The sequence below is a fragment of the Elaeis guineensis genome, chromosome 4 (genome assembly GCF_000442705.2).
Source record: "Elaeis guineensis isolate ETL-2024a chromosome 4, EG11, whole genome shotgun sequence".
NCBI lineage: Eukaryota > Viridiplantae > Streptophyta > Magnoliopsida > Arecales > Arecaceae > Elaeis > Elaeis guineensis.
In genome coordinates this window covers 136,707,835-136,779,923 of record NC_025996.2, presented here as the reverse complement: position 1 = coordinate 136,779,923, position 72,089 = coordinate 136,707,835, and the positions used below count along the sequence as shown (strand labels likewise).

Genomic DNA, 72,089 nt, shown 5'->3' with positions numbered 1-72,089 from the left:
GGTATGATCTAAGAATGCCATGGTAGAAAATTGGTTGTGTTTGGCTTGACAAAAATCAAGCTAGAACACTGATGAAAGCCTTGAATTATAAACTGAGGTTCTTTGGTGAAAAAAGAGGTTGACATGGTTATGAGGCTTACAGATGATGGCTCTGGCACTATAAATATTTTTGAATAAACAAATGAGGGAAGTGAAATATTTTTTTTTCTATTGATATCTCAATGATTATATACAGCAATGCCAACTAATTACATGAAAAATTTTAAATGAAATTGCATGGAGATAGGAGTAAAATCAATAACTGTTTATAGAACATATTTATATTATTAACTCTTGATTTTCATCTTCAATATAATCACAATCTGAGGGATTTGTTTCCTTAACATCTTAAGAATCTGAGAGATAGTTTTTCTTAACAATAGAAAGGAAGAACTCCATTCTCAGATAGGGGAGGAGCACCAACAACAAGCCAGGAAGAATGATAGAGAAGAGGAGTTTATAGGTGTGGGAGGAGAATCGACGCGAAGCCAGCAGTGGTAGGGACGCAAGCAGCATAGGGAGGTGGTAATAGGGGGAGGTGATAGAGAGGAGTTCATGGGTGGGAGAGAAGAATTAACAAGAAGCTAATAGCGGTAGGAAGGCAGGCGGGCATTGGAAGATGACAAAGGGGAGGAGTTCATGGGTAAGGAATGAGAATTGTTGTGAAGTTGAGGGTGGTTGAAAGGTGGGGAGGCGGGTGGTGCTACGATAAATCAGGAGTTGGAGGAGAGTGTTAAAAAGAATAATACGTAAATATATCTTTTATAATGGAAAAGGGTTGGGCTCAGCTAGCTTTAGATCTGACTCAATCTAAAAAATTTGGCTTGATTCAGCCAAGTCAAACATCTTTAAGAAAAAAATAAAAGAAAAAAAAGGGTAGCAACTGGTCCCTTTACCTAGTAAGAAGAAATTGTCCTAACTATCCTTATCTAATGGATGGTTAGGATTTTTTTCTTACTTTTTTATAAAAGATGTTAAAAGAGCACCATAGTACATCTCCAAAAGAAACTTTGAACTCAATAAATTTTGGGGAAAGCAGAGTATTTTCTAATTTCTGTGATTAACTTCCAAAGAGATGCCTTTATTTCCTTTTATCCAGGGATAAGACAATTTTATCCTGTTTGGGCTGAATCATTTGGATTTGGATCCTCTCTAGCTAGTATTGGACCAGAGAGAGCTAGCCTCCAGAGTCGCTCCAGTTGGCTTTCACTAGGATAATATCTAATCATGTGGGGCTACCCACTTTACATGTGGGGCATAATTTTCAAACATAGGCTCCTACATGATCAGGGGCCGTCCAACTTTTAGCAGGACATACAATAGCCTGATCTTAGACATCGGGCCTCCCTTCGATCATGTATCATATAGAAAGGATCATGATTCGGATAATTTGGCAGTAGCATTGCCACTTTGGGTCCTTACTTTATGTTGCTTGTGTTGCACACTACAAATTTACGTTTCCACCCCTTGCTGCTGCTGCGTTTGGTAGCTGGTTGGGATTTTTGGGTGAACCAAGCGAGAACAATAAAGAGTTCCCAAATATCCGACCGTTGGAACAGTCGGTATTCCCTTATTTAAAAATCTCTCCTCTCCTCACGCTACGCTTGTGCTCACTAGCCGTTGCACAATCTCTCTCTTTCTCCCTTTCGCTCTCTCTTCCCATGGATTCAGCTACTTTGATCAGCCCATCCTCTGATCAGAGGTTCTGGAGCAAGCTCCACGACCGCGTAGATTCCATTCTCGAGGATCGGAAGCCCAAACAACAGATCGAGTTCGCTTCCTCTGCTGTATGATTTCCTGGATTCTCCCTTCTCAATTGTCCTGGGGAGAAAAAAATTCAAATTTTTGATCTTTCCCTTGTAATTTTTCAGTGTGGGTTTGAACCGGAGCGAGGGAAGAGGTTCAGAGAAGACTCACTTCTTCTGATCGGAGGATTGGACTCCGTCGCTTCGTCTCTGTCTAAGCTTTCAAATACTTTGACCGCAGCCCAGCAGGTAACTCTATAAGCTAAGTAGCCATGGGTGTTTCCGTCTATTTACTGTCGATAAGAAGAAACTTCTCCAAACGGGTCTTTTTGACAGCAGGTGTTTGATGATTTGGTGGACAGAGTTATGCTTTGCTTAGGGCTTAACACCTCATAATTTCATCATATTTAGTTTAACTTTTCATCTTTTACCTATTGAATTGGAGTACGGGTAGTGCTATAAGTGATTTGAGCATGTATAAAAATCTCGGTTGGTCTTGGTATTTTTTTTGAGACTATTGATTGACCCTTATGAGTGAACTAATTTTCCATATAAATTCGACTTTGCATCATTTAGATTTTTCATCTTGCTTCTGCCACAGATCTTAGATTTCATTGGAGATGCACTCTGGAAGAGTGATTGATGTTTTGAGACTGGTTCCAGTATTATCGGGAGGTATTACTATGCTAGGGCTTAAAATTGCAACCAAATTTTTCTGAACGGGAGGCCATTACTCAGTCTACTGGTTCCTTTCTAAGCTTGCAAAATGAAGTAGATGTAGCTTTCAAATTGTTACGCTCAGTTCATGAAATTTCACTTCTCACATTTGGTTTGGAGAAGATAATTTCTCGATTTCCTCAGTGTATCTTATAGAATAGAATAAACATGCAATTGGTGCTTATCATCTACTCATAAACCTACTTCATGCTATAATTTAATTCTGCTGGTGCTTTTTATTGTTGTCTGGCCATCAATGTCAGCAAATTGCCAATTTTTCTCATTTTAATATTTAAGATTGCAGAGAGAACAAGGGAGAGAATTTGCCATGCTGCCTTTACCAGTTTGCTAATGAAATATATGGGCTTCTTTCCCTAACACTGCTGTAAATATTACCATGTTCCTTTAACAGGGATTGACTGACTTGGCTAGACCCCCTCTAACAAAAGTTTTACAAAGAGAGAGCCGAAGGATAGAAGACGAGGAGCCAAAATCAAAGAGGCACTGTGGTTCCACCGAGCTTCTGGACAAGAATGAGGGGATTGGCTCTGATCATCATCAGGGAACTGGTTCTGATAAATCTTCTGACAAGAATGAGTTGGAGGGTTCTGAGGAATTTCCTGACAAGGGAGATAAGCTGGGCTCTTCAAATGTTGTGAAAAGTGAGAAGCTGAACAAAGCCAAAAATGTCAGTTATAAAACTTCTATAACTCCTTTCTTTGTCTGGTTTACCTTGAGATCTATATCTTATTCTATTATTGTTCATCTGCTTCCATGCTTTGCCATTTGCAGCTTGCAATTTCCTTGACAACAAAAGCAGCTTCTCTCGCGAGGGAACTGAAAACAATAAAATCGGAGTTATCTTTTGTGCAAGAACGATGTAATTTGCTAGAAGAGGAAAATAGGAGATTTCGAGAAGGATTTGAGAAAGGTGTTAGACCAGAAGAAGATGACCTGGTACTCCTTTTTTATCACTTCTCTTGCTTCCTGTATAAAATAATTAGATACAACCTAATATTTTAGACTGGACTTTCCAGGAAGTATTGGACGCTCATGGAAAGACTTCATGAAATAATTTTGAGGTTAAATAGTATTTCAAAAGTCTTATGAGAAGCTTTAAAGTTTTATGAAGGAATAACTACTAAAAATTAAATTTTGAAACAATTCTAGGAGAAAGTAAATAGTGGCGGATGCATATAACAAAATGTGGGGTCAATTGACCCCACAAAAAAATTAAAACTTATTAGACTTATATACCCACACACACACTAGTAGGAAAAGCCAAAATTGACCTCAATTATTTATGAATTGGCCCCATATCTTATGTAAAATTTTAAAAAAATAAAAGATAAAAAAGACCGCATAAAAATAGCAATTATGAGCTACATTTTTTCTCTTTAATGACTCACATGTCCTACCTCTCTCTCCTTCTCTTCCTCTCTTACACCACTTTGGCCTCTCTCTATCTCTCTCTTTTTTTTATTAATTACTTCTTTATTTTTCTTTTAATATCCTACCCCAGTCCCATCCATCCATCTCTAATAATTAAACCCCACATCAATTTATTTTTTATATCCTATAAGGACCATATCAAAAAATAAAAAGAATACTTATGATATACATTCTCTCTCTTTAATGACTCCATATCCTATCTCTCTCTCTCATGCCACTTTGACCTCTCTCCCCCCCTCTCTCATTCTTTCTCTTTCTTTATTCATTGCTTCTCTATTTATCTTTTAATGCCCCACCCTATCCCCATGGTTCCCATCCATCCATTCCTTATATTTAAACCCCACATCAATTTATTTTTTATACTTTAATCAATCTAAATGCAATAGAAAATCATATGTTCTTCTTGTCTCTCTTCTCAACCTGAATTAGATATATCTCTTTTAGCTTTTTTTTTCTGTAACACTTTTTTTAGTTTTTTCTTTGTCTTCTCCTTAATTTTTTTCACTCATATTAAATATATATATGATTAGAATAATTTTTAGTTAGCTATTATAATTTTAATATTTAATAATATCTAAAATTTTGCTATGGGATCCTTTATAATATTTTATTATAAAGAAAATTTAAGTATTACACATTATCATTTTTTATATATTTTATTATTTTTTAAAAAATAATATTTTTTTTTTCCTTTTTTCTTTCTTTCTCTGCAGCTCCTCTACTTCTTTTATTATATTCATTCTGCAAAGTAAAATTTCTGGATCCGCCACTAAAAGTAAATTAAGGGTTGTTGAGCCTCTCCTTTCTTCTTCTTCAAGAGATAAAGATAGAGAGAGAGAACCCATCCTCTTTCCTATGTTCATAGTTATAGATGTATACAAATCCGTCAAGATAAAAGATAGCTTCTCCTGAAGGAAATAGCTTGGTGTTGCTGGGAAGATTTTTGGGCCAGGAATACTATTGAAGCTCTTTTATGAAAGAGATGCTTTGTTATAGATTAGTATGAGAAGTACAAGGGAACTTGAAGAATTCTTTACTTAATGATTTTCTCAAACTGTATATTTCTTTTGCTATTTTTCTTACATACTGATGGAAAGAGGAAGTATCATAGACAAGAAAGGGATGTGGATTACTTCTTGGAGAAATCCTTGAGTGGGATATTCTATTTTATATATTGGATTTCCAAAAAGGGACATTATTTTGGTTGATTAGCATAGGACTTGAGGAAATTCCTTTGAAAGATAATTATCAATTTAATAATTGTTAAACCTATGAAGGGATTTAAGGATGATCCTGGACTAGTAATTGTCAAATAGGCAAAGGTTGTCTAGCCTCTCACTCCTACTCCTTTGCACTTCGGAAATTTTATGGTTCTCTTTTTGCTTTTAAAATCCAAGGCAGGACATTTATTGCTTTTCCTCATGTAGTACTGCAGCTTTGAAAAACTATTCTATCCAAACTCTGTTTTGATGGATTTTGTCGCCTTGAAGTTTGCCAGAATAATGTGGAAGAAGAATTACTGATAAATTAATCATGTATGGGGTCTAGTTCAACTTTATTTTGGAGGTGGACCCAAACTTATCTCGAGAATATCTATTACTTACCTTTTGGATTAGCAAATAATCCTTCAACTCAAGTTTTGTTTCCATGTTAGTCTAATTAGAAAAGTTGGCCTTCTTGAAATTCATATGGATGCAAGGATATCAATATGAGTACATTATTGGAGCAAAGGTTTTTTTCTTTTTTAACATACGGATGGAAATTCATATGTTAAGAGGATGGACAAAAGAATCATGAAAACTTAGTATCTATATTTTTTATAATCAAAAGTTTCTTTCTTTTAGTGTCATATGAAAGGAGGAGGTTCATGTAAACATAGTAAAGTCCATGCAATAGTAAGAGTAACTATAATTTCTTAAAATTGCTACTTTGCAAAATGCTATAGAATCGCATAAAGAGTTTGTTCATGATGCACTTATACTAAAGAAAGTTATAAGTGACTTTCTACTAAGAATGTTTTCTTACTAGAATAAAAACCACCTAATAATGCATGTTAATTATTAGTATAAAAGTGAAAATTTGGTAGGCAGCTTTTAACTCTCTTCTTTGTATGAAGCTTCATGACAAAATTAAGCCCATGATTTCCTTGAGAATTGATGGGCAATGATGACTATGTTTAGCTTTGTGTTGTAGGTTTGGAGTAAGCTAGAAATGGTACTTTTGCATAATAGAGTTATGATGAATTAGAAACTAATCATAAATTTTTTCCTAAGTCTTTGAAAAGTGACAAGATTTTGAATGTTCAAAAGTAGGCATTTAGTATGACACTTTTTGCCTCATCGTTTTCCATTATAAAAGGTAATCTTTGGTTAAGTGAAATTTTTGAAAATATTAACACAAACAAAATATTAACAAAAACAAAATGGTTAACTCCATTTTTAGGTAGAGAATATTTAACTTTCTCTTTCTTTATAAATAGTGAAATTCATTAGATTTTGCTTAATAATGGGGAGAAAGGAAAGACCTAATAAAGGAGTGTGGATTAATTGAAACATTTATTTGAGGGAAAAAAATTGTTATCGACTAGACCCATATAGCTGGTATGAATAACTTTGCACAAACCCTATGTAGTTCTCGAAGAATTAACTAAGATTGAGTCCTTAACATTGATATTCACTATTAGCTTCATGCTAATGTTTTGCTTTTTTTTTTTGCTTCATTTTCTATTTTACTTACTTTCTTCTATTTTATTTTATGTTATTTTATTTAATTTAGTTTTGGAGTGCATCCATTGCATCAGAAAATAAGGTATGTTGGGTTTCTTTTCTCCTAATTCGAACCATATTTTTCTCATAGGGGTTCCCATCCCTTCTCCACTTAGGAGGACATTCCATGTTTGAACCATGGAAAGTGTTTCCCAGGAGTTTAACCAAGATAATTTTAATCAATGGTGCTTCTATGATTATTCCAGAAAAATATTTATTATCTTTTAGATTTTTCAAAGAATAAGGAAAACTAAAGATCCTTTACAAAGTAGGTCCACCTAGCATTTCTTCCTAATTTGGAAAAGAACCTTCTATGAAATTTATATAGGGCAAAAAAATTACGTATAACATTATGAATCTTTAAAGGAACATTATATGGATAAGAATGTGAAGGTTAGCTTCCCTACACAACAGGGAAGAAAATTAAATTTTGTGCATGTTAGGACTTATAGCTTCAAGGATATTTATCAACAATTTGGTATAATCGTAAATTTCATTGTGATCCTAAGAGTGGTTAGATTTCAATTGTTCTGCATTGGTGAAGATGTTCTCAATGGATAAAAATATTTGCAACTAATCTATAAAAATTTAGGATCACAAATACTAAATATCTTTACTAATTGCAGTAACGAATACAGCATACTTTTTACCAAGATAAATTTCCTATTTTTAATAAGAACTACCCAGATTATGTACATATATTGATATGTATGCAACATAGTTTTACTATTGAAATGCTATTATATTATGGCTAGCCCATATACTGGTAGTGTTGCGGGTATTATGTACCTTTGGATAGCATGATTTTAATGCTTTGATCATCATATCAGTTGGTTTTAGTCATTCTCTTGTTTAATATGTAAATTATGCTTTCAAATCCTTTAATAATGGAAAAGAAAGAACATCTCACAAAGAGCTTTGGGTCATTTAGATTTGGAAAGTACAACTCAAAATGGAAACCAAGGTGAAAGCCCATACTCTACGTATTGGCCTCAATTGACATGTATCAAGTCTATAAGCATGAGTATGGGCCAGCATGCATGATATAAAGGTATCCACCATTGTACAAGATCTTAAATAGTGATGGAACAATAGGGCATCCCACCATCCCAAGCGTTAGGATGGGATAAGTCAGAAAATAGACCACGATGAGAAGGGATATCCACTACCGTAAGTGTCAAGACTAGGGATATCCTATTCCATGAATAAACTAGGATGGCCCCATTCCACAATATGTAAAATCATGATATGTTTCAGCGAGATGGTAAAGTCAAGGTTCTCTGTATCGGTACGTACTACCCCATACTAGATATACCATATTGTACTTGTATCAAACCAAGACTCAGTACAGAGGATGTATCAAGTCTCAGTACATCAAACCAATAAAAGTACCAGATGTACTAATATTGTACCAGCATGGTAATGGTATAGGTTTCTATACTGAGATTGACAACATTAGCATAGCGCATATGAGCACATCAATTCTCGGTTATACTTGTTGTTCTTTGAAATGGACCCGTGACATTATTGCTATTTGCTCTTACATTAATGGCCACATCATTAGTATAGCCAGATCTTCCAAAAGATTTTCTGCAATTCCTAGCCAAGTCAATTCCTGTGGAACTTTCTTAACCTTGGAACCAAGGTTTTTAAATACTATATCGAGCCATGTATAAGTCTAGTCCCAAAATGGTACAATACCAGTGTAGTTGGGATAAACCAAGGCAGTTAGAATCATTCAACAATAAAAAGTAATCAATGTGCAATCGGAATGGATTACCAACCTATTAATGCACAATCAGAATGGACTAGGATAGTCTGATTCAAGAGGGAACTAGTATTTGACAGCCCCATTTATAGAGCTCTAATACTCTTCTACCGGGACTCCAAATGACAAATCTGTAATTTTGACTAATAAGACCCTATTAAAAGACCATAAATAAAGTTTGAAATATAAGTTTACCTAACATACGGCCCTTGAGCCCAATGACAGCCCATGTCCAGAAAATCTGGAAAATTTTAAAAATACTCCTAACTCTAAAAACTTGAGAAAACATTCATAAAACTGAACCAGCATTATATTACTACTGAAGAGCATAAAATTAAGATTCTAAAATGATTAATTGACTCTAAGTGAGGTCACGATAGGCCCCATATCATCCAGCACATTCCAAATCAAGGCTTGAGAACTAGAACCAGCCTTAGGATGCCTTTTAAGATCTTCAAGGCTGCTGCCAAAGTCATTATCATTAATTATATATTTAGTTTTGTGTGAGCCATTTGTTCTGTAAATCACTATCCTTCATCTAATGCATATCCTAAAGAGTGATTTTTAATTCTCTGATTCCATTTACTGATTTTGTAGCCTCTTCAATGCACCTCTTTTTCCTTTGCTAACAATTCATATAGCAAAGAATATTCAAACGGTGAGCTACCTATCATTGCTCTACTTTCGCCCAGTTTCCTGTCCTATGTGGCTGTTGGAGACTGGAGAAGCTCACAGAGGAATAGAGTGTTGCTCAATAGCAGTTTTCAACTGTAACATTTAACTACTTAGGGGAGCCAACAGTACTCTAGTCCGCTGGTTTGCACCCCATATTGCTAAAAAGTGTGCGCATGTGCATCCATGCATGTGTGTGTATGTGTTTGTGGAGAGGGGGAGAGAGAGAGAGAGAGAGCATTCAACATGCTATGCACTCACAGGATTGCTGGTTCTGAAATCTGAATTAGTTAGCTTTATGGAGCCAAAAACAACCCAACCATTTTAGCTTTAACAAGGAATTGTTCCAATATTAGAATGAAATGATATGCTCTCCGTGAGGTTAACAAAATATTTTTCTGAGGCATCTCATTAGTTCTAGCCTGCAATTAGGCTGGGCCACCTGTACTTTTCCCTATAAATGTTCCCCTAAATGTTGTAAATTGTTACCAAAGTATATACAGGATAATTAAAACTAGCAAATACACTAAAATTACTTGTTGCTTCTAGAACTTATGTACACATTTACTTATTTATTTCTAGTAAAAGCTGCATATACTTTATTCTCATTTTTTGAGAGTAGGGATGGGAGCATCACCAAACATTTTGCAGAAATAAAGAAAGAACTAGACATGTCAAACACTTGGGTAAACACCTTGTAGCATTCAAAAACATTTCCTCCCACTGTAAGTGAAGTGCAAGAGGTAGGCTATCCATATGTTTGCTGTATCATGGATGAAAATAAGGAGGGATTATGGTTTCTATGGAAACAAACTTACAATAAGTTGTCATGACATGTTTGCACCATATAAAGGGTTGAACTAAAGGGGTAAAAGGCTTTCAAGGAACAAAATCTTATGTTAAGTATAACCAATGAGCTGTGACCCAAGTATTTGGGGTTGGCTTCAGAAATCATCATTCACCAGTCATTAAGGGGCTGTATCATGGATGAAAATAAGGAGGGATTATGGTTTCTATGGAAACAAACTTACAATAAGTTGTCATGACATGTTTGCACCATATAAAGGGTTGAACTAAGGGGTAAAAGGCTTTCAAGGAACAAAATCTTATGTTAAGTATAACCAATGAGCTGTGACCCAAGTTTTTGGGGTTGGCTTCAGAAATCATCATTCACCAGTCATTAAGGGGCTGTATCATGGATGAAAATAAGGAGGGATTATGGTTTCTATGGAAACAAACTTACAATAAGTTGTCATGACATGTTTGCACCATATAAAGGGTTGAACTAAGGGGTAAAAGGCTTTCAAGGAACAAAATCTTAAGTATAACCAATGAGCTGTGACCCAAGTTTTTGGGGTTGGCTTCAGAAATCATCATTCACCAGTCATTAAGGGGTTTCAGTCGCTAGGCTATAGACTTGTTTGCTATATCGAGGATCAAAGTAATGAGGGGAGAAATTTCACCTCAAAATAATCACAGCTGTGAGTGTTTGTTAAGGATGGAAGTAATGAGGAGGGGGGAGTACATATTGGTGTTGTTATCCCTAAAATTTTCATCTATGGCAGATATGAGAAGCTCTCATTGCTCCAGCTCCTCAAAGCTTCCTATATTGGTGTTGTTATCCCTAAAATTTTCATCTATGGCAGATATGAGAAGCTCTCATTGCTCCAGCTCCTCAAAGCTTCTTATAGATGTTTTAATTTACCAACAAACAAGGAAAAGAAAAGAAAAGCATGTCATCAAACAATCCAGAATGTCCTCTTGCAAGGAGCCTAAAGTAACTTTTGCTGCTAAATCTTACTTGTCAGTAGTCGGCATAAGCAAAATACGGCATATGGTTGGTGCTAATTTGCTGCTAAGTGCCAAATTTTAGGTAGTTAATCTCCTTGTTTGGTGTTATTTTGGAAGACTCTTGCATCTAAGCACATAGCTGGGCATGCATTGCTCATGATATCCATGACCAAGCATGATGTAGCATAAATTGGAGCATTTTTTTATCTGATTACTTTATCATACAACATTTTCTAGGTGAGACTTCAATTGGAGGCCCTCTTGGCTGAGAAGTCCAGATTGGCAAATGAGAATGCTAACTTAATGAGAGAGAACCAGTGCCTTCATCAGCTTGTAGAGTATCACCAGCTGACATCTCATGACATATCAGCATCATATGAAGAGCAAGTCATACGTGGAATGTGCTTGGACTTTTCATCTCCATTGGGAAAAACAGAGAGTGAGTTAGGTGATGAGAATGATTGTGGTGATGGTGAAGCTCCTTGTACTCCATCAACTGATAAACTGGGATTGTTCTCTTCTACTGATGAGAACCACAAAAATCGACATAAATAGGTACAAGTATCTGGAAATTACAATTTTCCATGATAAATGGCCTGTATAATTGTTTTGCTTGATGCTAACTAGACTATGTCTTTATTTTTAGTTATTCCTATATTTCATGACTGATGTACCTATTCCACAAAGTTTATGAAGTTCAGTTCTTTCCTAAATCTATGAAGAATTTGTGATGGCATTTCTGATGGAAGTTTTTGAAAACAAGAAATTATGATCATTGAAGATTGTGTCAAACAGAATATAAATTTATCAGACCTCTGGTGGAAGCACCTAGGCATCTAGGCTATTTCACAATATTTAAAATGCAGTTAAACAGAAATGGATCAAGGCTAGTCAGTTTATATTGCTTGATGAAACCTTTGATTAAGGGCAATCAGATTTCTAAGACACACATCACCAATAGATTTGGTTGACATACTTTGGTTTTCTTAGACAGGGCTATTTTCAAGGTAAAGAAAATTCTTAAGAAATATTACAAGCTTCAAATTTTCGTGGGTTTTTGTTCAGGAAATTCTCAGAATATAATTCGAAACATTGATTAATCCCACCAAAGAGACATATTACTGCTAGAAAGTTAATGTGCACTTGACTATGAATCCTCAAAATTTTTTACCAAAATTTAATGTTTTGGTAAATGGCCTGTATTATTACCATGATGTCTTTGAGAAAACTTTCAATATGTAAAGAATAAGAGAACTCGCATTTTTCTCAGCTTAAAAATTTCTCTTTTTCTTCAGAATCTTACGAGTATTGGAAGATTTCTTTTCTTTTTGCTTATAAAAGGTAAGAATTCTTTTTTAAAAGGAAGAAGAAAAGGAGGTCAAAAGAACTAGATATCTGATTTGCTTTGAAATGAGATCCAAACATTTAGTTTGATTACAGAAATGCATATATTATGTATGAAGATAGATGTATGTATTATGTCTGTGTTGGATATTCCATAGTCGATAATGTGATGGAGCAGTACGCCATATTAAAGCCTGTAATATTCTTTTAATCAATGCAAAGCTCGTAATTCTCGCTATCATATGGATATTCCGGCCCAGTGGTTGATCCACGAAGAAAATCCTGATCAAGAAGTCTGGCTACCTGATATGGGTCGGGAAGACCTTTTTCGTTAACTCAGAGATGATTGGTTTGAAGTTTGATGAGCATTGCTTAAAGAATATGGTGGATTACTTGTTTGAGATGTACATGTTTTTTCACACACTTGTACGTGATCCGGGGTGAATCTCTTGGCTCAATTAAAATGTTGTCAATCTAATCCAAGCTAAATATATGATACCTATCAACACATTATCTTGTATCAATTCACCCATTCCATGATGGGGGATTGCCATCTCCTCATCAATATGTACCATCTTGGACCAAAAAAGTTTGCCGCGAGTGCAGTAGAGATGGCATTAGCTCTTCTACTCCCTGCGGGTGCTTGGTTGAGGGTAATTGAGATCTAAAATGAGAATTGGAATGAATGACTTCCATTCTGATTGCTTGGTTGGGAATAGTTTCATTTTGATTTCGATTTCAAGAAAGAATAGGAATGATCCAATCCTCCTGTAATTGAATCCAGACTCTCCCCAACATAGTGAAAATCTCATTTCGGCGAAATGAGATTTAAAAAAAAAAAAAATTGCCCATCCAAGTCTCATAATCCGAGCTGCCATGTTCATACTCGCCGACACTAACAAGAGGCTTTGAGCTAAAGCTCTGGTAGAGCAGAAACGGTAGCTGAGGGCCTCTGGAGGCGATGGACATGGTAGCAGATAGAGGATAGATCAGGAAGAGAAGAGAGAGATATGTGCGGGATGAGGGAGCAGAGGCTGGCAATAAGTCTTTTGGTGGCGGTGGACATGGCAGTGGGCGGAGGAGAGCTTACGGAGAGAGGAGAGAGATGTGGGGGGCAAGGGGATCAGAGGCGAGTGTTGAGTCCTCAGAGGCGGCAGACATGGCGGAGATGAAGAGACATATAGATGTTGAAACTGCGGAGAATGGAGTCATTCTTGAAGACCCAGCCGCCGCTGGGGTTGGAGCGTTGGTCGTACAGGCAATAGAACTAGTCGGCTGTGATGAGGGAACGAAGGACCTTGGAGATGGATTTGAAGAGAAAGACCTCTGAAAGGACAAGGCAGCAGAAGATCTCGTGGAGGAGCTCTGACAGAAGGAGACAAAGCCCCATAACCACCAACTCGGGGTTTAGAGGGAGATTATTACATGCACCAAGTCCAAGTGAATCGGGGCAAATATCGGAGCATATGCACAGTGGATAGCGCACAATCGGGAATTGGTGAAACACAAAGGACAACGTGGCATGTTATCCACCATGGGATTTGGCGTGTCCCAATTGCACCTGGTGACGTTCAGGGGAGGCTTCATAGCAACATATGTGCAGAAAATTTGCCATATACATTCTTTTCAATGGAAAAAAAATAATTTTTTTAAAAAAATTAAAAAATATCATTATTATGTTCAACTCTTATTTAATATTAATTTTTAAAATAATTAATTTTTAAAAATTTTTAGTTAAAAATAAAAATAAAAATCTAAATGGATTTCGATTCCTATCTTATATGAACCAAATAATAACAATGAGAATCACTCGTTCCAATTTCAATCACGAACCAAATACTTTGAGAGATTTGACCATTCCGATTCTGATTGCTATATGTTGCGATTTCTATTTCGATTTTGATTTCAGTTGTAAATCAAGCACCCTTCCTTGATTCTTAGACCTTCCGATTAAATCCATCTCGTCATGATCACTATTGTGCTAAATAACCTATGCCAAGGGAGTTTGTCATAATCGGTAAAGAATAGAACCACAAAGCACAGAAAGTTGGTCCAAAGCAGATATGAGAAAAGAAAAGGTGACATTAAATTGCACATTATTATTATGATGCATTCGATTTAGGATTGAAATGAATTGGAATGGCCGTATCTCCTAGCATATTTAATTCACGACACGAATCAAAATCGAAATGAGCTTTGAATAGTAAAATAAAGATTAAATTTTGAAGAATTAAAATATTTTAATTCTCAAAGAATGAGACTCGCTCCAACTAAATGGCTAAAATAGAAATCATTTATTTCTATTCCCAATCCAAAATCTAACTCCTCCGAACCAAACATATCCTTGTTGGATAGGAATAGAAAGAATATCTACGGAGCATTTGAACAAAATTAGTTGTACAACAACACGGATTGCAAAGAAACCCAGATACCATGGGCATTTCTGACGAGCACGCATTGGTGATGAGGCTCAGCAATCTTGCCTGTGAGCAAGCTCCCCCTCCACTCTCCAAGGGAAAAAGCCTCCTGAGCGGTCTGGAGGAGGTCAGATCATAAAAGTTTTGCGCGTTTACAAAATACTGAGAGTATACTCCTGTTACAGTTGTTGATGGAGTGCATCTGAGACCGTTCAGACCTTTTATCCTCGTTTCCTTGGCAGTTTTACGGCTTTCCTAATTGCGGCAATTACAGTCCTTATCTCACGGTATTATGCACATAATGCAACAGCCAACACACACCAACCTTCGTCTTTGGATTAGTGCTATATTTGAGCCAGAGGGTTGACGGTAAAAACAGTCTGGAAGCATAATAGGGTAAATGAAATACAAGCACAACCTATTACCAAAAAAATTTAAAAAAAAAAGAAACGAAATACAAGCACAACCCAGAGAAAGAGCGAGAGAGAAAGAGAAGAGCCAGCCCCTAGGCAAGAGATGGACGGAACAAGGGTTCCACAATTCAGGTTTATTTATGTCCTTGGTTTTTGCAGTGATTATTTTAAGGCACTAGAGGTATTTATTACATTAAACTAGGTCGGACAATCTTGTGGCATTTCTGAAAGAAGAATATAAGTAGGAATCACACACTGCATGATCCAATATATCTACTAATTGGTGTAGTCACCAATACACCATGTAATAGCTGTAATCCTTTATCATATGCGTTTGCCATCTCAAGTCACCTGAACATCTACAAATAAATGAAGAAAGAGAACAGAACAAGGGAATTCATCAAAATTTCAAAAATACATATGGTTATTTCTCATATGTTTTAAGAGAGGAAAAAAACAGTGACCTCGAGTTAGCTATATATCTAAAATTGATTCTGAAATAATCTGGCAATTAGAACAATATATACAGAAATAAAAAAATTTGCATGAAATGCTAGGCTCCTGCTACCACAAGGTGTACATTGGATCTGTCGTCCGTATTAATGTATGACAGACCGGACAACTCAACCCAGATATGGAGCTGGGATCAGCCTATATAAAGAATGATCAAAGAATGATTAAGGAAAGCAAAAGCAATATCAGAATTCTACTCATGAAGTTCAAATGGGAAGAATGGCTGAGAGGAGGTGTCAACACCGTGACCTGAGTCCCATTCCCATTCCCCTTCATGCCTTCTGGAGTGTAATTTTTTGGTGCAGTAGGCGAGAGAGCAGAAGAATTCTTTGGATTTACAGGGAGGGGGTTGGAGTCCTCAGATTCATAACCTGTACTTGAAAAAACTATCATGAAAATATGTCCATACATGATTCCTGATGCTACATTGTTGAAATTATACTTACAGTTAAACTTCTTCCAACCAAGGATATTCCTCTCGCTATCAAATACAATGCGAAGGCCAGTCATGAAATTTTCTGCATGTCATTATATTGCCTGATTAAGAACCATAAAGACTTCCTTGTTCAATTATTACTACAAAATATTTATTTACATGCTAGAATATGCATGCCATGGCTTAGAACCTAAACCATAATTCTCTTCTTCTGTAGATAATATAGAACTAATATTTTGGATCTTTGAAATGATATGTTTAATTGTCTGCACCAGTTGACCTCTCACCAAAAGAATAAGTTTTGATACATCTCTAGGTATTTTGTTACATATAGGTAGCTTGGCCACCTGCAAGGAGGCTCTCGACATGTCAATCCAACAAAATAAAGTGTTTTTCGCAGAAAGTACTGACCATGTAGAGCACATTATAGGATCATTGACCTCAGGGCCGATGCTATTTGCTCTAACATATAGAAGATACGTGAATGTATAGATTTATGACGATGTGAACCAACATGCATAATATTAACTGAAATTTTAATACAAGAACTCACGTCCAATTATATTTAGTCTGCTGCTCTTCACAATACCTAAACAATATACATATTCATGCTGCTGCACAGAGCCAAAATTAAAAAAAGAAGAAGAAGAAGAATTAATTGACGAGTCAAAAGTTAGTAATATGTCATAAATGGAAACAGAGCTTTACCTGAACAGAGATGACAATTACCGGTTCACTAACAGGAAAATCGCTTCCACCTTTTGTTATCAGACTTAGATCAGGAATCTGAATCTTCGTATGATTAGAACTACCAGTAACATTTGAATTAAATATTGTTTGAAAAACGATGGAAAAAAAAGTTTCTACAAGTAATAGTGTCATACAAAAAAAAATAAAAAATTAAAAAAAGTTCCTAGGAGAAAAAGACCTCTTATGATAACAATACTCAAAAGGGATTCTGGAATCAGGTGCTTGCCGTTTATCTTGCACCTGTGCATTGAACTGACAAAAAACCTATTATCAAATTTGGCATTTCAGAATATCATATCAAATTTTGGAAGCTTTGTATCTTACACTCTCAGATAGATATGTGTAAGCTGGATCTGCCAAGTACGTGAATGAGGTACCAGAGTCAAAAAGAGAACTAAAACCCGCATCTATGGAACTATTTCCAACACTTACGCCTGTTATGCTGATATTGTATGTGGGGCTGGCAGGCAAATATTTCCAAAGAAAAACAGACCAAACACAAACATTTAGAAAATTAAGAAGAACAAAAGAAAAAAAAAATTATGCTGACCCCTATCAAGAATTGAATTGAATCTGAAGTAAAAAAACCAGAGATCCACTCACCGTAATTGGTTCAGGTTGAATGGAGTTTCTTCTTGGTCTGAGCTACCATTGTCTCCAAAACTGATCCTGCCAATACCATCATGTCCAAAGCACATGGAGAAGGAATCAGATGTGAGGCCTCTGCTTGATAAAATACTGGGAACTGATATCTTCTCCATACCCAGTCCAAAAAGACCATTTGGAGCTGCAACATCCAGAAATGAACCTGTCTGAACCTGTCCACAACTGAAAAATCCAATTGACAATTTCATGGGATGTGCAAAGGATAAAACTGAGATGCAAGATAGGTTTATCTAATAAAATTTAATGGATAAAACATATATAAAATGTTCATTACCCAAACACTATCCGTGCCTCAACAACTTCATGATGAGTATCATCTGTTGTCAAGTATAAAACATCCTCAACTAAAATTCCTGATGATGATGTGTCAGCAGAAACATAAGCCATCTTGTAAGGACAATGGCCTGTTGTGCCAGTGCATTCTCTTTGAAGTTCACACAAACTGCTATTGCAAAGAACCCTCTGGCTTGTCAATGACATATTAGGACTATAGATACTGAACTCGAAATCCTGTTGACATGATGGTTAGTTAGAAAACATGCATAGCCAAAAAAAATGGAGAAATTTAAAAAAAAAAAAAAAAAAAAAAAAAAAAAAAAACACTTGATGATACATTGGAAAAATGTTACAGCAGATTATGACAACTTTTATATAAAAAGTACTGAACTACATGAGTGAAACTGCTCAAGAAAAGAACTAAGGAAAATCAGGTTCAGAAAATGGAAACATGGCTGATCCCCAAGAATATAATGAACAATTTTTGACATGATTGTAAATGGATAGCAGTGCGGTAATGCCAACCAGCTTTGTTTCTTTTTCTCCTATTTCAAAAAAAAAGGGCAGCCTAGTGTCGGAGACTCCTGCCATTGAGCGGTCTGGGGAGGATTAAGTATACACAGCCTTAACTCTGCATGCAAAGAGGCTGTTTTTGTGATTCGAACCCATGACACTCAAGTCACGAGGAGCAACCTTACCGTTGCACCAAGGCTCACCCTCTCCCTATTTTAATAGAGCAAAAAATTATAAAATAAGAGTAGAAGAGTAGAATAAATTCCTGCTACACTCATTAATGTTCATATTAGCCACATCACCAAAGTTAAAAAAGTTCAATAACTAATTTAATGATTTTCCTAAAGCAACGATTGCCTGTGCAATGAAAGAACCTGCAAAGTGCAATTTTCTTTTTCTCTATGTATCTTCAGGTTTAACACATACAACTAACGTTCCCAAAAAATGGCTTTTGCACCACTCAACCTGCCAGCATGCAGATGGGTGAGCAAGTGATTCCCATTCTCTTCCAGTTTCACTAAATCTAAGACATACTTTCGTTGGTTGATAAAGATTTTCTCCTTGGATCTAGCAAATTTCATGCCAAAGAAGTACTTTAGAGCCCCCAAGTCTTTGATCTCAAACTTTTATGCAAGTTTTCTCTTAAGTTCTACAATTTCGGCACTATCATCACCAGTCATTATTATATCGTCTACATACACAATCAAAATAGTTAGTTTACCAAGTTTTGAGTGCTTGAAGAATAGTGTATGGTCAGTTTGACTCTGGATATGATCGTACTATCTTTCCAAACCTCTCGAACCATGCTCTAGATGACTGTTTGAGTTCATACAAGGATTTTTTCAGTCTACATACCTTGTTTGTCCCGAAGTCCTCAAAATCAAGTGGTAGATCCATAAACACTTCTTCCTCCAAGTCTCCATTTAGGAAGGCATTTTTTACGTCAAATTGGTATAGAGGCCAATTAGAATTTACCGCCAGAGAAAGAAGAACTCGGATTGAGTTTATTTTTGCAATTGGGGCAAAGGTCTCCTGATAGTCAATACAATAAGTTTGAGTTAACCCCTTGGCAACAAGTCTGGCTTTGTACCTTTCAATGCTTCCATCTGCCTCGCACTTTACAGTAAAGACCCACTTGCATCCCACTGTTGTCTCGCCTCTTGGTAGTTCTACAATATCTGAAGTCTCATTCTTTTCAAGAGCATTCATCTCCTCCTTCATTGCTAATTTCCAATCCGGATCACCTAAGGCATCCTGAAGAGATCTTGATATATGCAGGTTAGAAATATTTGAAATAAATGCTTTATGGTTATTAGACAATTTTTTATAAGAGAAATACTTGGCAATAGGATGATTGGTACAGGATCTTGTTCCTTTTCTGAGGCTAATTGGAACATCAAGGTCAGACAACTCAAGAGTAGATTTAGAATTACCTTTGGTGAAAGGAGGACCATCATTCATAGGAGGACCATCATTCAGGGGTGCTGATTGATCAATTGCAGGAGATATATTTGGATCAATAGTACTTCTCTGAGGCTTTCGTCTAGTATAAATCTGAAGCTCAGGTTTCGGATTACTCGAATCCATGTGTAGTAATTCTCCCCCTGTTTCAGATTCCATCATGCCCGGCACCTATGAACTAAACAAATCATTTTCTTCATTGTTTGGATCAGTTATTTCCTTGATTTGCTTACCAAAGTGAATTAGAGTTTCAATGAAATTTGGTAGGGATTCAAAAATTTTTCAAAAATTATCTTCTTCTTCAATATTCTCCCTCTGAAGGTGATTTTTACTGAAATAGGGTTGTTTTTCCATAAAAGACACGTCCATATTTACATAAGTCTTCTTTGTTAGTGGATTAAAACATATACCCCTTTTTATTTGGAGCATATCCAATGAAAACATATTTTTCAACTTTGGAATCCAATTTGGATCAAAAAAATTGTGGAACATGAACAAAATAAATGCATCCAAATGTTTTTAAAGGCAACTCAGAGTACAAGCGAAAGTTCAGAAATAATGTCTTTAAAGTTTGTAAAGGGGTTTTAATTTCAAAACATGAGTTGGCATTCTGTTAATCAAGAGGCAGTTAAAACAGCATCTCCCCAGAGGTATTTAGGAATATTCATAGAAAACATGAAAACCCTAGCAACTTCAAGTGCCTGTTTTTTCTTTCAACAATACCATTTTGTTGGAGAGTGTCACGATATGTTGATTGATATAGAATGCCTTTATCTCTTAAAAATTCCCCAAAACACTCATTAAAATACTCAATTCCATTGTCTAATCAAAGAATGCAAATTTTTGAATTAAAGTGGATTTCGATCATATAATAGAACTCTTTGAAAAATCTTTCCACTTCAGATTTTTTGCTTAGTAAGTAAATCCAATACAACCTAGTGTGATCATCAATAAAAGTTACGAACCACCTTTTTCAGATAAAATGGTAACCTTTGACGGTCCCCAAACATCACTATGAATTAAGTAAAATGATTTGGAAGGACTATAAGATTTTGAAACAAATTTAACATGATGATCTTTAGATAAATGGCAACTTTCACATTGAAACATAGAATAATCCACTCCTTTACACAATTTAGGAAATAAACGTCTTAAATAAGAAAAACTAGGATGGCCTAGTCTAAGGTGCCATTGCATTATTTGTTCAGAAACGGAAATTGAACAAATACTACTCAACCCTTGAACTTTTTTATTACTGAAGAAATCCTCATTGAAGTAGTATAGCCCGTTTATCTCTCTAGCACTGTCAATCATCTTCCCCAAAATCCGATCTTGAAATGTATAATGGGAGCCACAGAAGGTAAGACAGCAATTAGAGTCCTTCAAAAATTTACTGACAGATAACAGGTTGCAAGTAAGTTTAGGAATATAGAGTACTGATTTAAGACTAATATTTTCAGATATTTTGATAAGACCTTTGCTTGCAATAGATGAAAGACTACCATCTGCTATTCGTACTTTTTCATTGCAAGAACAAGGGGTATATGAAACAAATAGATTAGACAAATTGATCATATGATCAAAGGCCCCCGAATCAATGATCCATGAAACGGAATTCAAAGTACTAGAAAGGGCTAAAAAATTTCTACCAGAATGGGCCAAAGAACAATTAGGTGTACCAGATGATGATGGATTAGCCTTTAGTAGTTTTAGAAGTTGATCAATCTGCTCTTTGTTGAATGGACCCGAGTCAGCTACAGTGGTAGTGGTTTGTGATCGTCTAGATTTTGGTTTCCAATTAGCTGATTTTTCATGAAGCAGCTAGCAAATTTTTCGAGTATGACGTGGTCTGTTACAGTGATCACACTGTATCCGAGGCTTCTCATCATGCTTGTGCTGATCGGGGACACTCCATCCACTAGCATTGGCTTCAGTAGCAACCAACACGGAGTTCTCAGTCAGACCACTAGTGCCAGTATTCTTTTTCTCGAGCATTACCGATTTGTGGCTTTCCTCCCGACAAACCTCTAAAAAAACTTCATTGAGTGAAGACAGAGGATTTCATCTAATAATCCTTCCTTGAACCTCATCAAATTCGACATTGAGACCAATAAGAAATTGGAAGGCTCGATTAGCCTCCACAATTTTTTGATTGTGTTTGCAATCGTTAGAAGACTTCTACTCATAATCATTGAACAGATCCAGATGTTGCCATATTCGTTTCAGAGAATGGAAGTATTTGGTGACAGTGTCACTTCCTTGTCAGACTTCTCCAAGTTTTAGAGTAAGTTCATATATTTGAGATTGATTATCCAAATCAAAATACATTTGGATAACATTATCCCACAATTCCTTAGCATTCTGATAACACATGTAATTGGAACTAATATTCTCGTCCATAGAATTCACAAGCCAAGTCATTACCATTGAGTTTTCAGCATCCCAGATTGAGTAGGTCGGATCTGCACTGTCCGAAGCCGATGTATCTCCTATCAAGTAGCCGATTTTGCCTCTTGCTCGGATGCACATACGTACCGATTGAGATCAGCATAAGAAGTTATCACCATTGAGTCGAATGGTGGTAATTTGGATTGGATGAGATTCAGCAATAGAGAATGGGAATCACTTGCTCACCCATCTGCATGCTGGCAGGTTGAGTGGTGCAAAAGCCATTTTTTGGGAACGTTAGTTGTATGTGTTAAACCTGAAGATACATAGAGAAAAAGAAAATTGCACTTTGCAGGTTCTTTCATTGCACAGGCAATCGTTGCTTTAGGAAAATCATTAAATTAGTTATTGAACTTTTTTAACTTTGGTGATGTGGCTAATATGAACATTAATGAGTGTAGCAGGAATTTATTCTACTCTTCTACTTTTATTTTATAATTTTTTGCTCTATTAAAATAGGGAGAGGGTGAGCCTTGGTGCAACGGTAAGGTTGCTCCTCGTGACTTGAGTGTCATGGGTTCGAATCACAAAAACAGCCTCTTTGCATGCAGAGTTAAGGCTGTGTATACCTAATCCTCCCCAGACCGCTCAATGGCAGGAGTCTCCGACACTAGGCTGCCCTTTTTTTTTGAAATAGGAGAAAAAGAAACAAAGCTGGTTGGCATTACCGCACTGCTATCCATTTACAATCATGTCAAAAATTGTTCATTATATTCTTGGGGATCAGCCATGTTTCCATTTTCTGAACCTGATTTTCCTTAGTTCTTTTCTTGAGCAGTTTCACTCATGTAGTTCAGTACTTTTTATATAAAAGTTGTCATAATCTGCTGTAACATTTTTCCAATGTATCATCAAGTGTTTTTTTTTTTTTTTTTTTTTTTTTTTTTTTTTAAATTTCTCCATTTTTTTTGGCTATGCATGTTTTCTAACTAACCATAGTGTCAACTGGATTTCGAGTTCAGTATCTATAGTCCTAATATGTCATTGACAAGCCAGAGGGTTCTTTGCAATAGCAGTTTGTGTGAACTTCAAAGAGAATGCACTGGCACAACAGGCCATTGTCCTTACAAGATGGCTTATGTTTCTACTGACACATCATCATCAGGAATTTTAGTTGAGGATGTTTTATACTTGACAACAGATGATACTCATCATGAAGTTGTTGAGGCACGGATAGTGTTTGGGTAATGAACATTTTATATATGTTTTATCCATTAAATTTTATTAGATAAACCTATCTTGCATCTCAGTTTTATCCTTTGCACATCCCATGAAATTGTCAATTGGATTTTTCAGTTGTGGACAGGTTCAGACTGGGTCATTTCTGGATGTTGCAGCTCCAAATGGTCTTTTTGGACTGGGTATGGAGAAGATATCAGTTCCCAGTATTTTATCAAGCAGAGGCCTCACATCTGATTCCTTCTCCATGTGCTTTGGACATGATGGTATTGGCAGGATCAGTTTTGGAGACAATGGTAGCTCAGACCAAGAAGAAACTTCATTCAACCTGAACCAATTACGGTGAGTGGATCTCTGGTTTTCCTACTTCAGATTCAATTCAATTCTTGATAGGGGTCAGCATAATTTTTTTTTTCTTTTGTTCTTCTTAATTTTCTAAATGTTTGTGTTTGGTCTGTTTTTCTTTGGAAATATTTGCCTGCCAGCCCCACATACAATATCAGCATAACAGGCGTAAGTGTTGGAAATAGTTCCATAGATGGCGGGTTTTAGTTCTCTTTTTGACTCTGGTACCTCATTCACGTACTTGGCAGGAATAAAAATTGTGGATTAACATTAGGTTGAGTGGATGTTTATTCCTCATCTCAATAACGTAGTTGGAGGGCAATGAGTGAGCGCTATATGGACAAGGTTATATGAGGTAAAGACAGATGGAGATCAAATGACCTTTGCTGGGCTAGATAAGGTTCCAGTGTGACAAATCCTAATTATAGAAGTACACGTTGAAGAGATAGAATTCCATCATGATGATGATGAGTAGGCAGATAAATCAAGATCAAACTCATCAGTGAATTTTATTTTAACTTACCCTACCAGTAATATATTTACCCTATGACTAGAAATAGTATTAACTTGGATTTCTACCATAGTAGTCCAAGCTACACTCATATTTCCATCCAAATCCATCTTCATTAAATATGGGTATGATTGAAAATCTTTGAAGACCAAGACATCCGAACTCATCCTGCTCTCATATTCTCCATTCAACAACCACTTTAAGCGAGTTAAAGTAGCTAGGAATTTAAAAAGATACAATTTTTATCAAGTCTGATTGAGTATGTCTTGACATTGATTTGGTCAAGAAGTCCGATTCAAGATTTGTTCATGCTTGACCGAATTAAAACATTTTCTCCTTTTCAATTTCATAACACAGAAGTAATTTAGTTCGTAGGTTCGTGTGAATGAGGCTCATATGGCGTGCATTTTCTATTAACTCATGTCAAGCCAAAATTTAGACAGCATCCTCGTCCAGCATAAGCATATGCCCCGACTGCCTCTCCAGATAAGGGCAATCCTTTGCATCATAGCCAAGCCAGCCACATCCAAAGCAGAGGATGCCCATACTTTTTAATATACAAACTACTGTCACACACCACTCGCCGACGAGCCCACCTGGTCTCAGTGGATCCTGGTGCAGCATCCCCACCCCTGCCTTCTCAAATCCCGGTGAGGGTGATGAGGAATCACCTTCCGTCTGAATTCCCGGTTTACTTTACCAAAAAAGAATGGCAGTGATCTTCTTTTGGACAGCTTTGCGATCTTCCAAACTGCTCAGAAAATAACACACCTAATACCATTATGTTCTTGCCCTACAATGGGGAACACAATTTTCTTTTCCAAGAAGGCTTATCTTTGAGCCAATTATATTCTCACTCACGTTTCTTACCATGGCTCCAAACGCAGAAGTTAGAACCTGAAACTTAAGAGTTACTACATCTTGGTTCAAGAAATGGCTAGCTCATAATCAATTGTATATATAAAAGACACGTACAACTGTTCTTAAGAAGTCAATACTAACAGACAGTGAGCAACAATTATATTTCTGCTCTTATAAACAGAAGCATTACATTCTTTTATCTCAAGTAATTAAAAACTTCACACCAATGAGCAAAACTATTGAAAATGAAAGACAACGAGTTTCTGAAAATATATAACCAGCTTGGATGGATTTCAGCTACGAGAATAACCAGCAGCAGTGGAGATAGCCCGATAGTATGAGAAGCTCATGCTACCATTCATCTCCAACAACGGCTCCACCATGTCCAACGGTTGGAGTGGCCTCACTGGCAGATGACCTGTCTGTCGAGTCCTCTTCGCTATCGAAATTGCTTGCTAGTATCCCCTCCAACTCTCTGACCACCTCCCCCATCTCCGGCCGTTTGTCAGGCGAGATCTCGATGCACCATAGCCCAATCTCCATCAACCTGACCATCCCCTTCCATGCACTCTTGTCTTCTGTGATCTCAGCATCAAAGACCTTAGCAGTCCACTCCTCTCGAACTGCTCGGTGGACCCAATGGCACAGCTCCACACCCTGGATCCCCTCTGGTGCAGAGTGGGCGGAAATCTTGCCTGTTAGGAGCTCGAGAAGGAGGCATCCATAGCTCCATATGTCAGTCTTCTTAGAAATTTTGTGTTGGTGCTGATAATCAGGTGATTTATATGACACCATCTCAATAACGTTATTGAGATGAGGAATAAAAATTGTCTTCTGTGACTCCTCCATCATCATCAGTGGATCTTGCTCTGGCTTGGGCTGTTGTCAGGCCTCCATCCCTATGGGTCTCAAGACCTTCAACCTGTTGCGCGGAAACATCGACAATGTCAGAGCCATAAATCCTCCCGTTTATGTTGTAGACAACACGTGCTTTCAGGCCTTCTTTGTTAAGAAAAGCAGCTTTGCATTCTCGACTGAGATGCTGCAAAATGTTATACATGGCAATGAAGCTTCTCAAGATCGTTACCTGATGGTGTTGGATTGGGCTATTGGGAGTGAGACATGTGAAGAAGCGAGAAGAAAGATGGGTACCTATGCTTGCAAGGATAACAGCTATTGCTACAATTCAACCAATGGGGTCGGGTATCGCTGCAATTGCAACGCAGGATACGATGGAAATCTTTATAGTGAAGATGGATGTAAAGGTATCTCTCTCTCTCTCTCTCTCTCGCTATATAATTTGTCTTATAACTCCCAACTTTATTCTTCATCAATGGCAACCCCAAATTTCCTTTGTTAAAAAGCACTCTCCGGTACACAACGTGTTCGGCAGACTCTACAAGCTCTTTTTCTCTTTTCTTTTATATTTTTTGTTAATTTTATTGAGAATTGTAATAGGGACATCAAAAATGGTGTCGTATAAACTGCATATGAGAATTATCCAAGTCAAATTTTTTGGGAGAAATACATGGCACATTTTGAACTTGGAATCTTTTTCCAAATGGATGATGAATGCGGCTAGTGAGCTACGACCCATTTCACCTCAATAATAAATCATAACACAATTTGCAACCAATAACAGATCTTATTAATTTATCTTTGCTCTTACTCCATCTTAATATATTCTTGTTACCCCATTTCTTGTTGACTTCAACAAGTTTTTACTCTTACCAGATATTGACGAGTGCCAAGATCCTGAACGTAATCCTTACGTGGGAAGATGCATCAACAAGCCAGGAAGTTTTTCTTGCGCCTGCGCATTGGGCCAACGTGGCGACGGTAGAAAGAACGAAACTGGCTGCATGAATGTGGTGTCACTGGAGCTTATTTTTGGTAACATACTCAAATCTGCTTATTAGTAAAGGGGAAACCACTCCCGGAAGGTATACTTATATATTTTTTATTTATAATTTATTTGTTTTGATGTTAAGTACTAGAAATACTCCCAGCTAGAACATGTCCATTTGTCATGTTCCATTCCTCGGCCTGTGTGGGATTTGTGTGGCAACCATGTCATAAACTCATTGATTGCTAAACTTATGCATCTGCCAAGTCGGGCTAATTCATTCCAACCTGGGCTAATCTTATTCGATCTTTCAATTAATCAAATTAAGCATTTATTTTCTTTCATTTGGTCTTATGTATGCATGTTTCTTAGTTCATATTTATCTTTTGAAAAATATTATTTACATATATAACCTTAAAATTATTGTATTTGTACAACAATACCCACTTCGTTAGATGTTTAATTAATGATGTTAATATAAATATTTTTATTCACACATAGAGAGAGAGAGGAAAAGGTGGAGCAGAGACAAAGGGCCGAAGGGGAGTGGAATTTGGAGGATGGGGATAAACTTGATAAAGTCTCCATTATAATAAGAGTAGATTCATTTATGTGCATATATAGTTTTATTTTTCTTTTATTTTTATTGGTGCAACTCGAGGAAGAGAGGAACGAAGGAAGTGCATTTTTTCTTTTTTTCTTCCCCTCCTATCCCTTGGTGGGCTGTAGGGAAATTAGGATAATAGGGGGCACATAGAGGTCAGCATTTTCATTGTTCGTTATGGTGAGGCCAACATCTGGCTTTGTGACTGGTTGTATAAAATTTATACCAAAATCTTTTTCATTATATATTATTAATAAATAGACTAATTTTAGCATATGTAATGCATATGCCTTTTTCATAACAGGAGAGAGAAATGAAGGAGAGAGATGGGAGAAAATGAGGGAGAAAGGTCTCTTAAATATTTGTTGAGGAATAATACTCCTATATCTAATAGGTTAAGGACTCTAGTTGTTCTTATACATTTTTTAGCTCATCCATCTAGATGTGCTGTGGTAATCCGAAGCTGCTCGCATGACATGCCTCAACTTTACAATTATATATATTTCTCTGAAAATGTTCTTCAAAAATTATTTTGCACTAGGAGGCACATTTTTGTCATTGTTAATGAAATGTTTCAAGCATGTCATTAATCCTTATAAGAACAGAATTTGATAGGTCTACAGAAATGTGATGAAACATTTGCTTGAAATATTCTAACTTTTGATGATCAAGGGGATGCCATGGAGGAGTGTGTGCGTGTGTGTGTGTGCGCATTTTTTTTTCTGAACACAAAGTTACAACTGGAGTGATATAATTTCTAGTATTGTTTAAAGTCTCAAAGCTTAGCAATAAAACCATCTCCTGCCCTTGCTGAAAAGAACTTCCATCAACCAAGAATTTTAAAACTAAACTTTCTACTGTTTATATGTAGGTGTGGGGCTAAGCCTCTTGTTTATTATCATTGGAAGTTTGTGGTTATATTGGCTTTCCAACAAAAGAAAACTAATCAAGATGAAAGCAAAGTTCTTTCAAAAAAATGGAGGCTTGTTTCTACAGCAACAGATCTTAAGTCAAGGTTATAATGCAACATTTAAGATCTTCAATATAGAGGAACTAGAAAAGGCAACCAACAACTTCAATGAGAGCCAAATCCTCGGTCGTGGTGGATATGGTACTGTATACAAGGGTGTTTTGCCAAGCCAAGAAGTTGTGGCCATCAAGAAGTCCAAATTTGTTGACGAGAGCCAAATCGAGCAATTCATCAATGAGATCATCATCCTTTCTCAAATTAATCATAGAAATATTGTCAGACTCTTGGGCTGCTGTTTAGAGATCCAAGTTCCATTGCTTGTATATAAGTTCATATCCAATGGAACCCTCTTCCACTATATCCATGGTCAAAGTCATAGTTTCTTAATGCCATGGGAAGTTTGTCTAAGGATACCTGCAGAAGTTGCTGGAGCATTGGCATATCTACACTCAGCTGCTTCAGTACCAATCATTCACAGAGATATCAAGTCTACAAATATACTATTAGATGAGAATTATACAGTTAAAGTATCAGACTTTGGAGCTTCAAGATCAGTCCCATTTGATCAAACATATATAACCACCCTTGTGCAAGGGACATTGGGATACTTGGATCCAGAGTACTTCTACACAAGCCAACTAACAGATAAGAGCCATGTCTATAGCTTCGGGGTAGTTCTTGCAGAGTTATTAACTAGGAAGACTCCAGTATCTTTTGCTAGGTCAGAAGATTAGAGGAATCTAGCTATCTTTTTTACATTGATGTTTGATGAGCAGCACCTTTTTCAACTGATAGAGCCTCAAACTTTAGAGAAAACTGGAATGGAGCAACTCTTTGTCATTGCACAACTTGCTAGGAGGTGTTTAAATTTAAAAAGAGAAGAAAGACCGACCATGAAAGAAGTTGCCATGGAGTTAGAGGGGCTAAGGAGATTCCATAAGCAGCAGCTAGCTCCCCAAAATCTCGAGGAGACAGAGCATTCGCTAGGTGGGATTGGACCTTCAAGTGGATACATTACTGAGAAGGCAAGCACACAACATAGTTTAGAAGTTGATATGGTACCTTCCATGGATCTCTCAAGGTGATGGATCTCTCAAGGTGATGGATTGATGAGAAACCACTCTTTTTGTAGAGAGCCATTGAGATTTTCTCTATGCTATTGATGCTCCCTACTTTTCTATGTAGATATTGATCAAATTGTTCCTTGAACTTTGCATTTTGCTGCTATCTCTACATATTGTATTATTGAAGATCTATATCATAAAAAATAGTGATCTAGCTACATATTGATGTAGTTATGTACTACTGAGTATTTGAATTTATTCGTGAAGTATTTGGAGACATGTACTTTATATATTAAATATGCCGCTTGAATCGAAGACTTCTTTTACTCCTCCTTGAGATGGTCTTGAGATTCATTACATGGCTCCTCTTGCTCATTATGTTCAGATTGCTCTTCAATCAACACCATCTCCTCATAAGTGATCTTCCTTGAATTTGGCTGATTAATAGGCACTGTAGTGCCTTTGATGAATCCATGGATCCCCTCCTTGAGGAAAAGTCAGTCCGTCACTGTCATGGTTGATTCTTGTTGCAGTGAACCTTCACAATAGTACAAAGCTTTATTAATTTCCTACTTCTATGACTTGTAAGTGCTCAATACTTTTCATTGCTTCTAGAGTTCTTAGTGCTTGTTGAAGACTAATTACATGTTTGGTCGTACTTCTACGGGATAGTTTTGGTTACATTGATTAAAAGGTCAAATGTAAACCATTTGAAAGCATGAATGGCATAGAACAAATAAAATATACCTAAATAATACTCTTAAATAATTTATTAGTTACATATATATACCCTTGCAGATATGACTTACCACATCTTTACCTTTAAAAATTCACTATTTACACATATATCATCGAATCTTTCTATTTTTGCAAGAATACCCATCACGTAAGATTTGATTGATGGTACTAATAGATAGCAGTTTTAAGTATAAGACAAAATTTATTATCCTAAAATGTTATCAAAAAAAAATCTTTATAATATAAACTAAATGTTAAATTTTAAGAATATTAGTGCAAAAGGGCAATGATGCCTTTTAGATTTAAAATGATAATTTTAATACTATTAGTCAAAAATCTAATAGGAGATGTATCAATGAAAAAAAATAAGATGATCTGAGAGCTATATATGAAAATAGTGATTTTTGGAGGGTAAATATATAATAAGTCATATTTATAGGATAATATATGTAAAAAGCTTAAGTATAAAACTTCTAAAACTATAGAATGCTACAATTAAAGGGATATATCTCATGGTTGATATAAAATAATAAATTATTTAAGAGTATTATTTTAATATATTTTATTTGTTCTATACCATTCATGTTTCCAAATCGTCTGTATTTGACCCTTCAATCACTGTAACCAAAATTATCCTCTAGACGTACGAGGAAACATGTAATGAGTCTGAAACAAGCACTAAGAACTCTAGTAGCAATCAAAAGTATTGACCACTTACAGCTCATACAAGTAAGAAATGAAGCTTTGTACTATGGTGAAGGTTCACTTCAACAAGAATTAGCCATGATAGTGGAGAGGCCGACTTATCCCCAGTGAGGGGAGCCATGGGTTCATCAAGGCACTAGAGGGGCCTGTTAATCAACTAAATTCAAGGAAGATCACTAGTGAGGAGATGGTGATGTTTGAAGAGCAATCTGAATATTGTGAGCAAGAGGAATGAGGTAATGAATCTCAAGACTATGTCAAGAAGGAGAAAAAGAAGTCTCAGATTCAAGTGGTATATTTAATATAGTACGTCATTGCATATGTTATTGATAGATTCAATGATGTTTGAAGAGTAACCTGAGCATTGTGAGCAATAGGAATGAGGTAATGCATCTCAAGATCATGTCAAGAAGGAGAAAAAAAAGTCTTGGATTCTAGCGGTGTATTTAATATAGTACGTCACTGAATATGTCATGAATAAATTCAAATATTCAGTAGTACAATATGAAATAATTACATCAATATGTAACTAGATCATTAGTTTTTATCACATAGATCTTTAGTACAATATGTAAATTAGAGATAGTAGTAAAGCACAAAGTTCAGAAAATAATTTGATCAACATTTGCTTAGAAAAATAGGGAGCATCAATAGCATAGAAAATATCTCAATAGCTCTCTGCAGAAAGAGCATTTCCTCATAAATCCATTACCTTGGGAGATCCATGGAAGCTAACATGTCACTTTCCAAACTATATTGTCTGCTTGCCTCATCAGTGCATCCAATTGAAGGTCCAATTCCAATCGGCAAGTGTTCAATTTCCTTAAGATCTTGGAGAGCTGGTTGCTGCTTATGGATTCTGCTCTTTAGCCCTTCTAACTCTATGGCAACTTCTTTCATGGTAGGCCTTTCTTCTCCTTTCAAATTTAAGCACCTTCTCGCAAGTTGTGCAACCGCAAAAAGATGCTCCATTACAGCTTCCTCTATAATTTGAGCCTCTATTAGTTGAAGGAGGTCCTGTTTGTCAAACATTGATGTAAAATATATAGCTAGATTTCTCTGATCTTCCGATCTAGTAGAAGATATTGGAATCTCTCTAGTTAATAGCTCTGCAAGAACTACCCCAAAGCTATAAACATCGCTCTTCTCTGTTAGTTGGCTCGTATGAAAGTACTCTGGATCTAAGTATCCTAATGTCCCTTGCACTAGAGTGGTTATATGAGTTTGATCAAGTGGGACTGACCTTGAAGCTCCAAAGTCCGATACTCTAGCTATATAATTCTCATCTAACAGTATATTTGTGGACTTGATATCTCTGTGAATGATTGGTGTCGAAGCAGTTGAGTGCAAATATGCCAGCACTCCAGCAGTTTCTGTAGCTATCTTTAAACGATCTTTCCATGGCATTGAGAAACTATGACTCTGAGTATGGATATGGTAGAAGAGGGTTCCGTTGGATATGAACTCGTAGACAAGTAATGAAACTTGGGTCCCTAAACAGCAGCCCAAGAGTCTGACAACATTCCTATGATTGATTTGAGAAAGAATGACGATCTCATTGATGAATTGCTCGATCTGGCTCTCATCAACTAATTTGGACTTCTTGATGGCGACAACTTGCTGCTGGCTTGATAAAATACCCTTGTATACAGTACCATATCCACCACGACCAAAGATCTGCCTCTCGTCGAAGTTGTTGGTTGCCTTTTCTAGTTCTTCTATACTGAAGATCTTCAATGTTGCATTAGAACCTTGACTTAAGATTTGTTGCTGCAGAAATAAGCCTCCATTTTGTTGAAAGAACTTGGCTTTCATCTTAATTAATTTTCTTTTGTTGGAAAGCCAGTATAGCCACAAACTTCCAATGATAATAAGCAAGAGGCTTAGCCCCACACCTGCATATAAATAGCAGGAAGTTTTGCTTTAGAAAAATCTCAATTCATGGAAGTTCTTTCTAGTAAGGGCAGGAGATGGTTTTTTATTGCTAAGCTTTGAAACTTTAAACACTACTAGAAATTATATCACTCCAGTTGTAACTTTATCTGTTCAGAAAAAAAAATGCGCACCCACACACACTCCTCCATGGCATCCCCTTGATCATCAAAAGTTAGAATATTTCAAGCAAATGTTTCATCACATTTCTATAGGACCTATCAAGTTATGTTTTTATAAGGACTAATGACATGCTTGAAACATTTCATTAACAATGACATAAATGTGCCTCCTAGTGCAAAATAATTTTTGAAGAACATTTTAAGAGAAATATATATATAATTGTAAAGTTGAGGCATGTCATGCGAGCAGCTTCGGATTACCACAGCACATCTAGATGGATGAGCTCAAAAATATATAAGAACAACTAGAGTCCTTAACCTATTAGATATAGGAGTATTATTCCTCAACAAATATTTAAGAGACCTTTCTCCCTCATTTTCTCCCATCTCTCTCCTTCATTTCTCTCTCCTGTTATGGAAAAGGCATATGTATTACATATGCTAAAATTAATCTATTTATTAATAATATATAATGGAAAAGATTTTGATATAAATTTTATACAACCAGTCACAAAGCCAGATGTTGGCCTCACCATAATGAACAATGAAAATGCCGACCTCTATATGCCTCCTACTATCCTAATTTCCCTACAGCCCACCAAAGGATAGGAGGGGAAGGAAAAAAAAAAAGAAAATGCAGTTCCTTCATTCCTCTCTTCTCCGAGTTGCACCAATAAAAAAAAAAAAAAAAAACTATATATGCACATAGACGAATCTACTCTTATTATAATGGAGACTTTATCAAGTTTACCCCCATCCTCCAAATTCCACTCCCCTTGCGCCCTGTCTCTGCTCTACCTTTTCCTCTCTCTCTCTCTCTCTGTGAATAAAAATGTTTATATTAACATCATTAATTAAACATCTAACGAAGTGGGTATTGTTGTATAAATACAATAATTTTAAGGTTATATATGTAAATAATATTTTTTAAAAGATAAATATGAAATAAGAAACATGCATACATAAGACCAAATGAAAAAAAATAAATGCTTAATTTGATTAATTGAAAGATCGAATAAGATCAGCCCCGATTGGAATGAATTGGCCCGACTCGGCAGATGCATAAGTCTAGCAATCAATGAGTTTATGACATGGTTGCCACACAAATCCCACACAGGCCGAGGAGTGGAACATGGCAAATGGACATGTTCTAGCTAAGAGTATTTCTAGTACTTAACATCAAAATAAATAAATTATAAATAAAAAATATATAAGTATATCCTCCGGGAGTGGTTCCCCCTTTATTAATAAGCAGATTTGAGTATGTTACCCAAAATAAGCTCCAATCACACCACATTCATGCAGCCAGTTCCATTCTTTCTGCCGTCGCCACGTTGGCCAAACGCGCAGGCGCAAGAAAAACTTCCTGGCTTGTTGATGCATCTTCCCACACAAGGATTACGTTCAGGATCTTGACACTCGTCAATATCTGGTAAGAGTAAAAACTTGTTGAAGTCAACAAGAAATGGGGTAACAAGAATATATTAAGATGGAGTAAAAGCAAAGATAAATTAATAAGATCTGTTATTGGTTGTAAATTATGTTATAATTTAGTGTTGGGGTGAAATGGGTCGTAGCTCAGTAGCCGCATTCATCATCCATTTGGAAAAAGATTCCAAGTTCAAAATGTGGCATGTATTTCTCCCAAAAAAATTGACTTGGATAATTCTCATATGCAGTTTATAGGAAATCATTTTTGATGTCCCTGTTACAATTCTCAATAAAATTAACAAAAAATGTAAAAGAAAAGAGAAAAAGAGCTTGTAGAGTCTGCCGAACACCTTGTGTACCGGAGAGTACTTTTTAACAAAGGAAATTTGGGGTTGCCATTGATGAAGAATAAAGTTGGGAGTTATAAGACAAATTATATAGCGAGAGAGAGAGAGAGAGATACCTTTACATCCATCTTCACTATAAGGATTTCCATCGTATCATGCGTTGCAATTGCAGTGGTTGAATTGTAGCAATAGCTGTTATCCTTGCAAGCATAGGTATCCATCTTTCTTCTCGCTTCTTCACATGTCTCACTCCCAGTAGCCCAATCCAACACCATCAGGTAACGATCTTGAGAAGCTTCATTGCCATGTATAACATTTTGCAGCATCTCAGTCGAGAATGCAAAGCTGCTTTTCTTAACAAAGAAGGTCTGAAAGCACGTGTTGTCTACAACATAAACGGAGGGATTTATGGCTCTGACATTGTCGATGTTTCCGCGCAACAGGTTGAAGGTCTTGAGACCCATAGGGATGGAGGCCTGACAACAGCCCAAGCCAGAGCAAGATCCATTGACGATGGAGGAGTCATAGAAGGTAGAACAACCGCTTGACGACATATTACGAAGCCCTCGGATGAGGACCGTTCTCTTGCAACCAACCGTCGTCAGCATGTTCCCAGAGTTCTCTGTGTCTGATATCGTGTAGGGGGTTCCCTCCAGGTCGATCCAGCCGGATCCATAGGTGACATCTCCACCACAGCTATGAAAAATGACACCAGTGTCGATGCTCAGTTTGCCTTGCAGTGAGATGTCTTTAATCCGGTAAGTATGTTTGCCCAGCTGTAGAATTGGAGAAGTGCCATTGCAGCTTATTTCGAAGCCTTTCATAGCTTTACCTGAGATGCCGAAGGGGTAGGGAACATTGGTACAGGTCAGTGGAAATGATGAGTTCTTTGCCTCCGACATGAATGTACCGAGTGATGCTGCCAAGAGTAATAGTAGCAGCTCAAGAATCAGCAACATGGCTCTTCTTGTTAGAAGGAGCACCACATGCATCGTCATTGAACTGGGCCAAAATTAGTGCCTTCTCTTATAGCACAACCGACGGAATTTGTCGGACCAAATCAACGAGGTCCAGATGCAGAAAAGTTCCACAAAAAACTTCTCCAAGCAATATCTTCAAAAAAAAAAAAAAAAGAAAAAGAAAAATTCTCCAACCAATAACATGGCACCATGTGTGGATAAGGGCTCTGTTATTTCTATTATAAAATCAAACTCGACAGCCACCAATCTGACTTCTTCCGCTCCAATTGAGAAGTAAAAGCAGGCTAATTTATTTTCTTGTGTTCAAACAAACGAGTTGGTTACTTTGAAGTGGTCTTAATTAATTAAGGAAAGGTCGAGCCATCGCAGCTGATTTGGGCAATCGGATTATTCAAACCAATTGGAGGAAATAGTAGAGGAATAGAAGAAAAACAAACAAAAATGGCAAGCTAGAAAAGGGATGACTATTTGTTGGTCAAATAATCATGTTCTCTTGTCTAAGGAGTCTGCCATGTCCACATGACAGCAGCATGAAGTAGTAGTAGGGATATGACGCTAAGAACCCTAGAAGCAACCAAAAGAAGGTGATGAGGTCATTGTTTTAATGAATCGAATCACTTGGGATTCATATGAAAGTTCTTGCTTGGGATATGACGTACCAATTTAATCGACGGTTTCACCCACTCTTTCTAAGGATACAATGGACCCACTGAATTTATGGTATCATTAGAGAGTTGCACATGGTCATGCTTACATGGGAGGAGATTCTAGCATGTCTTGATAGGGCGTGCTAAGCATGGGAGGGGCCTCTATAGAATCATTATAACAAAAAGCAAAGCACAAAAGAATGGTCAATGACTTTAGGTTTTCAAGATACTCCAAAGGGAGAAAATTAATCTGGATGCATAGATGGTGTCTAAGTGGGTATATACATTTTGATTCTATAAGCTACGAGGAACTACAAATTTTTCTAGAATCATACAATAGATGCATAACTAAAAAATACGATAAGTGCAAATATTTTATTTCTTAGTTATTGTTGCTACTTTATTATAAGTTGTAATTGCTAAGGAATCTATATCATATGCAACATAATATTTTGGATAAGAAAATGATCAGGAAAATTGCTTGACCTAACTTCTCTAAATTAAGAAAACAAAAGACACGTTCTCTAGAAAGTAGGAGAATTCTAGCAAAAATGTGACAATGATTAGAAAATAGAAAAAAAATTACCCTAAGTCACTTCCTTGGTGGTTACCTTGTAATCTCTAGCATATTCTCTTTACATCTACCTCACATTTTTGGACACAACCCGACACGACCTGATTTTTTATTGGGATGGATATGGATCCAATATCAAGACACAATCAAAAAATCGGATTGGATCAGGATCACTCAAAATCCGGTCCGATCCGACTCATTTGCAGGCCTACTTATAGCACAACCGATGGAATTTGTCGGACCAAATCAACGAGGTCCAGATGCAGAAAAGTTCCACAAAAAACTTCTCCAAGCAATATCTTCAAAAAAAAAAAAAAAAAAGAAAAGAAAAAATTCTCCGATCAATAGCATGGCACCATGTGTGGATAAGGGCCGACAACCACCAATCTGACTTCTTCCGCTCCAACTGAGAAGTAAAAGCAGGCTAATTTATTTTCTTGTGTTCAAACAAACGAGTTGGTTACTTTGAAGTGGTCTTAATTAAGGAAAGGTCTAGCCATCGCAGCTGATTTGGGCAATCGGATTATTCAAACCAATTGGAGGAAATAGTAGAGGAATAGAAGAAAAACAAAAAAAAATGGCAAGCTAGAAAAGGGATGACTATTTATTTTCTTGTGTTCAAACAAACGAGTTGGTTACTTTGAAGTGGTCTTAATTAATTAAGGAAAGGTCGAGCCATCGCAGCTGATTTGGGCAATCGGATTATTCAAACCAATTGGAGGAAATAGTAGAGGAATAGAAGAAAAACAAACAAAAATGGCAAGCTAGAAAAGGGATGACTATTTGTTGGTCAAATAATCATGTTCTTTTGTCTAAGGAGTCTGCCATGTCCACATGACAGCAGCATGAAGTAGTAGTAGGGATATGACGCTAAGAACCCTAGAAGCAACCAAAAGAAGGTGATGAGGTCATTGTTTTAATGAATCGAATCACTTGGGATTCATATGAAAGTTCTTGCTTGGGATATGACGTACCAATTTAATCGACGGTTTCACCCACTCTTTCTAAGGATACAATGGACCCACTGAATTTATGGTATCATTAGAGAGTTGCACATGGTCATGCTTACATGGGAGGAGATTCTAGCATGTCTTGATAGGGCGTGCTAAGCATGGGAGGGGCCTCTATAGAATCATTATAACAAAAAGCAAAGCACAAAAGAATGGTCAATGACTTTAGGTTTTCAAGATACTCCAAAGGGAGAAAATTAATCTGGATGCATAGATGGTGTCTAAGTGGGTATATACATTTTGATTCTATAAGCTACGAGGAACTACAAATTTTTCTAGAATCATACAATAGATGCATAACTAAAAAATACGATAAGTGCAAATATTTTATTTCTTAGTTATTGTTGCTACTTTATTATAAGTTGTAATTGCTAAGGAATCTATATCATATGCAACATAATATTTTGGATAAGAAAATGATCAGGAAAATTGCTTGACCTAACTTCTCTAAATTAAGAAAACAAAAGACACGTTCTCTAGAAAGTAGGAGAATTCTAGCAAAAATGTGACAATGATTAGAAAATAGAAAAAAAATTACCCTAAGTCACTTCCTTGGTGGTTACCTTGTAATCTCTAGCATGTTCTCTTTACATCTACCTCACATTTTTGGACACAACCCGACACGACCTGATTTTTTATTGGGATGGATATGGATCCAATATCAAGACACAATCAAAAAATCGGATTGGATCAGGATCACTCAAAATCCGGTCCGATCCGACTCATTTGCAGGCCTACTTATAGCACAACCGATGGAATTTGTCGGACCAAATCAACGAGGTCCAGATGCAGAAAAGTTCCACAAAAAACTTCTCCAAGCAATATCTTCAAAAAAAAAAAAAAAAAAAAAAAAAAAATTCTCCGATCAATAGCATGGCACCATGTGTGGATAAGGGCCGACAACCACCAATCTGACTTCTTCCGCTCCAACTGAGAAGTAAAAGCAGGCTAATTTATTTTCTTGTGTTCAAACAAACGAGTTGGTTACTTTGAAGTGGTCTTAATTAAGGAAAGGTCTAGCCATCGCAGCTGATTTGGGCAATCGGATTATTCAAACCAATTGGAGGAAATAGTAGAGGAATAGAAGAAAAACAAACAAAAATGGCAAGCTAGAAAAGGGATGACTATTTATTTTCTTGTGTTCAAACAAACGAGTTGGTTACTTTGAAGTGGTCTTAATTAATTAAGGAAAGGTCGAGCCATCGCAGCTGATTTGGGCAATCGGATTATTCAAACCAATTGGAGGAAATAGTAGAGGAATAGAAGAAAAACAAACAAAAATGGCAAGCTAGAAAAGGGATGACTATTTGTTGGTCAAATAATCATGTTCTCTTGTCTAAGGAGTCTGCCATGTCCACATGACAGCAGCATGAAGTAGTAGTAGGGATATGACGCTAAGAACCCTAGAAGCAACCAAAAGAAGGTGATGAGGTCATTGTTTTAATGAATCGAATCACTTGGGATTCATATGAAAGTTCTTGCTTGGGATATGACGTACCAATTTAATCGACGGTTTCACCCACTCTTTCTAAGGATACAATGGACCCACTGAATTTATGGTATCATTAGAGAGTTGCACATGGTCATGCTTACATGGGAGGAGATTCTAGCATGTCTTGATAGGGCGTGCTAAGCATGGGAGGGGCCTCTATAGAATCATTATAACAAAAAGCAAAGCACAAAAGAATGGTCAATGACTTTAGGTTTTCAAGATACTCCAAAGGGAGAAAATTAATCTGGATGCATAGATGGTGTCTAAGTGGGTATATACATTTTGATTCTATAAGCTACGAGGAACTACAAATTTTTCTAGAATCATACAATAGATGCATAACTAAAAAATACGATAAGTGCAAATATTTTATTTCTTAGTTATTGTTGCTACTTTATTATAAGTTGTAATTGCTAAGGAATCTATATCATATGCAACATAATATTTTGGATAAGAAAATGATCAGGAAAATTGCTTGACCTAACTTCTCTAAATTAAGAAAACAAAAGACACGTTCTCTAGAAAGTAGGAGAATTCTAGCAAAAATGTGACAATGATTAGAAAATAGAAAAAAAATTACCCTAAGTCACTTCCTTGGTGGTTACCTTGTAATCTCTAGCATGTTCTCTTTACATCTACCTCACATTTTTGGACACAACCCGACACGACCTGATTTTTTATTGGGATGGATATGGATCCAATATCAAGACACAATCAAAAAATCGGATTGGATCAGGATCACTCAAAATCCGGTCCGATCCGACTCATTTGCAGGCCTACTTATAGCACAACCGATGGAATTTGTCGGACCAAATCAACGAGGTCCAGATGCAGAAAAGTTCCACAAAAAACTTCTCCAAGCAATATCTTCAAAAAAAAAAAAAAAAGAAAAGAAAAAATTCTCCGATCAATAGCATGGCACCATGTGTGGATAAGGGCCGACAACCACCAATCTGACTTCTTCCGCTCCAACTGAGAAGTAAAAGCAGGCTAATTTATTTTCTTGTGTTCAAACAAACGAGTTGGTTACTTTGAAGTGGTCTTAATTAAGGAAAGGTCTAGCCATCGCAGCTGATTTGGGCAATCGGATTATTCAAACCAATTGGAGGAAATAGTAGAGGAATAGAAGAAAAACAAACAAAAATGGCAAGCTAGAAAAGGGATGACTATTTATTTTCTTGTGTTCAAACAAACGAGTTGGTTACTTTGAAGTGGTCTTAATTAATTAAGGAAAGGTCGAGCCATCGCAGCTGATTTGGGCAATCGGATTATTCAAACCAATTGGAGGAAATAGTAGAGGAATAGAAGAAAAACAAACAAAAATGGCAAGCTAGAAAAGGGATGACTATTTGTTGGTCAAATAATCATGTTCTTTTGTCTAAGGAGTCTGCCATGTCCACATGACAGCAGCATGAAGTAGTAGTAGGGATATGACGCTAAGAACCCTAGAAGCAACCAAAAGAAGGTGATGAGGTCATTGTTTTAATGAATCGAATCACTTGGGATTCATATGAAAGTTCTTGCTTGGGATATGACGTACCAATTTAATCGACGGTTTCACCCACTCTTTCTAAGGATACAATGGACCCACTGAATTTATGGTATCATTAGAGAGTTGCACATGGTCATGCTTACATGGGAGGAGATTCTAGCATGTCTTGATAGGGCGTGCTAAGCATGGGAGGGGCCTCTATAGAATCATTATAACAAAAAGCAAAGCACAAAAGAATGGTCAATGACTTTAGGTTTTCAAGATACTCCAAAGGGAGAAAATTAATCTGGATGCATAGATGGTGTCTAAGTGGGTATATACATTTTGATTCTATAAGCTACGAGGAACTACAAATTTTTCTAGAATCATACAATAGATGCATAACTAAAAAATACGATAAGTGCAAATATTTTATTTCTTAGTTATTGTTGCTACTTTATTATAAGTTGTAATTGCTAAGGAATCTATATCATATGCAACATAATATTTTGGATAAGAAAATGATCAGGAAAATTGCTTGACCTAACTTCTCTAAATTAAGAAAACAAAAGACACGTTCTCTAGAAAGTAGGAGAATTCTAGCAAAAATGTGACAATGATTAGAAAATAGAAAAAAAATTACCCTAAGTCACTTCCTTGGTGGTTACCTTGTAATCTCTAGCATGTTCTCTTTACATCTACCTCACATTTTTGGACACAACCCGACACGACCTGATTTTTTATTGGGATGGATATGGATCCAATATCAAGACACAATCAAAAAATCGGATTGGATCAGGATCACTCAAAATCCGGTCCGATCCGACTCATTTGCAGGCCTACTTATAGCACAACCGATGGAATTTGTCGGACCAAATCAACGAGGTCCAGATGCAGAAAAGTTCCACAAAAAACTTCTCCAAGCAATATCTTCAAAAAAAAAAAAAAAAAGAAAAGAAAAAATTCTCCGATCAATAGCATGGCACCATGTGTGGATAAGGGCCGACAACCACCAATCTGACTTCTTCCGCTCCAACTGAGAAGTAAAAGCAGGCTAATTTATTTTCTTGTGTTCAAACAAACGAGTTGGTTACTTTGAAGTGGTCTTAATTAAGGAAAGGTCTAGCCATCGCAGCTGATTTGGGCAATCGGATTATTCAAACCAATTGGAGGAAATAGTAGAGGAATAGAAGAAAAACAAACAAAAATGGCAAGCTAGAAAAGGGATGACTATTTATTTTCTTGTGTTCAAACAAACGAGTTGGTTACTTTGAAGTGGTCTTAATTAATTAAGGAAAGGTCGAGCCATCGCAGCTGATTTGGGCAATCGGATTATTCAAACCAATTGGAGGAAATAGTAGAGGAATAGAAGAAAAACAAACAAAAATGGCAAGCTAGAAAAGGGATGACTATTTGTTGGTCAAATAATCATGTTCTCTTGTCTAAGGAGTCTGCCATGTCCACATGACAGCAGCATGAAGTAGTAGTAGGGATATGACGCTAAGAACCCTAGAAGCAACCAAAAGAAGGTGATGAGGTCATTGTTTTAATGAATCGAATCACTTGGGATTCATATGAAAGTTCTTGCTTGGGATATGACGTACCAATTTAATCGACGGTTTCACCCACTCTTTCTAAGGATACAATGGACCCACTGAATTTATGGTATCATTAGAGAGTTGCACATGGTCATGCTTACATGGGAGGAGATTCTAGCATGTCTTGATAGGGCGTGCTAAGCATGGGAGGGGCCTCTATAGAATCATTATAACAAAAAGCAAAGCACAAAGAATGGTCAATGACTTTAGGTTTTCAAGATACTCCAAAGGGAGAAAATTAATCTGGATGCATAGATGGTGTCTAAGTGGGTATATACATTTTGATTCTATAAGCTACGAGGAACTACAAATTTTTCTAGAATCATACAATAGATGCATAACTAAAAAATACGATAAGTGCAAATATTTTATTTCTTAGTTATTGTTGCTACTTTATTATAAGTTGTAATTGCTAAGGAATCTATATCATATGCAACATAATATTTTGGATAAGAAAATGATCAGGAAAATTGCTTGACCTAACTTCTCTAAATTAAGAAAACAAAAGACACGTTCTCTAGAAAGTAGGAGAATTCTAGCAAAAATGTGACAATGATTAGAAAATAGAAAAAAAATTACCCTAAGTCACTTCCTTGGTGGTTACCTTGTAATCTCTAGCATGTTCTCTTTACATCTACCTCACATTTTTGGACACAACCCGACACGACCTGATTTTTTATTGGGATGGATATGGATCCAATATCAAGACACAATCAAAAAATCGGATTGGATCAGGATCACTCAAAATCCGGTCCGATCCGACTCATTTGCAGGCCTACTTATAGCACAACCGATGGAATTTGTCGGACCAAATCAACGAGGTCCAGATGCAGAAAAGTTCCACAAAAAACTTCTCCAAGCAATATCTTCAAAAAAAAAAAAAAAAAGAAAAGAAAAAATTCTCCGATCAATAGCATGGCACCATGTGTGGATAAGGGCCGACAACCACCAATCTGACTTCTTCCGCTCCAACTGAGAAGTAAAAGCAGGCTAATTTATTTTCTTGTGTTCAAACAAACGAGTTGGTTACTTTGAAGTGGTCTTAATTAAGGAAAGGTCTAGCCATCGCAGCTGATTTGGGCAATCGGATTATTCAAACCAATTGGAGGAAATAGTAGAGGAATAGAAGAAAAACAAACAAAAATGGCAAGCTAGAAAAGGGATGACTATTTATTTTCTTGTGTTCAAACAAACGAGTTGGTTACTTTGAAGTGGTCTTAATTAATTAAGGAAAGGTCGAGCCATCGCAGCTGATTTGGGCAATCGGATTATTCAAACCAATTGGAGGAAATAGTAGAGGAATAGAAGAAAAACAAACAAAAATGGCAAGCTAGAAAAGGGATGACTATTTGTTGGTCAAATAATCATGTTCTTTTGTCTAAGGAGTCTGCCATGTCCACATGACAGCAGCATGAAGTAGTAGTAGGGATATGACGCTAAGAACCCTAGAAGCAACCAAAAGAAGGTGATGAGGTCATTGTTTTAATGAATCGAATCACTTGGGATTCATATGAAAGTTCTTGCTTGGGATATGACGTACCAATTTAATCGACGGTTTCACCCACTCTTTCTAAGGATACAATGGACCCACTGAATTTATGGTATCATTAGAGAGTTGCACATGGTCATGCTTACATGGGAGGAGATTCTAGCATGTCTTGATAGGGCGTGCTAAGCATGGGAGGGGCCTCTATAGAATCATTATAACAAAAAGCAAAGCACAAAAGAATGGTCAATGACTTTAGGTTTTCAAGATACTCCAAAGGGAGAAAATTAATCTGGATGCATAGATGGTGTCTAAGTGGGTATATACATTTTGATTCTATAAGCTACGAGGAACTACAAATTTTTCTAGAATCATACAATAGATGCATAACTAAAAAATACGATAAGTGCAAATATTTTATTTCTTAGTTATTGTTGCTACTTTATTATAAGTTGTAATTGCTAAGGAATCTATATCATATGCAACATAATATTTTGGATAAGAAAATGATCAGGAAAATTGCTTGACCTAACTTCTCTAAATTAAGAAAACAAAAGACACGTTCTCTAGAAAGTAGGAGAATTCTAGCAAAAATGTGACAATGATTAGAAAATAGAAAAAAAATTACCCTAAGTCACTTCCTTGGTGGTTACCTTGTAATCTCTAGCATGTTCTCTTTACATCTACCTCACATTTTTGGACACAACCCGACACGACCTGATTTTTTATTGGGATGGATATGGATCCAATATAAAGACACAATCAAAAAATCGGATTGGATCAGGATCACTCAAAATCCGATCCGATCCGACTCATTTGCAGGCCTACTTATAGCACAACCGATGGAATTTGTCGGACCAAATCAACGAGGTCCAGATGCAGAAAAGTTCCACAAAAAACTTCTCCAAGCAATATCTTCAAAAAAAAAAAAAAAAAGAAAAGAAAAAATTCTCCGATCAATAGCATGGCACCATGTGTGGATAAGGGCCGACAACCACCAATCTGACTTCTTCCGCTCCAACTGAGAAGTAAAAGCAGGCTAATTTATTTTCTTGTGTTCAAACAAACGAGTTGGTTACTTTGAAGTGGTCTTAATTAAGGAAAGGTCTAGCCATCGCAGCTGATTTGGGCAATCGGATTATTCAAACCAATTGGAGGAAATAGTAGAGGAATAGAAGAAAAACAAACAAAAATGGCAAGCTAGAAAAGGGATGACTATTTATTTTCTTGTGTTCAAACAAACTAGTTGGTTACTTTGAAGTGGTCTTAATTAATTAAGGAAAGGTCGAGCCATCGCAGCTGATTTGGGCAATCGGATTATTCAAACCAATTGGAGGAAATAGTAGAGGAATAGAAGAAAAACAAACAAAAATGGCAAGCTAGAAAAGGGATGACTATTTGTTGGTCAAATAATCATGTTCTCTTGTCTAAGGAGTCTGCCATGTCCACATGACAGCAGCATGAAGTAGTAGTAGGGATATGACGCTAAGAACCCTAGAAGCAACCAAAAGAAGGTGATGAGGTCATTGTTTTAATGAATCGAATCACTTGGGATTCATATGAAAGTTCTTGCTTGGGATATGACGTACCAATTTAATCGACGGTTTCACCCACTCTTTCTAAGGATACAATGGACCCACTGAATTTATGGTATCATTAGAGAGTTGCACATGGTCATGCTTACATGGGAGGAGATTCTAGCATGTCTTGATAGGGCGTGCTAAGCATGGGAGGGGCCTCTATAGAATCATTATAACAAAAAGCAAAGCACAAAAGAATGGTCAATGACTTTAGGTTTTCAAGATACTCCAAAGGGAGAAAATTAATCTGGATGCATAGATGGTGTCTAAGTGGGTATATACATTTTGATTCTATAAGCTACGAGGAACTACAAATTTTTCTAGAATCATACAATAGATGCATAACTAAAAAATACGATAAGTGCAAATATTTTATTTCTTAGTTATTGTTGCTACTTTATTATAAGTTGTAATTGCTAAGGAATCTATATCATATGCAACATAATATTTTGGATAAGAAAATGATCAGGAAAATTGCTTGACCTAACTTCTCTAAATTAAGAAAACAAAAGACACGTTCTCTAGAAAGTAGGAGAATTCTAGCAAAAATGTGACAATGATTAGAAAATAGAAAAAAAATTACCCTAAGTCACTTCCTTGGTGGTTACCTTGTAATCTCTAGCATGTTCTCTTTACATCTACCTCACATTTTTGGACACAACCCGACACGACCTGATTTTTTATTGGGATGGATATGGATCCAATATCAAGACACAATCAAAAAATCGGATTGGATCAGGATCACTCAAAATCCGGTCCGATCCGACTCATTTGCAGGCCTACTTATAGCACAACCGATGGAATTTGTCGGACCAAATCAACGAGGTCCAGATGCAGAAAAGTTCCACAAAAAACTTCTCCAAGCAATATCTTCAAAAAAAAAAAAAAAAAGAAAAGAAAAAATTCTCCGATCAATAGCATGGCACCATGTGTGGATAAGGGCCGACAACCACCATCTGACTTCTTCCGCTCCAACTGAGAAGTAAAAGCAGGCTAATTTATTTTCTTGTGTTCAAACAAACGAGTTGGTTACTTTGAAGTGGTCTTAATTAAGGAAAGGTCTAGCCATCGCAGCTGATTTGGGCAATCGGATTATTCAAACCAATTGGAGGAAATAGTAGAGGAATAGAAGAAAAACAAACAAAAATGGCAAGCTAGAAAAGGGATGACTATTTATTTTCTTGTGTTCAAACAAACGAGTTGGTTACTTTGAAGTGGTCTTAATTAATTAAGGAAAGGTCGAGCCATCGCAGCTGATTTGGGCAATCGGATTATTCAAACCAATTGGAGGAAATAGTAGAGGAATAGAAGAAAAACAAACAAAAATGGCAAGCTAGAAAAGGGATGACTATTTGTTGGTCAAATAATCATGTTCTCTTGTCTAAGGAGTCTGCCATGTCCACATGACAGCAGCATGAAGTAGTAGTAGGGATATGACGCTAAGAACCCTAGAAGCAACCAAAAGAAGGTGATGAGGTCATTGTTTTAATGAATCGAATCACTTGGGATTCATATGAAAGTTCTTGCTTGGGATATGACGTACCAATTTAATCGACGGTTTCACCCACTCTTTCTAAGGATACAATGGACCCACTGAATTTATGGTATCATTAGAGAGTTGCACATGGTCATGCTTACATGGGAGGAGATTCTAGCATGTCTTGATAGGGCGTGCTAAGCATGGGAGGGGCCTCTATAGAATCATTATAACAAAAAGCAAAGCACAAAAGAATGGTCAATGACTTTAGGTTTTCAAGATACTCCAAAGGGAGAAAATTAATCTGGATGCATAGATGGTGTCTAAGTGGGTATATACATTTTGATTCTATAAGCTACGAGGAACTACAAATTTTTCTAGAATCATACAATAGATGCATAACTAAAAAATACGATAAGTGCAAATATTTTATTTCTTAGTTATTGTTGCTACTTTATTATAAGTTGTAATTGCTAAGGAATCTATATCATATGCAACATAATATTTTGGATAAGAAAATGATCAGGAAAATTGCTTGACCTAACTTCTCTAAATTAAGAAAACAAAAGACACGTTCTCTAGAAAGTAGGAGAATTCTAGCAAAAATGTGACAATGATTAGAAAATAGAAAAAAAATTACCCTAAGTCACTTCCTTGGTGGTTACCTTGTAATCTCTAGCATGTTCTCTTTACATCTACCTCACATTTTTGGTCACAACCCGACACGACCTGATTTTTTATTGGGATGGATATGGATCCAATATTAAGACACAATCAAAAAATCGGATTGGATCAGGATCACTCAAAATCCGGTCCGATCCGACTCATTTGCAGGCCTACTTATAGCACAACCGATGGAATTTGTCGGACCAAATCAACGAGGTCCAGATGCAGAAAAGTTCCACAAAAAACTTCTCCAAGCAATATCTTCAAAAAAAAAAAAAAAAAGAAAAGAAAAAATTCTCCGATCAATAGCATGGCACCATGTGTGGATAAGGGCCGACAACCACCAATCTGACTTCTTCCGCTCCAACTGAGAAGTAAAAGCAGGCTAATTTATTTTCTTGTGTTCAAACAAACGAGTTGGTTACTTTGAAGTGGTCTTAATTAAGGAAAGGTCTAGCCATCACAGCTGATTTGGGCAATCGGATTATTCAAACCAATTGGAGGAAATAGTAGAGGAATAGAAGAAAAACAAACAAAAATGGCAAGCTAGAAAAGGGATGACTATTTATTTTCTTGTGTTCAAACAAACGAGTTGGTTACTTTGAAGTGGTCTTAATTAATTAAGGAAAGGTCGAGCCATCGCAGCTGATTTGGGCAATCGGATTATTCAAACCAATTGGAGGAAATAGTAGAGGAATAGAAGAAAAACAAACAAAAATGGCAAACTAGAAAAGGGATGACTATTTGTTGGTCAAATAATCATGTTCTCTTGTCTAAGGAGTCTGCCATGTCCACATTACAGCAGCATGAAGTAGTAGTAGGGATATGACGCTAAGAACCCTAGAAGCAACCAAAAGAAGGTGATGAGGTCATTGTTTTAATGAATCGAATCACTTGGGATTCATATGAAAGTTCTTGCTTGGGATATGACGTACCAATTTAATCGACGGTTTCACCCACTCTTTCTAAGGATACAATGGACCCACTGAATTTATGGTATCATTAGAGAGTTGCACATGGTCATGCTTACATGGGAGGAGATTCTAGCATGTCTTGATAGGGCGTGCTAAGCATGGGAGGGGCCTCTATAGAATCATTATAACAAAAAGCAAAGCACAAAAGAATGGTCAATGACTTTAGGTTTTCAAGATACTCCAAAGGGAGAAAATTAATCTGGATGCATAGATGGTGTCTAAGTGGGTATATACATTTTGATTCTATAAGCTACGAGGAACTACAAATTTTTCTAGAATCATACAATAGATGCATAACTAAAAAATACGATAAGTGCAAATATTTTATTTCTTAGTTATTGTTGCTACTTTATTATAAGTTGTAATTGCTAAGGAATCTATATCATATGCAACATAATATTTTGGATAAGAAAATGATCAGGAAAATTGCTTGACCTAACTTCTCTAAATTAAGAAAACAAAAGACACGTTCTCTAGAAAGTAGGAGAATTCTAGCAAAAATGTGACAATGATTAGAAAATAGAAAAAAAATTACCCTAAGTCACTTCCTTGGTGGTTACCTTGTAATCTCTAGCATGTTCTCTTTACATCTACCTCACATTTTTGGACACAACCCGACACGACCTGATTTTTTATTGGGATGGATATGGATCCAATATCAAGACACAATCAAAAAATCGGATTGGATCAGGATCACTCAAAATCCGGTCCGATCCGACTCATTTGCAGGCCTACTTATAGCACAACCGATGGAATTTGTCGGACCAAATCAACGAGGTCCAGATGCAGAAAAGTTCCACAAAAAACTTCTCCAAGCAATATCTTCAAAAAAAAAAAAAAAAAGAAAAGAAAAAATTCTCCGATCAATAGCATGGCACCATGTGTGGATAAGGGCCGACAACCACCAATCTGACTTCTTCCGCTCCAACTGAGAAGTAAAAGCAGGCTAATTTATTTTCTTGTGTTCAAACAAACGAGTTGGTTACTTTGAAGTGGTCTTAATTAAGGAAAGGTCTAGCCATCGCAGCTGATTTGGGCAATCGGATTATTCAAACCAATTGGAGGAAATAGTAGAGGAATAGAAGAAAAACAAACAAAAATGGCAAGCTAGAAAAGGGATGACTATTTATTTTCTTGTGTTCAAACAAACGAGTTGGTTACTTTGAAGTGGTCTTAATTAATTAAGGAAAGGTCGAGCCATCGCAGCTGATTTGGGCAATCGGATTATTCAAACCAATTGGAGGAAATAGTAGAGGAATAGAAGAAAAACAAACAAAAATGGCAAGCTAGAAAAGGGATGACTATTTGTTGGTCAAATAATCATGTTCTTTTGTCTAAGGAGTCTGCCATGTCCACATGACAGCAGCATGAAGTAGTAGTAGGGATATGACGCTAAGAACCCTAGAAGCAACCAAAAGAAGGTGATGAGGTCATTGTTTTAATGAATCGAATCACTTGGGATTCATATGAAAGTTCTTGCTTGGGATATGACGTACCAATTTAATCGACGGTTTCACCCACTCTTTCTAAGGATACAATGGACCCACTGAATTTATGGTATCATTAGAGAGTTGCACATGGTCATGCTTACATGGGAGGAGATTCGAGCATGTCTTGATACTCCAAAGGGAGAAAATTAATCTTGGTGCATAGATGGTGTCTAAGTGGGTGTATACATTTTGATTCTATAAGCTACGAGGAACTACAAATTTTTCTAGAATCATACAATAGATGCATAACTAAAAAATACGATAAGTGCAAATATTTTATTTCTTAGTTATTGTTGCTACTTTATTATAAGTTGTAATTGCTAAGGAATCTATATCATATGCAACATAATATTTTGGATAAGAAAATGATCAGGAAAATTGCTTGACCTAACTTCTCTAAATTAAGAAAACAAAAGACACGTTCTCTAGAAAGTAGGAGAATTCTAGCAAAAATGTGACAATGATTAGAAAATAGAAAAAAAATTACCCTAAGTCACTTCCTTGGTGGTTACCTTGTAATCTCTAGCATGTTCTCTTTACATCTACCTCACATTTTTGGTCACAACCCGACACGACCTGATTTTTTATTGGGATGGATATGGATCCAATATTAAGACACAATCAAAAAATCGGATTGGATCAGGATCACTCAAAATCCGGTCCGATCCGACTCATTTGCAGGCCTACTTATAGCACAACCGATGGAATTTGTCGGACCAAATCAACGAGGTCCAGATGCAGAAAAGTTCCACAAAAAACTTCTCCAAGCAATATCTTCAAAAAAAAAAAAAAAAAGAAAAGAAAAAATTCTCCGATCAATAGCATGGCACCATGTGTGGATAAGGGCCGACAACCACCAATCTGACTTCTTCCGCTCCAACTGAGAAGTAAAAGCAGGCTAATTTATTTTCTTGTGTTCAAACAAACGAGTTGGTTACTTTGAAGTGGTCTTAATTAAGGAAAGGTCTAGCCATCACAGCTGATTTGGGCAATCGGATTATTCAAACCAATTGGAGGAAATAGTAGAGGAATAGAAGAAAAACAAACAAAAATGGCAAGCTAGAAAAGGGATGACTATTTATTTTCTTGTGTTCAAACAAACGAGTTGGTTACTTTGAAGTGGTCTTAATTAATTAAGGAAAGGTCGAGCCATCGCAGCTGATTTGGGCAATCGGATTATTCAAACCAATTGGAGGAAATAGTAGAGGAATAGAAGAAAAACAAACAAAAATGGCAAACTAGAAAAGGGATGACTATTTGTTGGTCAAATAATCATGTTCTCTTGTCTAAGGAGTCTGCCATGTCCACATTACAGCAGCATGAAGTAGTAGTAGGGATATGATGCTAAGAACCCTAGAAGCAACCAAAAGAAGGTGATGAGGTCATTGTTTTAATGAATCGAATCACTTGGGATTCATATGAAAGTTCTTGCTTGGGATATGACGTACCAATTTAATCGACGGTTTCACCCACTCTTTCTAAGGATACAATGGACCCACTGAATTTATGGTATCATTAGAGAGTTGCACATGGTCATGCTTACATGGGAGGAGATTCTAGCATGTCTTGATAGGGCGTGCTAAGCATGGGAGGGGCCTCTATAGAATCATTATAACAAAAAGCAAAGCACAAAAGAATGGTCAATGACTTTAGGTTTTCAAGATACTCCAAAGGGAGAAAATTAATCTGGATGCATAGATGGTGTCTAAGTGGGTATATACATTTTGATTCTATAAGCTACGAGGAACTACAAATTTTTCTAGAATCATACAATAGATGCATAACTAAAAAATACGATAAGTGCAAATATTTTATTTCTTAGTTATTGTTGCTACTTTATTATAAGTTGTAATTGCTAAGGAATCTATATCATATGCAACATAATATTTTGGATAAGAAAATGATCAGGAAAATTGCTTGACCTAACTTCTCTAAATTAAGAAAACAAAAGACACGTTCTCTAGAAAGTAGGAGAATTCTAGCAAAAATGTGACAATGATTAGAAAATAGAAAAAAAATTACCCTAAGTCACTTCCTTGGTGGTTACCTTGTAATCTCTAGCATGTTCTCTTTACATCTACCTCACATTTTTGGACACAACCCGACACGACCTGATTTTTTATTGGGATGGATATGGATCCAATATCAAGACACAATCAAAAAATCGGATTGGATCAGGATCACTCAAAATCCGGTCCGATCCGACTCATTTGCAGGCCTACTTATAGCACAACCGATGGAATTTGTCGGACCAAATCAACGAGGTCCAGATGCAGAAAAGTTCCACAAAAAACTTCTCCAAGCAATATCTTCAAAAAAAAAAAAAAAAGAAAAGAAAAAATTCTCCGATCAATAGCATGGCACCATGTGTGGATAAGGGCCGACAACCACCAATCTGACTTCTTCCGCTCCAACTGAGAAGTAAAAGCAGGCTAATTTATTTTCTTGTGTTCAAACAAACGAGTTGGTTACTTTGAAGTGGTCTTAATTAAGGAAAGGTCTAGCCATCGCAGCTGATTTGGGCAATCGGATTGTTCAAACCAATTGGAGGAAATAGTAGAGGAATAGAAGAAAAACAAACAAAAATGGCAAGCTAGAAAAGGGATGACTATTTATTTTCTTGTGTTCAAACAAACGAGTTGGTTACTTTGAAGTGGTCTTAATTAATTAAGGAAAGGTCGAGCCATCGCAGCTGATTTGGGCAATCGGATTATTCAAACCAATTGGAGGAAATAGTAGAGGAATAGAAGAAAAACAAACAAAAATGGCAAGCTAGAAAAGGGATGACTATTTGTTGGTCAAATAATCATGTTCTCTTGTCTAAGGAGTCTGCCATGTCCACATGACAGCAGCATGAAGTAGTAGTAGGGATATGACGCTAAGAACCCTAGAAGCAACCAAAAGAAGGTGATGAGGTCATTGTTTTAATGAATCGAATCACTTGGGATTCATATGAAAGTTCTTGCTTGGGATATGACGTACCAATTTAATCGACGGTTTCACCCACTCTTTCTAAGGATACAATGGACCCACTGAATTTATGGTATCATTAGAGAGTTGCACATGGTCATGCTTACATGGGAGGAGATTCGAGCATGTCTTGATACTCCAAAGGGAGAAAATTAATCTTGGTGCATAGATGGTGTCTAAGTGGGTGTATACATTTTGATTCTATAAGCTACGAGGAACTACAAATTTTTCTAGAATCATACAATAGATGCATAACTAAAAAATACGATAAGTGCAAATATTTTATTTCTTAGTTATTATTGCTACTTTATTATAAGTTGTAATTGCTAAGGGATCTATATCATACGCAACATTATATTTTTGGATAAGAAAATGATCAGGAAAATTGCTTGAGCTAAGAAAACAAAAGGCACGCTCTCTAGAAAGTAGGAGAATTCTAGCAAAAATGTGACAATGATTAGAAAATAGAAAAAAATTACCCTAAGTCACTTCCTTAGTGGTTACCTTGTAATCTCTAGCATGTTCTCTTTACATCTACCTCACATTTTTGGACGTATTTGTTACCACTGATTTTTCAAGTAACATCAACATATTATTTCCTAACATGTTTCCTATGGTGGCCACTATGATCCAAAAAGTTAAAATGTTCTACATTCTATTCTATAATTGAATCAAGGTATTTGAAGAACTTGGCAACTGGCATACATGCATGAGCTATTTGGCAATCATACTACATAATATGCAATTGATACAATAAAAAGCTTGAAGGCTTCACCCCTTCTTGTGTACCAACAGTGCAGAGTCCTTTGTAACATGGAAAACACAGAGCTCTTTTTTTGTTAAGGAAAATTAATGTCTGTTGGGCCCCACTTAATGGTGGCAGGGCTATTCTTGTTAGAAGGCAGGGACAAAATTAAGGGGCGCTGGGTTACTCTAAATATGGAGGAGAGAAGTCATTGGAGCCAACGCGTAAACGATGCAGAAAATTTGTGCAAAAGAGGGCCGTGCGTGGTCCAAACATGAAGTCTTTGAAGTGAACCGGGAAACGGTTCAGAAAAATTGTGCATAAGAGGGCCACGTGTGGTCCCAACATAAGGGTTTTGCAGTCAATAAGCAAATCAACGGGCACGTAGCTCGTTTTGTTCGTCGAAATTTTTTTTTTCAATTTTTTTTTAATTTTATAAAAAAATATTTTTTTAAAATAAAATTTTAATATATTTGATTGAGATGATTTATTATAAAATAATTTATATTTGAATGAATATTTATTTTTTTAAAAAAATTATATAAAATATCTATTATACCCTTAGTAAATATAAAAAAATACATTTTTACTCATAAACTTTATATAAATATAAATATTATATTTATATTAATATAAATATAATATTAATATATTATAATATAACATTAGACTATAATAATTTATTGTATTAATATAATACTAATATATTAATATTATATTAATATAATATAATTATTTTAATATAATAAATTTATTAATATAGATATAAATATAATATTATATTAATATAAATATTATATTAATATTAATAAAAATATTATATTAATATAAATATTAAAATAATATTAAAATATAATAAATATAAATATTATATTTACATAAATATTAAGATAATATTAATATAATATTATATTACTATTCAGTATTTCATCCTAACCATTCATTGATATTTTACTAAATTTTAGCTTTGGATTTTAAAAGAATATTTTAGGAAAGAAAAAAGTACTACCACTTCTCATGTCATGGGAAGTGCTAAAACTCACATTCCCCATGAGTTTCTATTTTTCATGAAATATGGCAAGTGACTTCTCATGGAAAGTATTTTTTCTACTCTTTCTCTTTAAAACTTCAACCAAACAAGAGGCTCTTTTTGTACTTTCTACGAAGTACCTCTTTCGTCCTCCACTTTCTGTCAACCAAAGAGTCTGAAGGCTTTGAAGTCAATAGGCAAATCAATGAGCAACAATGCAGAAAAATTATAGATCAGAGGGCCATGTCTAGTCCAAAAATGAAGGACTCGTTTGGTTGATGGGAATTGGAGGGAGGAAGAGACACTCCCTGAAAAGTAGAGAAAAAACCTCTTATTTGGTTAGAATTTTAAGAGGAGAGAGAGTGAAAAAAAATACTTCCCATGAGAAGGTACTTTTCACATTTTATGGAAAGTGGAAACCCATGAGAGAGGTGGGTTTTGGCACTTTCTGTGATATGGGAAGTGGAGGTACTTATTTTTCTTAAAATATCATTTTAAGATCCATAGCTAAAATTTAGCAAAATATCAATGGATAGTTAGAATGAAATACTGAATAGTAATATAATATTATTTTAATATTTATATAAATATAATATTAATATTTATTTTATTTTAATAATTATATTAATATAATATTTTTATTAATATTAATATGATATTTTTATTAATATAATATTATATTTATATCTATATTAATAAATTTATTATATTAAAATATTTATATTATATTAATATAATATCAATATATTAGTATTATATTAACACAATAAATTATTATGGTCTAATGTTATATTATAATATATTAATATTATATTTATATTAATATAAATATAATATTAATATTTATATAAAATTTATGAATAAAAATGTATGGTTTTATATCTACTAAGAGTATAATAGGTATTCTACATATTTTTTTTAAAAAAATAGATGCTCATCCAAATATAAGCTACTTTATAATAAATCATATTCGCATGATCAATCAAATATATCAAAATTTTATTTTTAAAAAATAATTTTTTGAAAAATAATTTTTTAATTTTTTTTAAAAAAATAATTTTTTGTGAATCAAACGGTCCGAAGTAATTGTAGTCAACTGGCCAATCAACGGGCAAATGAAGCGGAAACATTGTGGAAAACGGGGGCAAGTGTGGTCCGAACATGAATTCATTGAAGCGATGGGCAAACCAATAGGCAAACAATGCAGAAAAACTGTAGATAAGAAGGGCCATGTGTGGTCTAAACGTGAAGTCCTTGATGGGCAAATCAACTGGTAAATGATGTAACTAGACGTCGCTGGAAATTGTTGAACAAGTTCGTGACAATGACAGAGGCTAGCGAGGAAAAGCAGTGCCTTGGGTTTCCGCGTCCATCCCCATCTAAGGGTCAGAGAGTCCACGAAGGACAGCGAGAGGCTTGATTTTGTTAGAAATCATTGTACGTTCAATTAAAATTTTATTTTATTTTTTATTTATTTATATTTTTATATATTTTTATTAAAAATAAAATTTTATTTTTATTATTATTTTATTTAATTAAAAATTTGTATTGTAGTAAATTTTATTTTGTAAGTCAAGATACGAATTAAACTTCCATCCACATAGTAGTCTATTTAAAGAGATCTTTGGTATTTTCTTAGTAGTGGAACTATGTAGAGAACAATGTAGAAAAAAGAGAGAAGAGATTATTTGTACAAAAAATTCTTTATGAGGTATTTTTATGAGGTTTTGGTTCTTATTTTTTTTTGAATAAATTTATTTTTCTCTTCTAATTTTTATTTTTTTCAAAATTTTTTTCTTGTAATTCTCTGCAAATATTTTTTTATTTGAAATATTGGTTTTGAATCATCGGCCGACATACTTGATTTACTCGGTGTAAATATCGTTTTACATGGTATCAGAGCCAGATTTTGAGATTGCTGGTTCATGTATTTGTGGCTCTATATGATAGTAAAGTCATAGGCTTGGAGAGTGGTTGAGCAGTTTATGGCTTCAATTAGATGTATTCATAGCATAATTTTTTTGGAGCAGTAATTTAATTGTTGGTAATCCCTGTATCGTAGCTCGGCAAGATTGAAGAGCTTTCAGTAATTTATTTTACGGTGGTACAAGTGTATGGACTCTTGTTTGATGATTCAAGAGATGAATCATCATGATTGATGCTATTATAATCTGTATCAATGAGTTTGAATATGAGATACCTGATCTTACCAACATCAATAAGACTACTTTTATTAGTATCATTGATATATATAAATTGAACAATACCTATTATGCATATTGGAAGACTCTTGACAAATCTTATTTGACAGACCAAAATTTATGAGATATTTTGGATGAGTCAGAGACAATGCCAACAGATGAGATTGCGAGAAGAAAATGAAATTTAAAATCTCGAAAGGTAATATAGATTTTTCATATTTTAGTTGATATATATATATTAAGATTGAGTAAGAGTAAATATACTGGCTGGAAACTAGGTTATAATTTTTTTTGAGTGAAATAGATCGTAGCTTAATAATTGCATCCGTCGTCCATTTGGGAAAATATTCCAAATTCAAAACGTGGCATGCATTTCTCCCAAAATTTTGACTTGGACAATTCTCATATGCAGTTTATAAGACACCACTTTTGATGTCCCTATTATAATTCTCAAAAAAATACTAATAAAAAATATAAAAGAAAAGAGAAAAAGAGCCTGTAGGGTCTGTGAACACCTTCTATACTGGTATGTATGTATACATATAGAGGGTGTTTGATTCGCAATCAAAATCAGAATCGGAATGAAAATCGGAATGACTTGGAATCAAAATCGGAATCGGAATAGTCAAATCTCCCGAAGCGTTTGGTTCATGATCAAAATCGAAATTGGAATGAAAAATTAAATCCATAGAAAAGAGTAGGCATTGAGTTCTATATAGATTGAGCCATTTTCATTCTATCATAAAATCGGAATCGAAATGAGGCTCTTCCCAACCAAACGGTTGGAATGGAAGTCACCCATTTCGATTCCAATTTCAGACTCCCACTTCTCCCAACCAAATACCTTCATAATGTTTCATGAAAATATAGATTGATGCATGCCTTCGCATCCGATGTAAGGATTTCCCTGGTATCCTTGGCTGCAATTGCAGAGATACCCATCCCCATTATTTGAATTATAACAGTAGCTGTTCTCCATGCAAGCATTGGTTTCCTTCTTCTTTCTCACTTCTTCGCACGTCCCATTCCCAATAGCCCAATCCATTGCCATCAGATAATCTTGAGAAAGCTGATTGTCATCCATAGCATCATACAGCATCTCAGTCGAGAATGTCAATTTGCTTTTCTTAACAAAGAATATTTGGCTGCAGGAGGGGGGACTTCGGTCGAATTGAAGCCTATGAATGGGAGCATCAGGACAAATCTCTTGAGCCCTTTAGGGATGGGGCCCAACAACAGCCCAAGACAGAGCACGACCCATCAATAACATCACTAAAATTGGAGCCGCAGTAGGTAACACAACCAATCGTCAAGTTGCCATGCTGCCCTTCCATGATCATCGCATCGTTACAACCAACCATCGTCAACATGTTCTCTGAGCTCTCTGTCTCTGATATCGTGTAGGGGGTCCCCTCCAGGTTGATCCAGCCGGATCTTGGAATTAAATTCCTGTTGCAGCGCCGAATAATAGCACCAGTATAGATGCTGAGATGGCCTTGGAGCGAGATGTCTGCAATTGGGAAATCGATGCCATCCAGATGAAAAAATTGGTGAAGTGCCATTGCAGCTCATTTCGAAGCCTTCCTTAGCTTTACCCGATACGCCAAAGGGGTAGGGAACGCTGGTGCAAGTAAGTGGAAATGACGAGTTTGCCTCCAACATGTATATACCAAGTGGCGCTGCCAACCACAGTAGTAGCTCAAAAATCAGCGGCAACATGGAAATCATGTGTCTGACCTCTCTAGATACTCCCCTCCCCTGCATCAACATCAATATATTATTTCCTAACATATTTTTTATTGGGTGGATGTCTGGCCTGGATACCACCTCTCAGGATCTTTTTAGTACCACACGATGCAGCAAGAAGAAAGAAGAAATAAAACAAAAACAATCAAAATACGTAGAATCTCGAAAGGGCTCGTCTCCACGGGACATGCAAACTTTATATGAAAAAGAAATTTTACAAGAGAAGATCTCACCCTCAACCTTCGTACACCCAATTTTTCTCTCACAGGAAGTTCTCCTCACAAAAATTCTCTCTCTTAGAAGACCTCCTGAACCCCTGAAGCGACTATTGTCTGCTGTCTAGGAGCTCTGCTCCTTCTCTCACAGTGTCGTATGCGGTTCTCGCACTTCACGGTGTTCACGGCTTCGACCTGACGAAAATCGCACTGCACTCATCCGCACGTCCAAGGAAAAACAAGCCACTGCCACGGCCCGGTTCCCCTGATCACAGGCCTTTTATAGGCCTTAAACTCAATTATATTATGTTTAACACTCTTAATCAAGCCCAAAAACCTTTCTACACCATTGGATCATCACTGGGACGTCCCAGAGTCATCCGATCGTGACCAGTCCATGGAATAGTACCGTCGACCATGCGAAATACGTGAGAAACGCCCATGCGGTCCACACGCTAGGCTGTGGACCACCCGGTCCACGGTGGATCGGGGTACAAGCCCCAGGTGCGGCGCTTAGGCCTGGGCCGACCCGCGCATGTGGGCCTGGGCCGCACCCGCTTCGGGTGCCTGGGCTCGGGCTGTGCCCCGCACGCACGCCTGGGCCACACACCGACGCTTGGGCCGCGCGCCCCACGACAGGCCGCGCCCCACGCTCCTGGCCCGCAAGTTGCCGAGCCCAAGTGACGCGCTACCATTCTTGGGCCGCGTGCGGCCGTGCCGCCATCGCTCCGCTGGCCCACCACTAGCCGTCGGCGGTCCTCTGCTGCCTCGAATCTCGTGCCGACTTCAAAAATTGGTATCTTCTCCATCTAAGCTCCATTTAGGGTGATCTTGATCTCATTGGACTTCTTTATTCGTCATGGACCTCGCTGTGAGCTCAATGTAGACCGAATCGCGGGACGTCAAATCCTAACAATCTTCATCTGGACTCGATATTCGGCCTCCTCCTAACTCCGAAAGCTTCTGGATCTCCTTGCCCCCATGCCCTGGGGCCATCGCTTGCTGATCATGGATGGGCAAACATAGGAGTCGAGCTAGGCTGCTCGATCCCATCTCTATCGTATACTGTGCTCCTCCTGACCTGAGACTTGCTCGGGGCATCATCCTGCGGCAATAAGAATCTCACCTTGCAACATCACCTCTTGTCCTCCCGAGTCTCCTGTCTCGTGCCCGATCTACCTCCACCTAGAGCTCCACCTCGCTCTGAACTCCATCTAGCTCCCGAAGCTCCATGTCGCACAAGGCTCCCTGTCAGATAATAATGTCCTCTACTCTCCTTCTTCCCCTCCAGCACAATCCTATCGCCGCGTAGCACCCTCAGGATTCCTCCACCAACTACCATCCTGTAGCCTCTTAAATCCAGTCTGCTAAGTGAGATAAGATTCTGCCTGAAATTGGATATGTATCGGACCTCCCCCAATCTCCTCACTGCACCATCATGTATCCTCCAGCTGACCATCTCGATGCCTCTGATTTTACAGCTCGATCCATCCGGTAGATATACAGTGCCCTCACTATTCTCTAGGGAGTCAAACTGCTCTTCTCTGCAACATACATGATGGGTACATGTAGAATCTAATATCCACTGCTGAGAAGAAGTAGATACCTCATCAGATATCTTCAAGATATCTCCATCTGAATCACTGCTGGCCGTCGCCACAGCAGCCACCATCCGATTTTTGAGTTGAGGGCAATCTCTGTCTAGATGCCCCAACTCTTCACACCGGTAACAGCTGATTTTGCACAAGTCCCTCCTGGACTTGGACCATCCTCGTCGCGATCTTCTGTCGCTCCGTCTACCGCCTCCTGCTCCTCCAGAAGCCACCAAAGCTGAGCTACCGCCACCTGAGCTTGAAGCCGGGTTCTCCCTCTTGAGAACCTCGTTCTGGAGTATCACCGCGGTGACCTCGTCCATCGTGATGGTGCTCTTCCCCACTAGAAGAGCAGTCACCAAGTACTTGTACGAAAGGAGAAACGACGCTAGCAAAATCTGTGCCCTGGTCTTCTCCTCAACATTCTCACCAACGCTGAGGAGGTCGGTGAGGATCTTCTGGAAGTGGCTTAGATGCTCCTGCACGCTCTGTTCCTCAGTCATCCACAGTTGATAGAACTGCCTTCAGAGAAAAAGAGTATTGGTGAGAGACTTCGCCATGTACAACTCCTCGAGCTTCGACCATAGCACTGTCAGGGAAGTCTTGCTCAGCATATGAATGACCACCTCATCCGCTAGGTACATACGGATGGTACTCATCGTCTGCATCTGTAGTCATCTCCAATCCCACACCTCCATGGTGGTTGGCTTCTCCTCGCATAAGAGAGCATCGATCAACTCCTGTTGGATGAGTACGTCCTTCACCCTTGCCTACCACAAAGAGAATTTGCTTTTCCCATCAAACTTGTTGATCTCCATTTTGATTGATCCTGTCTTCTTCATTTTCAGTCTTGCTCACCACTGCTGCAATATGCATTCTTGTATCGCTTGGCTCTGATATCACTTGTTGGGTGGATGTCTGACCAAGACACCACCTCCCAAGATCTTTTCAGTACCACGCGATGCAGCAGGAAGAAAGAAAAAATAAAATAAAAATAATCAAAATACGTGAATCAAATTTCGAAAGGGCTTGCCTCCACGGGATATGCAAACTTCACTATGAAAAAAAAAAATTACAAGAAGAGATCTCACCCTCAATCCTCGTACATCAATTTTTTCTCTCACAGGAAGTTCTCCTTACAAAAGCTCTCTCTCTTAGAAGACTCCTCTGAATCCTTGAAGCGACCACTGTTTGCTGTCCAGGAGCCTTGCTCCTTCTCCCACAGTGTCGTACGCGGTTCTTGCTCTTCACGGTGTTCACGGCTTTAGCCTGACAAAAATCGTGCCACACTCGTCTGCATGTCCATGAAAAAACAAGCCACGGCCCAGTTCCCTGATCACAGGCGTTTTATAGGCCTTAAACCCAATTAGATTAGATTTAACACTCTTAATCAAGCCCAAAAACCTTTCTACACCGTTGGATCATCATCGGGACGTCCCAGAGTCGTCCGATCGTGACCAGTCCATGGAATAGTATCGTGCACCATGCGAAACGTGTGGGAAACGCCCACACGGTCGACGCGCTGGGCCATGGACCACCCGATCCACGATGGACCGGGGTATAGGCCCCAAACGCGGCGCCTAGGCCTGGGCCGGCCCGCACGCATGGGCCTGGGCCACGCCCGCACCGAGTGCCTGGGCTCGGGCGGCACCCCGCGCGCGTGCTCCTGGGCCGGGCTGCGCGCCCGCGCCTGGGCAGCACGCCCGCGCTTGGGCAACACGCCCCGCATCGGGCCGCACCCTGCGCGCTTGGCCCTTACGTTGCCGAGCCTAGGCGGCGTGCTGCCGTGCCTGGGCTGCATGCAGCCGTACCGCCGCAGCTTCGCCGGCCCACCGTCGGTGGTCCTCTGTCGTCTCGGATCTCGTACCGACTTCAAAAGCTCGTATCTTCTCCGTCCGAACTTCGTTTGGGGTAATCTTGGTCTCATTGGACTCTGTTTTTCATCACGGACCTTGCTGTGGGCTCAATATGGACCGAATCTCAAGGCATCAAATCTTAACAGTTTCCTATAGTGGCCACTATGATCCAAAAAGTCAAAATGTTCTACATTCTATTCTATAATTGAATCAAGGTATTTGAAGAACTTGGCAACTGGCATACATGCATGAGCTATTTGGCAATCAAACTACATAATATGCAATTGATACAATAAAAAGTTTGAAGGCTTCACCTCTTCTTGTGTACCAACAGTGCAGAGTCCTTTGTAACATGGAAAACACAGAGCTCTTTTTTTGTTAAGGAAAATTAATGTCTGTTGAGCCCCACTTAATGGTGGCAGGGCTCTTCTTGTTAGAAGGCGGAGACAAAATTAAGGAGCGCTGGGTTCCTCTAAATATGGAGGAGAGAAGTCATTGGAGCCAATGCATAAATGATGCAGAAAATTTGTGCCAAAGAGGGCCATGTGTGGTCCAAACATGAAGTCTTTGAAGTCAACCGGGAAACGGTGCAGAAAAATTGTGCATAAGAGGGCATGTGTAGTCCAAACATGAAGCCTTTCAAGTCAACGGGCAAATCAACGCGGAAACGGTGCAGAAAAATTATGCATAAGAGGGCCACGTGTGGTCCCAACATAAGAGCTTCGCAGTCAACAAGCAAATCAACAGGTACGTAGCCCAAATATAAAAGACTCGTTTGATTCGTGAGAAAAATTTTTTTTTTAATTTTTTTTTTATTTTACAAAAAATTATTTTTCGAGAATAAAATTTTGATATGTTTGATTGAGATAATTTATTATAAAATAACTTATATTTGAATGAACATCTATTTTTCTGAAAAAATTATGTAAAATACCTATTATACTCTTAGTAGATATAATAGCATACATTTTTACTCATAAACTTTATATAAATATAAATATTATATTTATAGTAATATAAATATAATATTAATATATTATAATATAATATTAAACTATAATAATTTATTATGTTAATATAATACTAATATATTAATATTATATTAATATAATATGAATATTTTAATATAATAAATTTATTAATATAGATATAAATATAATATAATATTAATATAAATATTATATTAATATTAATAAAAATATTATATTAATATAAATATTAAAATAATATTAAAATATAATAAATATAAATATTATATTTATATAAATATTAAGATAATATTAATATAATATTATATTACTATTCAGTATTTCATCCTAACCATCCATTGATATTTTACTAAATTTTAGCTATAAATTTTAAAAAGATATTTTAGAAAAGAAAAAAGTATTACCACTTCCCATATCATGGAAAGTGCCAAAACACACCTCCCCCATGAGTTTTCACTTTCTATGAAATGTGGCAAGTGACTTTCCATGGAAAGTACTTTTTTCACTCTTTCTTCTTAAAACTCCAATCAAACAAGAGGCTCTTTTTTTTACTTCCTAGGAAGTGCCTCTTCCCCCTCCATTTCCCATCAACCAAACAAGTCTGAAGGCTTTGAAGTCAATAGGCAAATCAATGAGCAAACAATGCAGAAAAATTATGGATGAGAGGGCCATGTCTGGTCCAAACATAAAGGACTTGTTTGGTTGACAGGAACTGGAGGGGGGAAAAGATACTCCTTGAAAAGTGGAGAAAGAGCCTCTTATTTAGTTAGAGTTTTAAGAGGAGAGAGAGTGAAAAAAGTACTTTCCATGAGAAGGCACTTTTCATATTTTATAGGAAGTGAAAATCTATAGGGGAGATGGGTTTTGGCACTTTCCGTGACATGAGAAGTGGAGGTACTTTTTTTTTTTAAATATCATTTTAAGATCTATAACTAAAATTTAGTAAAATATCAATGGATAGTTAGAATGAAATACTGAATAGTAATATAATATTATCTTAATATTTATATAAATATAATATTAATATTTAGTATATTTTAATATTTACATTAATATAATATTTATATTAATATTAATATAATATTTATATTAATATAATATAATATTTAAATCTATATTAATAAATTTATTATATTAAAATATTTATATTATATTAATATAATATCAATATATTAGTATTATATTAGTACAATAAATTATTATGGTCTACTGCTATATTATAATATATTAATATTATATTTATATTAATATAAATATAATATTTATATTTATATAAAATTTATGAGTAAAAATATATGATTTTATATCTACTAAAGGTATAATAGATATTCTACATATTTTTTTTAAAAAAATAGGTGCTCATCCAAATATAAGCTACTTTATAATAAGTCAGGTTTGCATGATCAATTATACATATTAAAATTTTATTTTTAAAAAATAATTTTTTAAAAAATAATTTTTAGATTTTTTTTTTTAAAAAAAATTGTAAAATAATGAGTACGAAGTCACTGTAGTCAACCGGCCAATCAATGGGCAAATGATGCGGAAACATTGCGGAAAGGGGGGCAAGTGTGGTCCAAACATGAATTCATTGAAGCCATGGGCAAACCAACAGGCAAACAATGCCGAAAAACTGTAGATAAGAAGGGCCATGTGTGGTCTAAACATGAAGTCATTGATGGGCAAATAAATTGGTAAATGATGTAACTAGACGTTGTTGGAAATTGTTGAACAAGTTCGTGACAATGACAGAGGCTGGTGAGGAAAAGCAGTGGCTCGGGTTTCCGCGTCCATCCCCATCTAAGGGTCAGGAAGTCCACGGAAGACAGCAAGAGGCTTGATTTTGTTAGGAATCATTGTATGTCTAATTAAAATTTTATTTTTTATTTATCTATTTTTTTATTTATTTTATTTAAAATAAAATTTTATTTTTATTATTATTTTATTTAATTAAGAATTTATATTGTAGTGAAGTTTGTTTTGATCATAGTGAATTTTATTTTGTGAGTCAATATAGAAATCAAATTTCCACCCACATGGAAGTCTATTTAAAGAGACCTTTGATGTCTCCTTAATGGTAGAACTATGTAGAGAACAATGTAGGAAGAAAGAGAGAGAATAGATTATTTGTGCAAAAAATCTTTTGTGAGACATTTTTATGAGGTTTTGATTTTTATTTTTTTTTGAATAAATTTATTTTTTTTAATTTATTTTCATAATTTTTTCTTGCAATTCTCTGTAGATAATTTTTTGTTTGAAATATTTGTTTTGAATTTTGGGCCGACAAAATTGATTTACTCGATGTTTTATATGGTATCAGAGCCAGATTTTGAGATTGGTGGTTCATGTATTTGTGGCTCTATATGATAGCAGAGCCATAAGCTTAGAGAGTGGTTGAGTAGTTTATGGCTTCAATTAGACGTATTTGTAGCATAGTTTTTTTTTAGAACAGTAATTTAATCATTGATGATCTTTGTATCATAGCTCGACATGGTTGAAGAGCTTTCAGTAATTTATTTTACGGTGGTGCAAGTGTATGGACTTTTGCTTGATGATTCATGTAGTGAATTATTATGATCGATGCTATTATTATCTCTATCAATGAGTTTGAATATGAGATGCCTGATCTTACCAATATCAATAAGACTACTTTTACTAGTACTATTGATCTTGATAAGTTGAACAATACCTATTATGCATATTGGAAGAGTCTTGTCAAATCTTATTTGATAGGCCAAAATTTATGAGATATTTTGGATGAGTCAGAGATAATGCCAACAGATGAGATTGTGAGAAGAAAGTGAAATATAAAATCTCGAAAGGTAATATAGATTTTTCAGATTTTAATTGATAAAAAAATTATTTTCATAATCCAAATGCATAGGAATCAAAAGGAAGCATGGGATATTCTTGCAACTATCTACTTAAATTCTAGCAATATCAAAAATCATAAACAAAAATTATTTGAAGAGTCGATTCTGGTTCAAGATTTTTCTGAAAATTTTAAAGAAGAACAAAATTGGTTTAAAAATAAAGATTGGAAATAGAGGGAGCTTGATCAGATAGAAATTGGAGCAACTTCTGGATATTCAAAGCATGACAAGATTGATCAGCTTAAGGATCAATCAAGTCCAAAAAAAAATCTTGAGCAAGAAAAGTTTGATCAAATGTCTATCATATAAAATTCAGAAGAGATCGTGATTGAAGAATCTATTGATTCTAAAATTACTTAGTATGAGTCAGATGATGCTATAGTTGAACCGGTTATGGAGATCCCTAATAAAGAATCAAATCATATAGAATAGTCCTATATTGAATCTATCCAAAATTTGGATATTTTTTGTAGAGATTTAGTTAGTCATGAAGATGAAGAATTGGCTAAATTTGAAGTAGTTTCGGAGATTACCGAACAAGAAGATATACTTGGTGGAAATGATTCTTGCTATGCCTTGCTACTGGTTGATTTTGAAGCTACTCCAAAGTTTGAATTATTAGAAGACTCTATATATAAGGAGTTGAATCCATGTTTAGAAGAAGCCAACTGCGCGCAGATACTTAAAGCAACACAAGTGAGGATGTGTGAATGTGATCAAATTTTTATTTTTGATTTTACTTGTATGCAAGTAATGGCTGATACTCATAGTTATTGCAACCGATAACTTGATATTCGTTGGGATGAGCTGGATGCTCAAAAAAATTTTGCCATCATGACCGTGGAGTCAATGTCGAGAGAAAGTATTACAGAACATCATCATTTTTGACATATGCATTGAAGAGGATGAGCCATCGAAGGAATTATTGTTCGAGCCAATAAAATTCTGTTATTCAATTATTGGTTTGATAAATTGTTACATATTGCTATTACTGTGACAATGATGGCGCTGGCTATGACACTTCATTATATCGACAACTTCAACATTGTCAATATGGACTTCACAATGAGGAGTGTTGAAAATAATTACGTGTCCAATTAGGACTCTATTTTTTTATTTATTTTTGTGTGTTCCATTTGAAATAAGACTTTATCTTTATTGTTATCCTATTTAATTAAGAGTTTGTGTTGTAGTGATTTTACTTTGTGAGTCAAGGTAGGAGTCAGACTCCCACACATATAGTGGTCTATTTAAAGAGATCTTTGGTGTCTTCTTAATGATGGAACTGTGTAGAGAATACTGTAGGAAGAAAGAGAGAGGAGAGATAATTTGTGCATGTAGAGACTCGTTCGTGAGGCACTGTTATGAGATTTTGCTTTTTATTCTTCTTTGAATAAATTTATTTTTCTCTCCTAATTTTTGTTCTTTCATAATTTTTTCTTATGATTCTTTATAAATATTTTTTTATTTGATGTTTGTTTTGAATCTTGAACCGGCATGATCATTCTACTCTATGTAGTGTGCTGTTGGATGAAGGTGATATGGTCCGATCTGAGGTCCAACCTTAGATTAGGGGTAGAGAAGATTGCGAATGAGGGTAAGAGGGTTGAGATAGCAGAGATTCCCCTGTCTAGCTCTACAATAGCCTCACATCTAGGCAGATTGGGGAAGAAGACTATGGTGAAGGAGGTTAGAAGGCAAAATCTAGCAAATGTATCATCTTATGGTGAAGCCTTGGCATTGGATCTAAAGAAGAAAGGCCTAAACGGTTTGCCTCCTTGGAGTGGGGTAGGAACTCTGGCACTAGCTTCATCTTAAGGTGAAGCCTTGGCATCAGATCTAAAGAAGGGGCCTAATGGTTTGCCCCTTAGGAGTGCTACCAGAGCTCAAGTCCCGAAGCTTCCAAGACATGGGCTTAGGCTGTGCAAGGGCTTTGTAAGTTCCGTCGAGAGATGACAATGGCAACTACAAAGTAGGTAACTGCTTTGGAGAGAGATTCTCATAAGTTCTGATGTTTGCTGATTAGGAGATTGAGCAATCCTGTGCATACTGGAAGGCTACTCCAGTGGGTAAGTTTATGGATAAAGAGTTTTTGCTTGATTTTATCCAAAAGGAGATGATGGTGAGATGGAATATTGAAAAAAAAATTCAAATCTCTTTTTTCCCAGAGGGTGTTCTTATGTTTGATAAGCCATCAGAGGAAACCCAGGCCTAGATCCTGGCTAGAGGCCTTTGGTCTCTGGCTAGCTAACTGCTAGCATTAGAAAGTTGGTGCCCAAATTTTAATCCTTGTTGGGATGATGTGCACTAGCTTAGAGAATGGATTCGATAATCAAACCTTCCCATAAAGTTGTGGGATAGGGAGAAGATATTTAAGATAGTGTCCGTTACTAGTTCATCTTTGTTTCTTGCTGATTGGACTGACTCTTTGACTAGAAGTGTGCTCATGGATGTAACCAAGGTTCTTTGCCCGGGTGCTAAGATAAGGGTGAAGGACACGTTAATGTGGTAGCAATTTAGCCTCGAGGTATTGCTAGACTTGTGTTATTCCTATGGGTACCTAGGAAGGACTTCGGAGTCCTGTGGCTATGCCAAAATCTAGGAGACCAAACATGTGTATGGTCCCTAGATACGAGTAGCTCGGATACCGGTCTCTCCAGCTACTACAAGGAGGTTGTCAAGAACCATGTTCCACATCCTGTTGGTGGACAATTGGCTGAAACTTGGGCTCAACCAAAGAAGACTTCCAAAAAATCTCCTTTAACAGCATTGCTGATAGAAGATGGCATTGCTCCAGTAGTTAGTTTGGATACCACTATGCTTCGTGGATGAATGACAATCCTGAGGAGTCGACGGAACCCCAACACTGGATGTTGTGGTGGCATCACCTCATCGGTGGGCAATGTCGGGTTGAAGGAGAAGTGGAGAAGGTCTCCAACTAAGGCACCGAAGGTTAGAAGTGTTAGATGTATGTCCTAAAAGCCAGATTGGCTGATACATGTATACTTTGTATGGGCATAATTTTGTAATTAAAAATTTTAAAATAAATAAAATTTAGATTATTTTTTATTCATATTGTGTTTAAATTATGTTCATGAATCATTCAAGAAATTAACAGATAATGACATGTATTCTCAAGAGTTGAGAATTTGAGGCACGTATCATTAATGGTTAATTCCTAAATACTTTCGATTGATAGATCGTCATGGGAACAATGATTAATCCGGATAGATTGATGCATAGATTGCTTCCCTTTATAGATAGACAAGTCTCGAGTCGACAATATGAGGATATTGAAGCAGAGTGTAGGTGCTTGATAGAGATCAAAGGTACTGAGTGTGACCAATATGAGAAGTCACTGGGATGGCTATCCACTCATTGGTGACTTGCTCAAAGTTGTAGTTGTATAGATAGTTCTTTGACCTACGGTGCATGGACTATTTACAGTGAGGTTGCTGTAGTTTAACTGCACCAACACTTGGTTACTTAGTTATTCAGAATCTTGAGGTGTATGTTGGCTATAGTAGATCCATTGTAGGAACAAGATGTGCACAAAGATGAAATCTGTTGATCTTGATAGATAAGGAGAGATCCTATGCAGTTCATGAGACTGAGTCTTAAAATTCATTACCATGGTAAATAAATGATGGAAAAGAGTTTCCATAAGATTTCATATAGACTCAAGTCAATTGATTCTGACATATGATAGACGAACAGATTTGACGAATTATCCTTGACCTACATCTTATCAAAACTCACGACAGAAGAACCAAACTACACCATAACTACGTCTAGAGATTCAATATTTTGTTCTGCTAGATTGTCACTACATACTGTTAGATGTCACTGATGGATCATGAGACTTATCGAGCGTTATCTTGATGATCGATGATCCTTGAAGGGCAGAGTTGGAATCAATCTAATCCATCGAAAAGAGTTTCAATAATATTATGATGGAGATCACAGTATATCTCACTATCAGACAGAATAGAACCTATGGGATCACATACACAAGAGATCTTTGTTCGATCAGATGGTTGATTAGCGATTGTGAATCACTATTAGATCTAATCGTATGATTGATCTAGTGCAAGAGTTGCAATAAAGTAATTTGCTAAGAGTTAATAAATTATAAGAGGATTAATTAATAATTAGATAGCTAATTGACTCAATTTAATTGAGCAATAAGGTTCGGATTAAGTCTAATTGGATTTGATTCGACTTGATTTAGGTTTGATGAGATCAAGTCTAATTGAGTTATGAGATAACTTAATTGTAAGGAAGATTAATTTTTGATTTGATTAAAATTTGGGTTCAATTAATTTTTAATTGAATTAAGATTTTAATTGGATTAGGTTCACTCATCTATTTGGGTCTAACCAAATTGGATTTGGATAGGGGCCAAATTGGATCAACCAAGAGTCACTATAAGAAAATAAGTTATTAGCTACAAAAAATTTTCATCGCTAATAAGTCAAATTTGTCGTTAATTATTAAAATTTTATCGCTAAAATTTCATCACAAAAAATATCATTGTTGATAATATTTTACGATGAAAAGTCTACTTTCATCGTAAATAATCTTAATTTGTGACGAAACATTTTAGTCACAAAACATAAAAAATAAAAAAAATTATTTATAAAAAAAATAATTTATGATGAAAATAACAGTCGCTAATAATAATTAATAGTGACAAAAATATATTCATCGCTATTATTCACTTTTAACGATGAAAATTTTCCATCGTAAAAAAATTTTATTTAATAAAAAATAATAATTAAAAAACTTTAGCGACTAATATTTACATCATAAATAAATATTTTTTTGATAGAACTTTACGTCGTTAATAAGTATTTATGATGAAAATTTTTTATCACTGTTAATTATATATTTTTTAAAAAATTAAATCATTTTTATAAATTTTTTACGATGAAAATTTTGTCAGTAATAATTCCATTGCTAATTATTTTTTAAAAATTTTGGATATATTTTTTTAAGTTATATGTATAATATTTTTTATAAATTAAAAAATTTAAATAAAAAATTTGCATAATAAAATGATAAATATATTTTATTATTTTATTATATCAAATTAAAATTTTAGGAGTTTTAAAAATATATATATATCAAAGAGCCATCACATATCGGCATGTGGAGAATAAGGTGGGGATGGAGAATGCTCGACGGAGCTCGGACCGATGATGGAGCTCAGACCGACCTACTGCTGCCTCAGCATCTAGATCGTCTGCTCCATCTATGCCATCCGATCCATCATCTGGATCTAAAATTGATGATATTGGTCGATAAGTTTAGTCAGCTCTTGAGCTTGCTGCTCAGCCTGCTGTTGATGCTCGACAGCCTGCCTCTGCACCTCCATCAATCGAGCCTAGCACGTAGAATGTATCTTAGCCCTAGATGATCGTGAAGATGAAGGAACAGTGATCCCATATCCTAGACCTCTAACATAACAGGATCTCGTACCGAGTACCTGATCACAGATCTCATCATCTGTGGGTGCGGTCGAGCCCTTAGGGGTAGGCTGGGATCTCATGTCGGTCATACGATCCTGAAAATAAAAATTAGAGT

The 72,089-nt window shown here is 36.3% G+C and overlaps 4 protein-coding genes and 1 pseudogene across 20 annotated transcripts; 3 read left to right on the top strand and 2 right to left on the bottom strand.

Annotated features, from left to right (window-relative positions):
• Positions 1–1,503: 1,503 nt before the first annotated feature.
• On the top strand, positions 1,504–11,697 carry LOC105042546 (uncharacterized). Its single transcript, XM_010919813.3, has 5 exons — positions 1,504–1,826; positions 1,911–2,033; positions 2,914–3,189; positions 3,294–3,458; positions 11,187–11,697. Exons 1-5 carry the CDS (start codon positions 1,701–1,703, stop codon positions 11,502–11,504), a joined length of 1,008 nt encoding a protein of 335 aa, XP_010918115.1. The 5' UTR covers positions 1,504–1,700; the 3' UTR covers positions 11,505–11,697.
• Positions 11,698–14,776: 3,079 nt separating this feature from the next.
• Positions 14,777–22,345, bottom strand: LOC105042548 (aspartyl protease family protein 1). Of its 4 annotated transcripts, none has more exons than XM_073256859.1 (9): positions 22,163–22,345; positions 17,763–17,998; positions 17,426–17,650; positions 17,147–17,282; positions 17,001–17,074; positions 16,781–16,880; positions 16,626–16,683; positions 16,083–16,154; positions 14,777–16,022 (listed from the first exon to the last, which is right to left on the bottom strand). In XM_073256859.1, exons 1-9 carry the CDS (start codon positions 22,265–22,267, stop codon positions 15,790–15,792), a joined length of 1,239 nt encoding a protein of 412 aa, XP_073112960.1. In that variant the 5' UTR covers positions 22,268–22,345; the 3' UTR covers positions 14,777–15,789. The 4 variants fall into 4 exon arrangements, with proteins under 4 accessions (XP_073112960.1, XP_073112959.1, XP_073112962.1 ...); XM_073256858.1 differs by having other exon boundaries at positions 14,781–16,022; positions 16,626–16,686; XM_073256861.1 differs by having other exon boundaries at positions 14,788–16,007.
• A 795-nt stretch (positions 22,346–23,140) lies between these two features.
• Positions 23,141–59,513, top strand: LOC140857597 (aspartyl protease family protein 1-like). 14 transcript variants are annotated; one of them, XM_073256852.1, is made up of 5 exons: positions 23,141–23,370; positions 23,483–23,547; positions 23,642–23,707; positions 23,851–23,878; positions 23,959–25,357. In XM_073256852.1, the coding sequence occupies exons 1-3, from the start codon at positions 23,165–23,167 to the stop codon at positions 23,695–23,697; spliced, it is 327 nt and encodes a 108-aa protein (XP_073112953.1). In that variant the 5' UTR covers positions 23,141–23,164; the 3' UTR covers positions 23,698–23,707; positions 23,851–23,878; positions 23,959–25,357. The 14 variants fall into 14 exon arrangements, with proteins under 14 accessions (XP_073112953.1, XP_073112954.1, XP_073112957.1 ...); XM_073256853.1 differs by lacking the exons at positions 23,851–23,878; positions 23,959–25,357 and adding an exon at positions 58,384–59,513; XM_073256856.1 differs by lacking the exons at positions 23,851–23,878; positions 23,959–25,357 and adding an exon at positions 53,933–54,357.
• LOC105042549 (wall-associated receptor kinase 17) lies at positions 25,900–30,421 on the top strand (the record flags this gene model as incomplete). The annotated part of the gene is given in 3 exon segments (XM_073256857.1): positions 25,900–26,347; positions 26,817–26,975; positions 28,404–30,421. Coding segments are annotated over 3 exon segments (1,791 nt in total), but the record flags the coding sequence as incomplete, so codon positions are not given.
• LOC105037248 (wall-associated receptor kinase 17-like) lies at positions 31,718–36,095 on the bottom strand (annotated as a pseudogene).
• Positions 59,514–72,089: the final 12,576 nt, after the last annotated feature.

What these genes read in the sequence shown, in the direction of transcription:
- LOC105042546 (XM_010919813.3), top strand. Translation starts at nt 1,701, where the DNA reads ATGGATTCAGCTACTTTGATCAGCCCATCCTCTGATCAGAGGTTCTGG. An exon ending in AGCTGAACAAAGCCAAAAAT is followed by an intron (nt 3,190 to 3,293) that starts GTCAGTTATAAA and finishes TGCCATTTGCAG; the next exon opens with CTTGCAATTTCCTTGACAAC. An exon ending in GACCAGAAGAAGATGACCTG is followed by an intron (nt 3,459 to 11,186) that starts GTACTCCTTTTT and finishes AACATTTTCTAG; the next exon opens with GTGAGACTTCAATTGGAGGC.
- LOC140857597 (XM_073256843.1), top strand. Translation starts at nt 23,165, where the DNA reads ATGTCATTGACAAGCCAGAGGGTTCTTTGCAATAGCAGTTTGTGTGAA. An exon ending in GAGGCACGGATAGTGTTTGG is followed by an intron (nt 23,371 to 23,482) that starts GTAATGAACATT and finishes TGGATTTTTCAG; the next exon opens with TTGTGGACAGGTTCAGACTG. An exon ending in TTCAACCTGAACCAATTACG is followed by an intron (nt 23,708 to 58,383) that starts GTGAGTGGATCT and finishes ATTTGGCTGCAG; the next exon opens with GAGGGGGGACTTCGGTCGAA.
- LOC105042548 (XM_073256858.1), bottom strand. Translation starts at nt 22,267, where the DNA reads ATGTGCATCCGAGCAAGAGGCAAAATCGGCTACTTGATAGGAGATACA. An exon ending in GGGATGCTGAAAACTCAATG is followed by an intron (nt 17,999 to 22,162) that starts GTAATGACTTGG and finishes TCATGTCAACAG; the next exon opens with GATTTCGAGTTCAGTATCTA. An exon ending in ACACATATCTATCTGAGAGT is followed by an intron (nt 17,075 to 17,146) that starts GTAAGATACAAA and finishes GTTTTTTGTCAG; the next exon opens with TTCAATGCACAGGTGCAAGA.